The following is a 57,560-nucleotide window of genomic DNA, read 5'->3' as shown; positions in this document are numbered from 1 at the left end:
GACAAAAAGGAAAATGACAACAATTTTAGGTTTGCTTTGGTGAACATTGGGATCGGTCGTGAGCGAACCCTGCTGAGGAACGCAAAAGAACGGGGGTTGGAAAATCTATAGTGGTTGGGCTACAAGGACTGCTGTATTGCTGTGAAAACAAATAATCACATCACGGCGCCAAGTGGCCGGTGTCATAAAATTATATGCACGGTTATAACGATCAAAGTAATGGTGTCAAACGACCATGTCCAACATTGAACAACTACAAACTAACCAACAATTCTGGTTTGGTTCAACATTTTTTAAGCACTGAAAATGGAAGTGTACGCCGGTATCAAATAACCCAGTCAAATTTGATCTATAAGCACTTTTGGCAGTAGCCAAGGTCAGAGCAACAAAAATTCTTGTTGTCCTTTCTGCCAGGGACCGTATGGTCAATTCTCAAGGCCAGTGACAAAAAATTGGGCGTTTTATTGAAAACTGAGTTGCGATCGAGCAACGGTGGAGAGAAAGAAATGTTTAAGAGCCGCCAGTTGTGAACGAAACTGTTTAAATGGACGCCATCATTACACAAGGAAGGCCAGAAATATGCCGAGGTCCATTTTGGGACGATAAGGGTGCCGTAAGCTCTACATTTTGCAAGATGCCTTAAAACGGCTACTATGAGGGAAACTGGTGGGCAAATGTAATTATTTTGATTGCACCAATTGTGACAGAAAGCGTCTACGCCAGAGGTCCCCTTGCACCAGAATCTAGAATTAAACTTCTGGACCTTAGAATTACAAGGGGAGGCAAATCGGTCAATTGAATGGGGGCCCCATAACTCGTCGACAAGCGTGAAAGTTGTCTGGTCAATGGACCAATCGTCGTAATCGGTAACCCTACTGATGCTGTCTGCGATAGTATTGATATTTCGAGGAACCCACTCCGCAATTATGACAACATTGTGTTTCAAACACAGGTTGAATATGGATATGGCTAATGATTGCAGGTCGGACTTTGTGCTTCCGTGTGCTATGATCCGGGGAACGTTGGTGTTGTCCGTGAACCACCTGATTTTTTCGTGTGCGCAATGCTCACTCGACTCGGACAGTATTCTGAAGACGGCTGCTAACTCTCGCCATGTTGAACTGCGTATTTTCTCAGACTCCGACCAGGTTCCGTTAAAAATCATTTGGGGAGCGTCTTGCACGTATCCACCCCAGCCAGTATCGCTTGCGTCCGAATAAACTACGCGAGACGGCGTGTGCTGGTGCTTTATAGAAAAAACCGTTGTACGCATCTAGGTTTGATTGCCAGAAATTCAACTCCGTGACTGTGCGATCCGATAAGAGCATGCAGTCAGACCATGAGGACCTGGATTCGGTAGTTTGATATGTGGCGCGTGTCTAGCCCCATAAATGTGGCCTATTTACTGGACTGCCTCCGTAAACATAGGCCACACATCCACATGTACAAAAATCGTGTTGACGGAGCCAAATTTTGATTTTCACATTTAGGCTTAGTTTGTAGGTTTTTTTTGCTTTAGAAGCATACTCACCCTCTTTACAGGCTAATCAGAAAGTGCTGCCTTTTTCAGATGTCTAATTTTTGTGAAATTTCATGTTGAAATTTTGATACGCAAACGTGTAAAAATGAATCTTGAAATTTCACGAAAAATATACATCTGAAAAAGGCAGCACTTTCTGATTAGCCTGTAAAGAGGGTGAGTATGCTTCTAAAGCAAAAAAAACCTACAAACTAAGCCTAAATGTGAAAATCAAAATTTGGCTCCGTCGACACGATTTTTGTACATGTGGATGTGTGGCCTATGTTTACGGAGGCAGTCCAGTAAATAGGCCACATTTATGGGGCTAGCGCGTGTCATGAGGCGCGTTACTGGTCCTAGCGCTACTGACATGGATATTATTTGACCGGTGATGCTAGCGAGAGATTTTGCATGGGTTGGGATGGAGAGGGCGTGATCTGACAGGACTTTGTCGATTGATACTTTAAGTTTCGTAATTTTAGTGGGGGGCACGGTAAATGTCAAAGTGCGCGAATCTATGATCATGCCGAGGAACTTGATGCTAGTCTGAGGATGCCACATGCACTTCGTTTTACTTGGGACGAATCCGCTCTTGACTAGAGTTTGTTTAACGGTGAGAGAGTTGTGCAGTGCGGTATGAAAATCTGGGGATACTATGATGCCGTCATCGATGTAGGCAAACGAAGTGATTCCTTGTGCGCGCCAATGATAGATGAGCGGCCTGGTGATCTTAGTAAATATGTAACACGCACTAGAGAGACCGAATGGTAAGACGCGAAACACGTAGAATTTAGTGGTGGAGTTCTTAGATCTCCAAGAAAAACCGAGGTATTTCTGTTGGGGACCGAAAACGTCAACATGATGGTAGCCGGACTCGAGATCGAAACTGAAATAGTACTGGTTGTGATCTAGAATTTGAGATATGTGGGATAGATCTTCGTATTTGAACTTGGTCTTGTAAACAAATTGATTGGGATGTCGAAGATCTAGAACTAATCTTAGCTTCTTCCCTACGGCAACTGTGAGAGGGTTACAGCAGTAAGGCGGACTATCGACCTCGTATATGCACCGTTTTCTCAACAGCTCAGAAATGGCTTGTTGTACAAACTCGGGGTGGTCTAGGCTAGATGCATTGTTTTTTGCTATGAATTGAGGCGGAGTGGTTAGGAACGGGATTTTATAACCTGAATCCAAAACATCTATCACAAAATTACTGGCCTTCAAAACACTTCTCCAAAAGGAAATGCATTGTTTTAATCTACCTTGAACTCCTTCTGGTGTTTTGCCATCGAGTTGATGTTCCCAGACTCTACTGCTTGTCGGATGTTCTGGATCCTTGCAGTCTTGGTTGATGGAGTGCTCGAAGGGATGGACATGTTGTGCGCACATGTCCTTGGATACCGCATTGGAAGCAGATACGGTTGTCGTGATAGGCTCCCTGGTAGGGACGAAAATACTGCTGACGAAAAGGAGTAGCAGTACGCATATTGGCCGCCATCGTCTTGGTTTGGTATGGTCTGCTGCTACTGCTGGCTCGCTTCTTGGGGGCCGGTTTCTTAGCAGCGGCTGCCTTCTCGGCTTTTTTGATTCTCTTTTCATCGCTGGAGTCCTCGGCGAGGGTATCCGCCACGTACTCCTTGACAACGCCCCAGCCGAGCTCCGATCTGTCGGCGAGTCGAATTAGTTTCTGACGCTCTTTGGTGGCTTTGATTGCTTCTTTCAGATTGCTTTTTGCTTCGTCTAGGTCAAGCGTTTCGATGTTCTGTAGCGAGGTTTCGATTAAGGTCAGCACTTTCTCGCAATGAGAAAATTGCTGCTGATTACCGTCCCTCTTGAAGGTAGGTGTGTCGGTGAGTTTCTGCTTCTTGCAAGCAGATTGGACTTTTGAGTCTATAGAGTTTGTCAGAGCTTGGATGGCTTGCAAGATTTCTTGATTGCCGCCAACGGGCTGAGGCTGTATATCGCTCTGTGACATGACGCATAAGCAGAAGCTGTATTGGCAGTCACTAAGTCTGGTGTAGCAGGGTGTGTCGCTTGACCGAGAATGAATGCTTAGAAGTAAAGCAGCTCTATATAAAGGAGATTAGGTGAACATTCTTGATTGCATAACCTGACGTAAGCGCTGCAACGAGCCAATTAGCATATCGTACAAAAAACGAAAAGAAATTCCACATTTCGTGACTAAGTTATGCCCTGTTTTTTTATATACTTGAAGTCAACATAACTGCAAGACATCAGAACAACTATCAAAGAAACTTGGCAGAATTTAACAAATGCCTTGCGACGATAGGAGCCAAAATGTACATGGTGGGGGATTGATGCCCCGCCCCCTCTGCGCTTTTCCCGCCGCTCTTAAGGCAAATAGTCTGACCTAAAACCACTCTTAATTTATATTTGTATATTCCATGAGTGCCAGGGGCGGCGGAACCGGGGGGGGGGGGGGGGGGGGGGGGCTGGGGGGCATTTGCCCCCCCGATTTTCCCAAGTGCCCCTTTTGCGGCCATAAATGTGCCCCCTCGAACAGCTAAGTGCCCCCTCAAGATACAACCAAAATGCCCTTAAAGTATCTTACTATTTCTTAGAAGTAACCATATCCCAAAAATGGTGTAGATTTTTTGATATAAACGAGGAATATGAAAACCAAGTCCCAAAACCCATACAATACGGCCTGAAAATGGGCACATAATGCATATTTAGCATACAATCATTGGTTTTGAAGAGCGCCCCCTATGTTAAAAGGTGGTACCCCCCCCCCCCCCCCCCCCCATTTGATTTTACGGAGGCCAAGTGTCCGGAGAAAGAAACGTGTCGATATTTCAGCACGGGTTTACAAGTGCCCCTTTTTGGTGATGCCCCCCCCCCCCCCAGTTTCAACCCCGTTCCGCGGCGCCGCTGATGAGTACTAAGGCATCAATACAAACTGGTTTCACTTTCTCCTCTACCGTTGCGTTGCAACGGTATCAGCGAAAAGGAAAAGGAGGGGTGAACGCCACGCCCACCCTCCGCGCTTTTCGGGCCGTTCTTAAGTTAATTAGTCTGATCTAAAATCATTCTTAAGTTATATTTCCATATTCTACAAGTTCCAAGCTATCACATGATACTGGTTTCGTTTTTGTTCTCAAAATTTTGATTAAATGTAAAATTGGCCCCATGGCGCCAATGGGCCTTAGTCTGATCTAGCGAAACTTAAGAATGGCCATTCTGTGATCAGGGTCGATAATACTATGCTTTAAGACAATCAGGGGATTTGTTCCCGAAATTTTGATTAAACACTATCCAGCTCTCCGTTTATATCCCTTTGGGGCGGGAGGAAGGCCCGCGGCCCCCGCAACCGTTCCTATAGGGCCGATTGAAATTTAATGCTTTCCCCATGCTTTTCCGATCCTTGACCATGGGGTCAAAATGATGCCACAACCAACTCTCTGGCGTGTCCATGGTTGTCATGGTGATATGAGCTGAAATCTCACACAAACTTCTACCCCATTATTTGTTATAGCGCCCTCTTCGTGTTGAAGGTGTAAAATGACTCAGTAGTCAGGTGGTTTGGATCCAATTTTTGACATGATCGTGACCGACTACTCCAAAGCACCTAACTTGGCAGATAGACTCTTATAGCCATAGAGAAGATATTTAGAAGGGGTGACACCTGAAATTCGTTTGCGAAGGGTGCCTAATTCTCATAAATCGTAAATACCTGCTGTGTAATATGATTATTTGTTCCCATATTTGGGTATATTTTTTTTTATATTTTGAAAAGTATATTTTGGTGAATTCTACTTTACACCTCCTTACTTCAATAACATTTTCTAAAGCATATACGTGACTGGATAATTATGAGGCAATAGTAACGACCCAAAATTGCCACTATTACACCCAAGCTAAAGTTGAGCGCATTTACTTTGTCTCCACATATCATAAACTTGCCGAAGCTCAGTATTGATGAGCTTCAAATTCACCAAGTTGCTTATGGGCACAGTTACCCTTTTAAAATTGTATGGAAAGCACTGTGAACAATGATAACATTTTGATATTTATCTAAGAAAAAAACTGTGGGAGACTTAAAAAGTTCGAGGAAATTTCCAAAATTATTGGTAAGAAAACGTTTTTACTTAGACATAATTATTGTAAACAACAAAAATATCTTACTTTGGGGGATTTCCATGAACTTGTTCAAGTCCCCCACATTAGGCAACCCTTCACCTAATTTTTAGCCCAATTACAGACACCTCATTGTCCCCCTTTTTGGGCTAAATATCAAGATGCTATCATTTTTCACTTGATTTCCCATTTATTTTGGTTGGGGCAACTGTGTCAGAAAGTAGCTTGTGAATTTGAAGCTCATCAATACTGAGGTTTGGCGAGCTTGATGATATCTGAGGAAAAGGTGAATGCGTGCAACTTAAGGGTATAATCGTGGCCATTTTTATTTATCTATATGTCCTCATAATCATCCAGTCTCTGATATGCTTTAGAAAAATGTTATTTTTAAGTAAGGATATCACCAAAATATACTTTAAATAATATTTTTTTTAAAATGTGAAACACACTCAAATATGGGAACAAATATATTACACAGCAGGTATTACTGCGATGCAAATTAGGCACCCTTCCCACATTTTTTTTCAGGTGTCACCCCTTCTAAATATCTTCTCTAGGGCTATAAGAATCTATCTGCCACGTCTGGTGCTTTGGACCAGTCGGTCACGGACCATATGCCACGTGACAAGTAATATGTCAAATTTGAAAGCATTTGAATGGAATTTGAAGAAATTGTGTCAAAGTACTGTTGACCAATTATTTTAAAAAAAAACATGGTGTAGCGTTCTCTTGTGCTGACCGCAGCGCAACCAGCCCTCCCCTCATTCAAAATGACAATTAGTCACCTGAAAGGTGCCATAATTCTCACAAATTTGCGTATCCCCCAAACGCCTTGCCGAAAATAGGCTACAAGTTGACGGTAAAACGGTCACGTTTTACCAAAGGTTTCCCCATGTCAGGGGCGTATCCAGCCTGGTTCAAGGTGTGAGTGTGTGTGTGTGTGTTTGGGGGGGGGGGTAGTAGGCACGTGCTACTTGTTCATGTTTTTCCTATTTTGGCTCGGGGTGGGGAGGGGGGTGGGTGTAAGACCCCCCAAACACCCCCCCCCCCCCCCCCAACAAAACAGCCACGTACTGCACGTTCGTGCACGATTAGTTCAAACTATGGAATTACTCCCTCATTTGTTTGTTCTTAATTTCCAAATTCTCAAAATCAACTTAGATTACGCAGCCTGTGGTAACGAGGTTATTCCATTATTCGATTACTCTTTCCCTCCCAATTTTCAAGGCAACAATGAAGCCATGTCACAATGGCAACTATTAGTAGCGCCCTCTTTGGACTTGAATGAGAATGTTGCAGGCAAAATTAATGAAGACACTCACCAAAAGAAATTTGAATAAACACAAAGGCTTTAATACACGAACGCACTTCCATTAAGTAGAAAAATATAGGTGGAAAGTAAAACTAAACAAAGTATAAATCAATTTCCAAATAAAACCTCCTCATTACAAGAAAGCCTCTAACATGGAATGTTTGCAGGAACGTCAACGTTTAAGTACTTACACACTCAATAGGAATAAACAATAAAGACTCTAAAAATGTAACACCGTTTCAAAAGTGACAATCGATAAAAACATGCCAATTACTCACAGAAATTGTGAAAAATTTCAGCCATGAGGTGTGGCCTTTAACTTGAATAGGTTGTACATGTACACACTTCAAAATTGTGATCTAAACATCTGACCATCACCGAAAATCAAACAATTTAATACATGTTTATATAACTATTATTGCAAGCATTCAAACAATCACTTTCTATTTACATTTCTTTTTTTAAATTTAGCCAAGGCCTGTATATGCGTATGTGTGCTCCCTCCCTTCCCAGCCCGACAGTGTTTACAGATTTACAATGATCCGAAGGTCTTTCTTCAAAGACTAAGGCGATTAACTTCGTAGGAACCAGGCTTTACAATATCAAAATTTCGGAAAAAAGTCAAAACATCAAATATTTCAAGGTGTTTTCTGCAGGCAAAGTTCATGAAAAACTATGTAAGACAAAAAGTCATGGTATAATTCAAGACAAGACATTTTGCTTAAAAGTTCTTGTAAATGAGCAAACAAAAGTTTCAATATGAGCCTCTTACCAAATTTTGCATCTGCATCAGTGGACGACAAAATATATACTCTTTAGACTGACTGAGCCCCAGGAAAAACTATATAGCCGACTATTAAAAAAATTTTAAAATAGTTTTGCAGCCTATAAATTTACTTGATATGAAGAAAGTAAAAGTTTACACTTCTGAGTACACGCAATACTATGCAAAACAGGCCAATATATACACACATTAATCTTATACAAATATCTGAACTTCAGAACATTTTTAAAGGTGTTCAGTTTATATACACTGTTAACATATACCCAAAAATAATACACTTTCTTTTAAAAAGCATGTAAGAATACTTTTCTTGTTTCAGGAAAAAAAATCTTGTGCAACTCTCTAGAATACAATCCTAGGCAAAAGGTGGCAAGAAATAATTTCTTGAAATAAGAAACCTTTTTCTGGTGTAAAGAAAAATCATAGTTGGTTGTGTATAATGGGTATACGAATCGTATTCAAAGGTGCAAGGCAAAACACAAAATTTCAATCTGTGAAAACATCCAAAAAATTACGAAAAGCTGTCAACCACTCTGAAGTTTTTATACATATTTATAACAATTCCCCTTTTAATTCTTCACCCTGTTTTGCTATTAAAGACCTTCAAAGAAGGGTTACCAAATATATTGCAAAACATAGTATCTGTCTTGATACATGTTCATGGAGTTAAGTACTAGTCACACCAAGTTGTGACAAATCTGGTGATCTGAAACTCAGAAAATGGCAAATTTTGGCAGTAAGAATTGCAGTGCTATAAAGTGACCTAAAAATACAACCTATCTCTCTCTGGCATGTTAGTTTCCACCTAAACCCCATCTACACTGAGGTAGAGTTTCATAGGGAATGGGGCCAATATATGCCCACTAGTGCCCTCACTGCTAGTCAACATTTAAAAGCCTAGCTTTCTCCAAACTGCAATCTGCATTTTGAAGAAATGTTTTACCTGTTGGTTAAATGTCAGGCTCTTAGATAAAATAAAGCAAGTACTTTTACCCCCATAAAAAATACAAATATTTATGTAAAAGACAAAAGCAAACAGTTAAAAGCCTCTTAAAACTAAATTCTACCAAAAAAAACTCTGTTTGGCGATGTATAAAACTCTGCACTCTTGTTGTGAAAATGATAAATTCCTACAAAACATATATATACAATTTCAAGTTCAATAAGGGACAATGTTTCACCCTTACAAGTGGGATAAAGAAAAAACTTTTCAAAATTATGGAGAATCTGGACAAAAACTGATTAAAAAAAAACTAACTTAGTATGTATGACTTTCTCTTCAACTACTACATGTAGTGGAATAATATATTCTTCAAGTTTTAGGACAAGTATTTAGTTATGAAAATTTTCGGAATCAGTTCGGAATTTTATATCATTCATGGATGCAAACTATTAAAGCCAAAATAACAACAAAAGGGTGATGCCTCTTGATCTGTTAAAATATTCAGTGCGTGTAGTATCTGTTTGGGTTGTATCTTCCTGCAGTTAAGTTTCCTCTTCAAACTGCCTTCAAAAGTGTAAACAAAGAGCGGATTTAAAGAAACTTTGTAGGAAAAATATATGCATCATTGTGTTTCTGATATAACTTTGCACATTTCATCATAATAAGGTGGCCTGATTTTGTTTAATAAATCAAAAGCTCATTTTCTAAATTCTGAATGGGGAGGGGGCACGAGGTGGGGGCATGGGTCCAAAACTAATATTTCAGGAAAAAAAGAGTTGACTTGTACCTCACATTCAAAGCTCAAAATCTGACAGTAAAAACAAATGTTTCAGTCTTGACTCAAATGATTAAAATCTCTTTTGTATATGAATGCCTGTGTGTACTTGGTAATTCTCACTCAGCTCAAGAGATTCCAATGGCATTACATGGACAGCTATAGAAACTGGTTCTTTTAGTAAACATGCATAACTTCTGATAGCACAGATCAATTTCAGTAATTTTTTTTTCAGATGAGTGAAAGAGCATGCTCTTTAAGACATACTTTTTTGGTGTATCAAATTTGATTGTTTTTTTAAGAAAAAAAAAATCATTAATCAAGGTTACATTCCTTTTGACCCAGCCTGTACAACAAATTCTATCAAATTCTAACCTTTTGGTGACAGTCTTTGCATCTTTACGCGTAACTCGGGGCCACTTTGTTGCTGAAACAAAAACAGTTTAATAAACGTTACTTTTAACATTCATACATACAAAATTAACAAAATAAGTCACATTCACATGTGAAGTTCTTTACATAAATATATCCGTTTTTTTCCCCCTTCTTAATCTGTTAATAGGTGATGTAAACGGAACTTAATAGCTTTGGGTCACCTTGGGTGGTAAGCTTTTTCAATACCAGGTTAAACCACTACATGCTTCTTGTCTTTGTTATGCATACATTTTATTTGTTATCATTGTTTTTAAAAATAATTTGGGGGGCTAATCATCGTTTCTCTCAGTGACAATCTGAATTGCGATGGATGCATCTACAAGGTGGTCGAGCCTCAGGTATGTAAAGGCACCTTAGGCAGCTGCCATACGACACATGTCTGACAACGGAGCACAGCCAGAGATCGAAAAATGAAATTTTTGCAGAGGGAGGAAAACCGGAGAGCCCGGAGAAAAAAACCATGAGGCACAGGAGAGAATCAACTCACAATGCTTGTCACATATGGTCCGAGCAGGGAATGGAACCCAGGCTACAGTGGTGAGAGGCAAGCACTTTACGCACTAGCCACCCAGGCCACCCATTATGGTGAATGTTAGCCACTGCCTGCTTGTCATGGTTACTTACCTTGAAAAGTGATTGCTTCCATGTCCATCCCTATTATGCAAGCAAAATGGAAACAAAATTAATTTTACAAAATCTTACTCCAGTTGGATTTGTTTTTGTTTTATTGATATATAGACAGTCTCTCTGGCTGTCACTTTTGACTTAGATTTGCCAAAGTCTCATTTTGGCCAAAAAGTAATACCAATGAATGGGCTAAGCCCGGCCCATTGTGTAGGCTACATGCATGAGAAGACTTCCAGTGAATAACCATTCTGATACGACTAGATAGAATGTTGTGCACTCTGGGACCAGCCTTACTAGGCTTGCCGCGTTTTGTTTTAAGAGTAGAGTGGTTTGGATTCTTTGCTGTACGTTACAGTGCACTTTTTGAGGCCAGTCAGCAAGATATGGCAATACGCGCATGGAGGACATGGGAGGGTGCTCATTGTGTTATCAAGCACAGTCAAATAACACAGAATGTTCGGTTGGGCATGTCAATGCATTTCACATTCAGATGTTGAACGTCACTCTTTTTGTCTGTTCTCCTTTCTTTCACATCTTTAACAGACAGATTTAATGTTTTTTAATCACAAGTATGACAATCTAATATTCTTGTTGTGGACAAATAAATGAAATAAATAACTTACTGGACTATCATTTCCATGTCTCCATCACTATTTCAGAAAGAAAAAAGAAAGAAAAAAAGTAGTGTTAAAAAACACAAATGCCCTGCAACTGTGATTGTTCCCATGATATGACACCACCCTTTTAACATCAACTTACTTGGGTCGCATGGAACGTTCATTTACATCATCATTGTTTTCTTTAGGTTATACTGTACTGATGCCTACAACCTCAAAATATTTTTTTTGTGATTTAAAAGGGTGAGTGAACGTGAATAGATCCTGTACAAGAAATATTGGTATGAGTAAAAAGAGACAAGACCAGTGGGTGCACACAGTGCAAAGTGTTTGTAGGCAAAATGTGAGGTACGTGTACAGTCGACTCTTAGTACAAACACTGTTAATAAAAATCTGGTTACGGCAAACACAAAGCCTTGGTCCCGACTGTACATTTATGTGCACAATGAACGGGACTGATGTTCTTCTTAATACAAAATTCTGATATAACAAACAATTTGGCTAGGTCGGAACGAGTTTGAATTAACAAGAGTCAACTGTAAACTAAAATAATCACACACACGCACATGCACTCGTGAATTTCTATACTATTCCTTTGTCCCTGTAATACAACACTCTCCCATAGACTAAGCACATAACCGTACGATCGAGGATCGTTTTCAACAAAAGACCCAACGATCGAGGACTGAAAGGATCTTTTGTTCTCCCTTTGTGTGTCTATCCTCGATCGTAAAGCCATACAAGAGCACACACACATGTTCCGTAGTTGTGGGGACTACACACGAGTTGTCCATTGGTACTATGGGGACAGAAGACACTGTGGGGACAGCAGAAAGTCCCCGTAAACTCGGTCCTAATTTGCCTAACAATAAAAAACTTCCCCATAATGCAGTGACACACACAGATATGTTTATGGTGTAAATCGAGGATTTTCTATTGTTCCTCATTATCGATCTTTGTTTGTTCTCCAACTTCTTTGCAACAGCTCTCATTGGTTATGTACACGTTTTCTAGTCGAGGTCTTCCTCGATTTGACTCTTGTCCTCAATTATTCGATGATGCTTCACATGTGGGTCTTCGATGTACTTCAAAAACACGCACACCCACACAGTCTTACCTTCCATACCTAGTGTGGGCATTCCTTTGTATTCGTGAAGTTAAAAAAAACGGAGAGAAAACTCATTTTACTCACACTGTGAACACTCTTTCAACCCAATTCTTTTGTCATGATTTCCTTGAGTGTTCCCCTTCATTTTGCGAAAGATAAACCCCAAAATGCCTCCTGTTTTCCAGAGAGGGGGAAACCTAGTGTGGACGTGTGCAAGTCCACAAAACGTTCACGCTTCCTGCATCTTGTGGACCTCTTTTGTTCACAGGTCCACAAAGAGTATGTAAGGTTAGAGCACACACACGCACACACTAAATTCCATGACTTTTCCATGACTTTCACAGACCAAATTTGTGCTTTCCGTGACGAATTCCTATTTTAGGAGCCTAGTTAACAATATACCAGCCAGTCATCACATGGAAAATAAAGGTCTATGCAGTGTGTATCACCATCATCAAGATGGCCTCCACTTCCCGATACAAGCACCAAATCTTTTCATCTTAAACTTTAATACTTTTGGACTTGACATTTAAAAATTCCACACACTCTGACATATTGACTCTCACAGAACAAACCTAGTCATTCTTCTTCTGCAAGAAAATTGTAACATTTTTATTGCATGAGTCCATATACTTTTACTCCAGCTTTTCCCAGGGCTAAAGAGCCCACTGCACACTGTGCAATCATAGCTACTACTCACCCACTGGAATCATCACGGTCCATACGCCGATAGTGCTTGGCCAGCTTGACTCCAAAGATGGTTGCTGGCAGTAGGAAGAAGATGCACCAGCCCATGATCAGCCACAAAGCATTCTACAAACACCAAACAAACACACACACAAAAGCTTAGATATGCTTACATATTTAAACACTGCCTGATATACCGTACCTATGACCACATATATATACGGGACACACACATGCCTGGCAGCCAAACACCAAACGTGATAAAAAGTATGAAATCTATCTGTAAGCAAACTTGAAACTTCGATCCTGATTGGTTGATCCATGGCAACAACAGTGTGATATTATACCTAATACCACGGTCCATATCACACTCTGTGTTATTCTAAGATGTGCGGGCTATTCCTACTGCGCGCTTGTGTAATAGGATAACTGTTGAAAAGTTTGTGTACAGCGTGCTCCTTCCATCTTTACTGTGCGTCAAGTTTGCTTGAAGATAAATTTGTTATCCCACGAATGCGAGTGGAACATGGAATATAGTGCGTCTGTGTCCCATAGGCCACTGGGCCTTCAGCCTCCTGGCAAATGGGACACAGACGCACTGCATTACTCCCTTGTTCTACTCGCACTCTTGGGATAACTATTACAATATAGCTGACACAATGAATAGTTGCCGATCACTGAAAATCCATTCACAAAACTTCCTTGGGTATAATGGAGTGCTGACATGCCTCAAAAGCTTTGCAACAAACTTCACAGACTTTGTCGATCTTTGTAACTTACATGTAGCACTAGTGAACTGATTTGGGTTCCGTTTAACCATTAGGAACAATCAAACTGATTTTGATTTTAAACACCATCTCCATACCACCAGATCCAATTTCAGTACACTTGTCAGACTCGGAAAAGAACAACCCTCATGGTAAGTTATGCCAAAACTGACATTGTTACCAATGCTGCACCTAGTTTGGAGTTTGGAGAGCAGACATTTATATTCAACACTGTAAACAGAAATCTTGTTGCTGACAGCTAGGAATAATTAGTTGGGCACATGCAACTAAAATAAAAACAAGAAAAGATCTCATCTCACCACAGACTCCAGGATTCCTCTACAGAAGCTGTTGATGAGTGAGGTCCAGAGATTGTACACTGGGCGGCATTTCCCAATCTCATTCTCAAGCTGCAATACACAAATTGATTCATATCAGTACAAGAGATAATCAAATCAAAAGAATTTATTCTTGAAGATCTTATGCATTTCCTTGAATGTTTTTTTTTTCTGAGTTTTCTTTTATTTCTAATGGTTAATTTCTACAGCTGTTAGAATTAAACCATTTGAAAAAAAAACCCAGGAAAAACATTTAAGGAAATGCTTATTTTGGGTCTTTGTTTAATTAAAACAAGATTGATATGTCCACATAATATTGCATAGTTTTTTTTAATAACCTTTAGAATAAAAACAAATAAACTGAAACAAAACAAGAATAAAGTACCTGGTTGAAGGCATAGGTGACAAACTGGTCAGGGTAGCCCAAGATCCGATTTTCATAGTCTCCGACTTCCTGCAAATGAAAATCAAATACAAAGTTCCAAACAGATGTGTTATCCAAAACTCTAGATTTCTCTTCAACCAGGACTGCATTTCGCTTTTATCTTCTTAGAAATCAGACAATTGCAGGCAGACTTACATCCCAAATTGAAGAAAAGGGACATTTATCAAAGCTACAGACTCCATGCAATGAGAGTAGATGATGCCTCTTCACCACTCATGAGAGTTCCAGTGAGGGAGGCACACCGCAAGTGCACACTGGTTCAAATGCGCATTGCACAAACTATGCATTATTAATTATATTCTGAGTGTGCCGAAACCCAAAGTGTCTTTGAGTGATAAGCACTGGCACAATGCGTTCATGTTTCACTTTTTTCCATGTGAAATCTCATAGACTTCAATGGAGTCGGAGGAATTGGTTTCTTATTGCCATAGGAAAGGCATGAGTAACCCTTTCGTGCATTACAAACAATAGCCTCCGAGACACCTGCAATGCATAAGGTCCATTGTAAATGTATGTTATCACTTATAGCAGTATGGCATGCACACGTGCTGTAGGAATGACAGGTAAGACTGCAAGCTTTGTATTGTGCAGAGCTAAGCATGGTAATGGTGAGCATCAGGGCCTAAATTCATGCCGTTGCTTAACAGTTAGCAGAAAAGTTGTGCTTACTGTAGCAGAAAATTGTGCTAACCTTAAGCACTATTTCATGGTGTGGATGTGCTAACGGTTGCACGTGCACATAGGGATTTCTATTGTTAAGTCATTGATTTAAACCACTTTTTCCTCTGGGTTTAACATGTTTTTGCCGTGTTTACTGCTTACATTCTCCATGGAAAAGGCTCTGTTAGCAGAAAATTGTGTTCTTAGCAGCGCCGTGATATTTGGCTCAGGTAAGGCTGAACGTGCCCAAACCAAGCAAATACCACATATTATAGATGGACATTGAATTCAAAACCAATTCAGATTTATAACATAAATCAAAACTAACTCAACTCAATAAATTCATGTTTGCATTTGAGCAAATATGGTAAAATGATTGGTGAATGTCAACGTCCACCCGTAATTCACCCTATGTGATGTATTGTTATTTTTAGTGATAATTTTGTCATCAAGAGGTATGACACTGCTTGAAGACGCTCCATATTTTCCATCCAATCGTTAGTTGCTACCAGCATTTCCACCCAACAGCTCTAGGCATTTCAGTCTTCTTACCTGTGCTATGAGGGTTGGACCGCTAGAGTCCAGATGAGCCTGCGCTGAATCAGCAGCAGCAATGGTTGCATTCACAAGACTCTACGGAACAAAATACAGAGAGAGAAAGTGTAGGCACCACAAAACACAGGGATGTATAGCACATTGAGAGCTCTTACAGTCCTGAAATGCGCTATGGAAGAATCTGTTGTTATATGTAAAAAGACTGTGACATTTTCGTAGAAAATTTGACAATTACCAAACTATATATTTCCAGAAATATTATCCGCAATGTAAAAGAAACCAAAGCAGGATTAATATCTTTATTTTCTGGACAATATGTGATTTTCTGAGTTCCAGATGAGAGACTTTCCATGTATAATATGTGACCCTCCAGCACAAAACCAGTCGGCAGTTGCACGGTCGTAATTTGAGAAACAGCCTATAGAGTACCGAAGAGTGACGTCATTTTGAACCGGGAAGTGTAGTGCAAACGAATGGAGTACGCGCGGCTCAATTACGCACTAATGTCTTTTACACACATACTTGTGCGTGTGATGTATTCACTTCGGTTCTCTATCATAAATTGTACAGGCAAAATTAATAAAATTCAGATGTAGGTGTTTGAAGCTACAATATGAATATATTTCCTAAGGAGTCCATTTGGGAAATGTTAATGACAACTTTCTCAAGTTTTAAAAACTTTCCGAGGCCCAGAAACTGGGAACTGAAATAGCTATACCTCAGTCAGAGTCTACTCCCATACTCGACACGTCATTGGAAAGCTTATTCAATATCCTTTCCAAGGATATTGGCTTTACAAACATTGGTCCAAGCGACTGTTTTTGTGGTGGAGGGTCACATACATGTATGTTCAAAATTGTTGAGAATTATTTTATTAGAACTATGACGGAAATATACAACATACTTAATTAATTTAAGAATTCAAGAAATTCCAGGGCACAATCACAAATTCCAGAATTTTCAAAGGTATGTCAGAAAATTCCGGAATTTTCCAGGATATGTCTAAAATCTTCCTGAACTTCCAGGATGAGTATAAACATCCCCGGACTTTCCTGGATTCAATGCCCAAATTCCGGGCTTTCCCTGGACAACTGCAAACATTTTAAAGCTTTCATTTTTAAATGCAAGTCAAATTTTTTTCCAGACTTTCCAAGAACTCAAGACATGCCAGTATGTGCAAAAAAACCCAAACAAGTATTCTTGGCTCTGCACATACATGTAGTTCATAATAATGGGACTGAAACCCAAAGATCTACTCACATCTATGGTACTTGTCACACTCTCTAGATCTGTGATGTGTGTTGAAAGAGTGTCCTAGAAGACAATAAATCATCAATAATCAATTAACAAATCTCCACGATCCTGTTTGCCAAAACAGCAGAGATAAAAACATTCTCCGACAAATTTGGCAGGACATATTGCAGGGGCACACCTTAACAAATAAATGGCCTTAGAAATGTAGTGTGTAATTTGAAAAAGAAAGAAAGAAAGACGATGATTGTGCAAAGAAAAAAAATGGATAAATAGTCTCTTCGAAAGCAATATATGAAAGGGCTTCATAGAATGGACGTCTGATACAAGTCACAATTAAATATGGACTTTTATTCTTAGCGAAAGGTTTCATTGCTTGTGCTGGCTAAATTTGCGATGCCAGAAAAACTCTGTATAATGGCTACTGGATTACGAATAATACGTGCAAAGGTACCATTAAGGAGACACGTTATCGTAATTTCTCCGCACGATGGGAGACATCCGTCATTAGGGAGACATTTTCATGTCTCCCTAATGTCACAGCCCTCCTTTAGAGGCAAAATTTTGCCGTCATAATTGGATTATATTTGTTGCTCGGGGTCTAATTAGTAAACAGACCGAAATTTGTGGAAAAGGGACAAGGAAATATTGGGTTAGGGCACATTGAAATTTGAAAAATTTTGTGCACAAATCTATGGGAATGTCTCCCAAATGACCCATTTTCCGTAATAATAACAATAACAATAATAATTCTTCTGAATACTAATAAAGGGTGACACTTCCATAGACTTGTGCATAAATTTCAATGATCCCTAACCCCAATTTTATCTTATCCTGCCTCAATGAAACTCCATATTTGAGGGTTTCTCTTCTCAACTAAGCTGTTTAAGCTATTTGCGACAGTAAAATTCCTTCTCCAAATGGTAGTTAAAATAATAGGGCGACACCAAATTCTCACCCTAATGGTTTGCGCTGACCTCGCATAGAAAAGGTTAGCACAAAGTGTCGCCTTAACATAGAATGGAGGAGAATAATTATACAAACTTATGAAGCCTTGTGTCTAGAAAACCTACATGTATTCACTGCGCTGGGGTCTTAAGTATCTACTGACAAGATCAACCCCAACTCCCTAGGCCTTTTTGCTGGGATGTAGCCTCAATCCTGCAAAATCCTCCGTTAATTCTCGAATATGGTCCATGGAGGGATGACCACTGCCTGAATCCTGCAAAATCCTGCGGCAGTGATTGTCAATATGTTGAGGCTTGGCCAGTGACATCCTGGAGCAGTACGGAGGATTCAAGCATAATTGAGGCCTATATTTATGCATGGCTGAGCAAAAACAACACAAGGTCAGGCCTAAGACCTTGACAAAGTGCATCCTACAAAATCAGTAACGCACTTTTGCCATGTAACCTCAATCCTCAAAATTCCTCCACTTTGGTAAAGAGGATTTTGAAGGATTTGGGGCGGTTAGGGTTAAGGTTTGTTTTGAGACATGCCGTTGACAGAATCAACATCAGGTTGTGATCTGAGTGTTATTGGCAGACTGTTCCATAGGCAAGGGGCTGCAGCAGAAAAAACTCTGCCTTGCAGATGGAGCCACAAGCAAGTGGTGCTCAGGCTTGTATGGTGATGTGAGTTGCTGCACGTGTACGAGTAATGGGGTGATGTAATGCAGATAGACTGACAGTACTTGTTAACAGTTTAGAAAGGTTCGAAGAAACATTTTCAACAAGCGTTACCCTTTCGGTCAGGAGAGGTGCGATGTAGTTGGTTTGTATGTCACTCAGAGTGGTTGCTAAATTTTGAAAGGTAGTAACGTCACCCTGTAGGGAATAAAACACACGGATTAGCTTCTGACTTCCTAATAAAACACACAAACTGTCATACCAGAAAAAGGAGTTTTTTGTAACCATAAATGTTTTTTCTTGCCATGAAGCCCATCGATGTATGGTGTGGCAAGAGGATTGATTCGGATTCCATCCAGAAGTTACAATTCCATTCAGAATGTGAAAGCCTTCGGATATCACAAATAAACTGCAGTAGTGAATCACGAATGATGAATAATATAGAGGTAAAATCCCTCTGTATAATGTGATCACTTGCCAAAATTTATTTTACATTTAAGGGTCAGTAATCAAATTTCAGGGAACTGGAATCAGCTACTAAAAGGAGTCATACCCTAAAATAATATTGAGTCACTAATCTGATTCCGAGTTCCACATTGATATCATTCAAATCAAACATTGAGTCAGCTTAGCCTTTGAGCATATAGTTACATATAGACTGATCAAATAAGGCTTGGAAATATTCCTTTGAAAAAGTGTTAGCTATTTGATTGAAAAAATGCCAACTTACACCTGACAGCGTTGAAGCAAATGTATTGAGCAGGCCAGCAAGGACAGAGAGGTCATCGGCACTGTTGACATCGTTGGTCAGATCTTTAGCAAGCTGTTGGCCAACAGAAACAATCCACAGGCATTAATGACACATAAGTGAAAGTACTATAGGTCTCGTTCAAATAACGTCATTTCCTACAGACCATCCACTTGCATCAGCATTTTGAGCGTCAACTTGCATTACGCGCATCAGTTGCATTGTATTTCAAACACATTTTGAGCAACAATCGCGCGTGTTTGGAACATTTTCAACCCTACACAATGCATGCTAAATTGCGTAAAATACACAGTTGCACTTCTCCTACAGAAATGGCCGTGATTGAACGAGCCCTATTGTGGTAAAGAATCCTACTCAAGGACACAAGAATCAACATTTCATTGTGAAACTTACATGCTAAACCCACATTCTGAAAACTCTGCTGCAGAGATAATTACTCAAGCAGTATAACTAATTGGTTCACACTCTCATAAAAGCATGAGTATTGGTCAGTGGTTACCTCCTCTTTGAAGAGCGTCCAGTTGATGTTATCTGCCGGCGAATCACGGAAGTCGATCAAGATCTGCCTTGTGGAAGGAGTGAGAATGTCCACGTCAGTCAGATCACCGGTCACGTTGGTAAACTGGCTACCAATGTCGGGAATAAACTGTCACGATACACAAAAACATACATATAATTGTATGATACCCTAATTTAAGCACAAAAAAAATGACAAACTTAGGATATACATGTAGAAAGGATAGAACGGCCCTGATAAAGCATTTATAGAACATTCATACCTTCGTTTGCAACTGCAGTGCATCATTGCATAGGAGGCACTATCTGGAGCGTAAGTCGGCTATTACAATTTTTTCATGAATCTGAATTTTTTCATAAAACCTAGAAAACTTTACGGCGCTGGAAATGTTATCTGCAATTTAATAAAGCAACACATAGCAAGTAATGTACATGTAGTTGCAGGACTTTAAAGGTAGAGTGCATCATTTGCAGCTATCCAAAAAGTAACATGAAATTATTGTTGACAAGCATAGGCCTACTTGGCTTAAAGATAGTAATGGCAAAAACCTTCCTCTGAAATTATTCTTTTTGGCAAGCTCTCATTTTGAAGGAAACAATAAAAGAAGGCCATTTCCAAAGATGGGATGAGTGACGCATTTTTGTAAATTTCCATTTGTAGTTAATTTGTAATCCGTGAATGGATGCGTGCAAGCGTTAACACGACGCGCACGTGGTTGCTATTATTTATAGGTTCAGTGTGTGACATCGAATAGCTGCAATCGGCTGAATGAGAACGTGTCCCGGATGCTGATTTCGGCCGCAATTCAAAACATGACTCGGCAACTTTTGAATTGAAATCAAGATCCTAGAATATTGTTTTCTCCGAAAATACAGCATTCACTGAGCTAAATCTTCATCAGGTTAGTCAGCATCCGTCTTTAGATTTTTGCACCTTATTGCTTCAAATGAAAAAAAAAGGGATAAATGACAAATGATCTACCTTACCCTTAGTCAAGACAATGGTCAATGTTTCCACTACTTTTTTTGCGAGATAAAAATCTATCAGGAATTTCAGATGATAGAACTGCTTCAATGAGAAAAAAAAAATCACCAGTGAAACTGTTGCTAAAAATTATCCAAAACTGACTCGGCTCACTTTTTTTCAAAAAATGTATTGCTAGTGCATTTGAAAAAATCAAGTGATTTTACACTTTGATCATGTGATAGTACAATATGATCATATGACTGTCACTGTGATCATGTGACTGGCTGCACATTTTAATACAAAATTCACATGATGCCCACCTGTTGGAAGTCCAGTAGTGCAGAGATGTTCAAGTAGCTATCCAACTGAAAGGCTTCATACACAGCCTTGTTAGCTTCACAGTCACTAAAAGCAATGAAAACAAAATACAGAAATAAAATAATTTTGTTAAGCTTGCGCTTTCAGAATTCGTTTCCGCAATGAATGATAACAGGAAGATCATTTACTACATAAGCTACAGATCCATGACAATAAAAGGGTTCCAATATGTGCATTTTGAGTAACCTTGGAATTCCCATTACCAACTGAGTAAACCCCCCCCCCCACTCCCCCCACACTTCCCACCTCCCATTTATTACTTTTCCACTCTGGTAATAATTACTTCATCTCTAAGCTAAGGATGTGACATGTACACGTTTAAACGTTTAAACAAACAAAAAATCTTAATCCATTTACACATTTCCCAAAATGATTAAACGAAACCCGGATTATAACAAAGGGACCTACGTCCATGTGATCCTCCTTTGAGTTAAACATACATGTATGTAGCATAAATTATTACAATGTTTTAAACCTCTTTAATAAAAATTATTAATATTAATTATTATTATATTTGGGGTAAACATACTTAGGTTTTTATTTGTTTAATAACTGCCTGCTATTGATTATGTTAATCATTGTTGATTTATCTCGTCAACCATACCGGTCTGACGACATAATGGGCAGACATCAGCCTTTGTTAAACGGTTGAACTTTTAAACGTTATTTACAATATTTGCTAAACGTTTACAAAATTAAACGCAAAGTCACATCCTTACTCTAAGCATGCCAGACTTACTCAAGAATGCCAGTGAGGGTGAGTGATATGTTGCCGTTTTGAAAGAGAGTCTGTCCCAGGAAGTATCCAGGGCCAAGGGCATCCTTCTTGTCGATGGTCTGAAAGAAGACAAAAATGATGACATTAAAATTGAAAGGACACTCTCATTCTTCTGAAAACGATATCATAAAGTGGCTGATAAATCATTTTCCCTGTTCTACTTTTCACACAAATCTAAGCCAAGTGTCACATGCCAGTATATTTATAGTACATGGATGTCAGTCTTTGCATCGATTCAATTTTCTTTTAAAAGTGTCATGTGTGGAAGTTCAGAGATTTTGGGGCTTGGGATTTTTGAGTGGGTTGGTGTTCTTGTGCTTTCTGTCAGGAACAGTGATATTGACCGATCAAGGATCAACCCAAAACGTAAAATTGAAAATGGAACAAAACAATCCATTAATGAAATGTTAAACTGAATAATCTTCACTTACCCAACTTAAAACGTCATGACTTTGTCCATTCAGATTTTTCAAATTTTACAGGGCACATTTATCAAACTTGTTGAACTGGTTAAAAGGTTCAGTGCTCTCAAATCATAAACTCTCTACTTTCCATTTGGAACGCTCTGATTGGGAACATAATTTTCTAGTAAAGCAAAGATCATTTTGGGATTGTGCCAACCACCTTATCCAAGGGTAATTTGTTTTTTTAAGGGAAAGGTAGATGCTAAAAAGAATTGTGGGTATCTTACTGCAGTGATCAATGCACATACAAGCTGTACGCACATTGAACTTGCATGTGGTAGTGTAGACTCTACAAAATCTACATCAGCTCAATGTCTGAGCAGTGAGATTTAAAACTTCAATCTTATTACAGCAATTAGTTATGTAGTCAAATATTCAAGTACATTTCCACAAATAGTTTGTATCAAAAAAAGATTTTCATCTGTGAATATTGCCTGCCAATTTTCTTTTACCTCTGCAAACAGCTCCCCAGATACCAATGGATCACAGACGAGACGATCAACAGGTCCTCCAACAATGAACAGCAGCATGGTGAACAGCATGAAGAAAGTCAGGAAGATAAACGCAATGCCAACGGCTCTGCAAGGGAATGTTAAAGTGCAAGTACCATATCAGCCCAAACTCTCGTTGTATTTTTCTTGAGGCACCATGCACTAGCGTGAAGTCTGAATCCAACAGGATCTAACAAGGTGAAAAGCCTGTTGAATCCAACATATTCCATCAACAGCAACATTTGATGCCTACTGACTTCAATAGCTTCCAACATAAAAAGACAAAATCGGTAATTTTCTTGTGTTATTAAAACGGGATGCCTCAGTGGCAGATTACTTGTGACAATATCCCCTCCCCCTTCCCCCCCCCCCAAAAGATGGAAATACATGTATATCAGGTAACATCATTACAATGCCATGCCAAAAGAACAAGAAAAAAAACAGTATATGTTTGGCAAAAAAGTAACGCTACCGCAAGTTTTCGCTCTTCAAATCTGCAACATTCTAACACAGCCCATTTCACACAGTCTGGTTTTACTATTATTATCAGGACCCTTATTGCTCCCTTCATTTGTTCCGATTGTGTGGATATTTTTCAACATGTCCCACAAGGTTTTGCATGAAAACCTTCCGAGGACTTGGCTTTAGTCCTCAGGGCTACTGTTATCGCAAGTTACCCATTGTTCCAAGTCCTCAGGGGTAAAGGATAACCAGGTGCAGTGCACATGTATGTTCCTGTGAGTATGGACCACCTGAATCCCAACAATCTTAAACCCGCGCCTCACTAAAAAACAAACAAAAATAAATAAATAATTTAAAAGTCGCACTCCAAGTTCACTTAATTGTACGCACGCCATCATGAAGACGCCACCACAATGGGAGCAGTTCCCTCGATGGGCTGGAGAAACATCACTGTTGTATCCAGCAACTCCCAGAATGAGACCAAAGAGGAACAAGACTGCAATGACTAGCAGGACACTGTAGAATCCAATCAAGGCATAACTCCTGAAACAAACATACAAAAACCCACAATGACCATGCATTTTTATCAGACTAGTTCTGTGCATATTCTCATTGTTAAAGACCAAGACAAAACGACGAATGGAAACTGATATGTATTCTGCATTTCATTTTTTGGACCAATATGAATCATTCATTAATGGAAACACACAAACAATTCAATTTTATACATACGGCATGTACGGTGGAATTTGCGTCCGGGTGATGAAAGTTCAATATTGGGTTTTGCCCTTCACTGACGTATTTTTATAACCACTGTATACTCAGTGTTGTCCTGAGTGACTGTGAGAAAATAAATACTTAGGTGAGACTCAAACCCACGAACTCCTGCTTACAAGAGTGATTTTTTTTCTCACAATAGTTGTACACTGAGTATTCAGTGGTTATAAAAACAGGCTGGTGAAGGCAAAGCCCAATATTGAATTAATTTTATAAACTGGTAATATCAGAAATGAATCTGTGATATTTTGCTTTGACTTTTCCAATACTTTGCACAATTTGCTGCTGCTGTCTCTTTACAAATTTTGGTTTCAATGACCCAAGAAACACTGTACTCCTCCAAGAAATGGTCAGAAATGTGTCAAAGGAATAATACTCTTACTTCCAGGAAAATGTACACAATGAATATTCATTTTATGATGATGATATGGAAGATTTCAGAGAATGACTGGGTAAAACATTCCCTATTTCTAAAAACTAAAATCATTGACGCAAAAGACTTTAAGGTATACTTTTTAATTTTACAGCATATGCTGCACAGCAATGTAGCAAAGTTTTATGCTCTGCAGATCCCAATTTGTAGCACGAAATGTCCCACAATTAATACAAAACCTTCACTGCACACTTCCGATCTGTCTGTAAAACTGCTTACGCTGGAATTTGACAACAAATACTGATGAGGATTGATTCTAAGGGGTTCTGACCACTGTCACATGACAGTGCACCTGACTTACCTGTACGGATCGTAATCCTGGATGAATGGTGTGAAGCTGTTGATTGTATCCCTATACCCATCAACCTGACCGACAATCTAACAATAATAATAATAATAATGTGTATTTATAAAGTGCCCATATCCACCAGTGTTGGTGTTTAAGGTGCTACATCATTATTACCCTGCTCATTGGGCCAAAGAAACATTCCAAATACCATCTCAGCTCCCTGGGGAGTATAAAGCTCAATGCTGCCATTTTGCCGCAAAGCAGCTAGAAAACGGAGTCAGCAGGATACTCCATGAATAACACATTTTTTAAATTCCTACTTTTTCCTGCTTTTATTCCTTTTCAATAGCTTTTCAAATAATACAGAATACGATTGCCTGAATTTTTATTCATATTTTTTTTCATTTCTTAATTTTTGTTGTTGAGAGAGTTCCAGACAAGGTCAGTGGTAATAAAACAGTTTTTTGGGGAGGGGGTCGAGAGCCCACAATAGGGTCTGTTGGAAATGAGAACCAAAGAAATAAAACAGGATGCCCTGAGGAATAAGTGGGGAAAAAAACAGTGGCTTATACATACCCCTGCCAGTTGACTGGTGGCTGCTGAAAGAAGATCAAAGATGCTCCCACTCAAACCATTGATGGTGCTCACGATAGCTGAAAATCAAAATATAAACCATACATTGTATATGCATTGTAGCATTCATTACCAAACAGAGTCTAATTCAATCTTAGGGTGCCCTGTTATGAAAAGTAAAGGACCATCATTAAATTTTGCTGTGAATTCTAATTCCAAGTCCTATTTAACACTTTACCACTGTAAATTGAAACAAAGTTTCTTTACGATCTCAGTGAAAAGGACGGTGGACCAGGCTATAAGGTGTCAAGATTATACTTTTTTGGGGTGAAAACTAGGCCCTCTTGGTCGAATGTAATAATAATGAGCACAGTATTTCTAAGTTATCGTGTTGACAAGAGTTAACCTAACCAAAACATAACAGACAGACACAGAGAAGGAATACGCTATCGCAATATATCCCCCTCTGGCTTATAGCCAGGGGGATAACAATACGGCAAGTTAAGCTTACACGATCCCCCTGGTATGGTGGCAGTATATATACAGCAAGTTAGTAAGCACTCTTTCCAGTGTACCTAACCAAAATAAACAATGACCTCATTTGACCCCTAGATGACCTTTGACCTCATGTCTCAAGTCTTCTAAAGTCCCCCTAACCAAAGATTATTGTGAGTAAGTTTGGTTAAGAGTGATCCCCTGGTATGGTGGCAGTATATATACATTAAGTTAGTAAGCACTCTTTCCAGTGTACCTAACCAAAATAAACAATGACCTCATTTGACTCCTAGATGACCTTTGACCTCATGTCTCAAGTCATCTGAAGTCCCCCTAACCAAAGATTATTGTGACTAAGTTTGGTTAAGAGTGAAGTCCGACTTTACATATGACAACACATTTTACTTTACCTAACCAAAATCAACAATGACCCCATTTGACCCCAAGATGGCCTTTGACCTTAAAGGACTCAAAATCATCTTAAGACCCCCTACCCAAAGATTATTGTCACCATGTTTGGTTGAGATTAGAAATCTGACTATTCATATGTCTGCACTACAGTTTATATGTAACCTAACCAGAGCGTAACACACATGGACAGACACACCCTGTACTGTGACACACGGACGGACATACAGGCACACAGAAGGAATACACCATGGCAATATCCCCCTTTCTGGCTTGAAAGCCAGGGGGATAAAAAGACACTGAAATACACTGGAAGGTACTATAATGCAGGGCTAGATAGCCCCATTGATAGACCAATGTTGCAGCATTCCACAAGTTCTTTAATCAATCTTTTGTGTCACCTAACTAGGACTAAAAACTGGAATTTACCATCAATTTGAGATTGAGTAGTGTTCTTCAGTGTCTCTGGCAGATTATTGAAGTTGGATGCACCCTAACAGAAAAAGAAAAATCAGATGATAAAGAAAAGGAAAAAATCAGACATGTCAGAGTTTCAATCAAATCATGTATAACATATTCCTGGGTGCATGCTAATTGTCCAGACTTGCATTTAGATCTCTTACAAACATGTATACACTACCCAAACAAGATGCCTAAAAATGTCAAACAAAGGGCGGATTGGCCCGAAAACCCTCAGTACTGAAACCGCTGTTTCCTTTTTTTTTCCTGAACAAAAACACTGACATTAGAAAACCACAAGGCTGGATAGCTCAGTGGGGAGCGCACCAGTACATTGTACCACAGGTAACGGGTTCAATCCTCCCTCTAGTCAATTTCTTTCTATTGATTACTCCATGGAATTAGAACTTCTAAGGACCATCTTTCATTTGGGCGAGAATTACCTCATCTGCAGCTGAGGATAGATCAGCGTTGTTGACATCAGCCATAGAAACAATTGCGCTGTCCACTACAGTTTGGGGAAATGAACCATGGCCCTGTAAACAAACAAACAAACAAGTGTTGGGGTGTGTATACAATTTTGAGCTAAACACAATATCACAGAAAACAGTATTGAGGTTTCTGATACCCAAGGTACAGTGTCCTTGTTAATTTTACACCTTTTAATGTTCTGAAATAAAAAAAACAGTTGAATATGTTGACTTGGAAGGGCTCAAATGTTAGCTTTAAGACTGACAGGATTCTAACAAGCCATATGTAAGCACTCCTCGACGGTGACTGGCAAAATTGAGGATGCCCAAAAGGATGAAAAAATTGTGAACTACTATGGAAAACTATGTTTGACATGGAGATTAATAATCATTTAAATTCTCCTACCATTACCGAAAAGTTTTGCTAAACTTAAATTTGTCTAAAGCCACCATTTTTGGTTCCTCCAACAATCAATCAATCAATCAATCAATCCATTTTGCATGCTCGAGAAGAGCGTAGCGTCTTGACAGCCCAGTTTCCAGTCCAGCCGGTTCTGGGCAAGTCTCCAACCGGCTGACAGATTCAGCCTCAGCTAGTGCCCTGAAGTCTTATAGTTGTCCGTCCAACGCAAACGCGGGCGACCCTTTGGACGGGGCCAGTTGGGAGCAGGCTCCTTCAGCAGAAGAGCAGGCTCCATCGGTGGGTCATTTGTGAGATGTAAGACGGCTTCCTCCAACACTGAATGGAAATTCTGGTGATTCTGCTTTCGGAGAATTCCCAATTTTCCCAGTCTGCATGGTGGAAGCTAGTGACTACATTAAAATGTTTGGTGAGACATCTAGTATTTGTTTCCCGGGAACTTACCATGCCCAAGTTGATATCCCGCCAATCCGCGTTCATGTTCAGTCCAGTGAAATCAGGAGCTGATGGTGCTGAGCAGCAACTACCGGTACAGCTTGCACAAGCACTGGTAAGGTCAGTGAAGGCCTGATCTACGCGAGTCTTGACTTCCAACCACATGTCCTCCACGCTTGCCTGTGTAGTGTTGATGTTGACTAGGCCATTGTAGGTACTGCTGATGGCTGTTACAAGGCAGGAACAAGGCAAAAACTTTAAACAATTGGTCATGCATGGTGTTGTACTTCAAGAGTGTTTTAAATTAACTTTGTTGTAGACATAATATGTATACACAGTGGACCTGTGAAATGGGACCAATGTCATGGCTTTCTCCCAACATTGGAATTCTGCTGTTACAGAGTTAGGGCAGAAATTGTGTGCTAACCAGGTAGGCACACTACCCTTAGTTATGTGATGCGTGAATGCGCACAAGCGATAACTCCATTATTATAACCTACACTGTATGAGATACATGTATTAGACTATCGGGCATGGAATTGAATTCCATAGAAGACCCGCATATCGGATTCATCAATGGTAAAGCAATTGAAGAATTCCTCACATATGAAAGAAGTCTTCGCTTGGTATTAAAAGAAGTGGCATGAAATGGGTCCTGATGCTACTGAAAACTGACTCCACTAAAAACCAAGGCTGAAGTCAACGTGTTAGCTTTGAAGTAGAGCTATAAATTAGCACTGATAGACCAATTTGTTAATTTGTTGGATTAAATGTCCAATTTGCCCATGTACGCATACCATTAGAGCAAGATTTTTTTTCCACAAACTGTTATCTATGTACATGTACATGTATATTAAAACTACAAGTACAATGTAGAAATTACAATTGTTGATAGATTGTAAGCCAAGATTGTATGTATCCATCGGTGCTTATAAGGCCAAATAAAAAAAAAAGGACATGTTTAGCGTCCCCGCCCAATTCCTTTTTGGAGGCCGCCTCCTTTTTTTTTCTTTGTCTGTTGCATCTAGCCCATATAAAGCTGGTATGCCATTTCTGAGTCCAAGTGGCGGCCATCTTGAAAAATAGCCCGGTCGGGCGGCCATTTTGGAAGGAAAAAAAAAGAAGAAAAAAAAGGCCGCCTCCTTCCTTTTTTCCCCCCAAAAGCAGGACACTAAACATGTTTATTTTTACTTGGCCTAAGTCCATCACAAATAAAATGTTAATTACTTGTAATATCAACATCTGTCCAGGCGTACCCACAACCAAATGTTGCCTATTTCTGAATAAAATGCGATGGCCATAAAGCATCACCCTTCAGGCAAAAGTGCATTGTATGTGGTCATGTCAGCACATAATGCTAATAAGAGAGCTCTGAGAGTAGAACTATTCATAGCACACAATGCAACTCTCCAATACGCGTATGTGGAAATTGAATTTGCTCAGTGCCAGGCATACATGGATGTGTGAGCACTCTGCATATCAATCCAATGAAGAAAGACCTAAAGCTATGCTAGCTGCTGACAGAAAGACTCAGAAAAACAGCACTCTTGTAATTTCATACAGCTCTAAAGGGAATGTAAAAAAATAAAAAATGCAATCCAACATTGACTGAGGCGGTTCTTTTCTTGCTTCTAATCTGAAGGCCCAATTCATGCTCGGCAGGAAAGTCAATGTGAATACCAACTTGGAACATCATGGGAAGCACTCAATATGTTTGTGTGCTTTACCATGTTTACATATGAACATATTTTAACTACTGCAAAAATATGCGGCTGTGAATGTTTCATGACATTGAATTCCTTTTGCATTCAAATTCCCGTGAATACACGAACTTGCATAATTATCCACAGCTACCAGTAAATTGCCAAACAAGTGAGGTGTTCTGGCAAAAAGAGATGGTATTGGGCACAGGCCGCAGTGGAGAAGAATGCAAAAAAACGAATGAATGTTATTTTTTTTTATTTTGTCGTATTTGTTATCTTTGATTCGTTTACCACACAAATGTTAAAAATCTAGTATTAAAAGGTGTAGAATAAAATTGTTTTTAAGTTGTTTTTAAAAACAATTGCGATCTTTTATTTTCAATACAAAACTCGAAACTTTGGCTGTTTCTCAGTATTATACTTTTTTGACATGTTGATGTTGACAAATAAAAACTTGTTTTAACAGCCATAACTTGTCAACAGACTTTTCTATCAAAGTCATTGCAATTTGCAAACAGTATTGTAAGAATATTATTCTCATTTCGACCTCTGCCCACTTCTGTCTCATTTTGCCAGAATTCTTCATATTTCTCCTTCTTGATCTATTACATTCGAGCAGATTCGCTGATCAATTATGCAAGACAACAGCATCTTGACCTCTAGATTTTGACCAATCAGCGGGCGCTTTCTGTATCGGGTCTTCGGTCTTTCACCCGTTGCGCGTCATAGACATGGATAACTAAAAAAACCTGTGTCCGCGCTCTGTATCATATTACGCAATATGCACCCAGCTGATGTAATACAAAACACTGCATTCGAATTGACCAATCAAACCATTAGTCCTGATTTGGGAATGAAAGATGTCACGATTTAGTAAAGTCGACCTCGATTGGCTGGCGTGCGGCTTGCATGTATCTGCATGTTTAAACATATCAGATGTTACAGAACACTTGGCTCCGTGCATAACGGGTGATACTCAGACTACTTCCTCCCAAGGAGGAAAACATTTTAAAAAGGCATCTTTCTTCAATATTCAACTCTTGCAAAAGACCATATTTTTGATAGAACTGAACAAGTGAAAGTTAACTCACAGTTATCAAGTGGATAGATTGCATCGATGGCTGGCTGTACGATGCTTGATAACTCCTGCTTGACTGGCACTCCAACAAGCTGATCAATAGCTAGACAAGGAAACAAGTATAGAATCATTACAAAACTAAAATAAAAACTGATACAGGGCTTCACAAACATTGGAATTGCAGATCACTACTTTGACAAAATCACCAAAAAAAAAAAAAAAAAACAGTTCCAGATAATATTGACACTTTACATGTATCATACAATGGGTAACATTGGAGGGAGATAAAAAACAACAACATGAATAGCAAATTTACATGTACGTAATGGCAAAAGCAGATTCAAGCGCATGTAGAAAATTGTGTTAACTTTTAACTTTTCTGTGCGTAGCTACTTTCATGAGCTCAGCAGATCTGACAGTTCAGCACTAAATACTACAAGGTTTTATAGGACAATCATGAAACTCCCTGTTTTTCATGAAAATTGAAATGAAAATTAAAAAGTTTGAATAACCAGGGCTTCATGTGAAAAACACTACAAAAATATCACATGACCCGCAGTAGCGGGCGCAATCTAATTTACTATTGAAAATATTCAACACAAGATCCAGAAACATTCCAATGGTTGCGTAATCAAATGAGAGCAAAAAAATCTTATCAGTGGTGATTACAAACCCAAAGACTGAGTTTTTAGATTTGATGATGTGACTATGTAAAAGAGTGAGGCCTATGATTAGGGTTGGTTACAAATGTACTCTTGATCAGAGAATCAGGTGTTCAATCCAGATGCTTTCCATGTATTGTGTCCTTGGGCAAGCCACCTCACACCCACTGGCCTCTCTCTACCCATGAATATAAAAGTGTTCCAGTATTAATAGCTGGGGACCACCTGACCATGGACAGCCATGCCATCCAGGGGGATAGAAACATTCTCAGTCACTCAGTGCCAAGAGAATCCAGAAATACACGTAACCACCTGGCTAATTAAGACAGACTCGGGTAAGTCTGACAAAATCGTTTTGCAAATTGATTGACTTAATTCAACAATTGCAATACCCCTACATTCAACAATTACAATATCTAAAAGGTCAATATTGGTACAGAACAGATGCAACATAATAGAGGTAATAATGACTAGACAGCACATTATTGATTGAATCATCACTTTAATAACGACAGGTGTTTCCAATATGTACACTAGTCAGCAAGGCTGTGGTGTAGCCATATGTTTCTCTGACGTAGGGACAACACCTCTACGTACCAGTCAGGTCCTGCGTCACTTGAGTCAGGGTGTAGTTCAGCTGGTCCACAACTGTGAAGTTAATCTCCTGTCGGGTCAAAACAAAACATAAACACAAATATAATGTTAAGTGGGAAGATTTTAATTGAGCTGAGGTAGTAATATAATGGAAAGACAACGCCTTTCCGGGAAGTATTGATACACTGTGTATTTATTTATAAAACTCATAAACAGTTCCGAGCATACAAATTGCTCACAATAGACTTTGTTTGGGTTAGGTTGGTTTGTTTGTTTACGTCTCTGGTACTGATGGCACTAGTATTTTTGTTGGTTAGTAAACAGTTCAAATACCAAGTGCTGGTAAAGATTGCCCCACCAAAGTCTTGATTGTGTAGATCACGGATCCTCTACACAAGGATAAACGACTCGTCTGAGCTTGTGTACAAAATGCGGTCGTGCGCCATGTCTCGCGCACACACGACGCGCAAGTGCCTAACACACCTCTAACCAGAAATTTGGGGAAGTCGTTTATCCTTGTGTAGAGGATCAATGAGTACATTTGTAGATCCACTCAGATTTTGGATGACCTGTTCCCTGCTACGGTACCCTGCATAACAACTTTCTTCTGGCCAAGTGACCAAAGTAGGAGAGTCTGAGAGTTTATTAGCCCAAGCCAACTTTTCTTGGCCCTAATTTTTCCACAGCCAAATCTTTTCATATCCCAGCCTCTCATGTAACCCATAAAATTTGGGGGTGAAAACAAATTGATTGATGAACAAGATGAAGAGCTATCATAAATGTGTGCCGCATGCAATGACATCACTAATAGTCATCACTTTATACTTCGCTGAAATTTGAATCTATAGCAAGTGGAATCTGTCAGTTTGCACCAAGAACCAACCTAACTCACTTTGCTATTAGATCTGGCTGGCTGACCCAACTGAGCTCAGTTGTCTGCACTACTTCATAGGAGATTGTGGGTTCCAGTCTCACCCAAGCAAGCTGGTTATTTTTTTTTCATGCAAGCTGTCAATCAGCACTGATTTAACAGTGCTTATAATAACTACATGTACATTGTACACTGGTGAAGGGATATACTGGTACCTCGTATGAACAATGTTTCCCGTAGCCCATTTCTTTTGTTCTACATGTATATAAATATTTATAGGTAGAAACACCTTTTTGGTGAAAACTCCGGAATTCCACATTTCAAAAGGGATTCCTTATAAATCCTAATATTGGGGAAAAATCCTGACCAAAAAATATCCTGGTATCGGAAAAAATCCTAACAAATCTTTACATGTATATGCTCAGCAGAGCAGCTCACACTGCTAACCTTTTTTTGCTTATTAAATAAAATATTTGCTTGATTTTTTCCCCTGCTCAGCAGCTCCGCAAAAGTGGGCCTGGGTCTACTCACCTGTAAGGTGTAAGTGACAAAGGACACCATATCATCGATGTTATCGACCACATCCTGGGGAAGAGATTCAACCTTCTGGCTGGTGAAAGTGTTGACGCAGAATGCAGTAGCCACTCCTCCTCTGAATCAATCACATTGAAAAAAGCATTGACTACTCGGCTTGTGTTTAATTAATGCTCGGCGTCTGATTATGAGAAGCACATTTTTTTGCCAGTCAATACTGTGAAATTAAATTACAGTGTTGTAGTCATGGTAGTTGAGTCCTAATACTGAGCCTGATACGTATGTTGAAATACAGGTAAAATGTGGAAATAACATGAAACCGGTAGATTGTGTAGTGTCTGTATATACCTGGGTATACTTTTTTGGGCCCCTTTTTTCCCTCCTTCTTTGGAACTTCGTTTTCAAGTTAAATTAAGACGTAAAATTATGTTAGACTATTGATTTTTGGAGTTTATTTTTTAATTTCACATCTTTCTCTTATTTCCCTTCCTCCATTCCAGATCTATCTTTCCCTGCCAACTGTTTTTTCCTTCTTCTTGCTTTTTTTCCTACCCTTATTTCCATTCCACTTCTGATTCCCAAAAACTTTGACTTCTTGATTCTTGTTTCCATTTGCATTGTCTTGTTCTTTTTTAATTTTCAAGTAATAATGATAATGCTACTGCTTTTTTGAAATTTCATGTATGTATTGGCTTTGGATTAATTTCTTTGTTTCTACTTTGTAAATTTGCATGGTTCAGCCATTTGGCTGCTCTGAATTCAAAAGAAATAAACCAAAATAACAATAAAAAGTATCCTGTAAATGTACAAGTATTTGCACAAGGACATTTATTTTACATGTGTGTCAGCTGTGCATTCAACCAGTTAAATCCTACCGTTACTTAAAAGTACTCAGTCCGCAAAAGTCTTCATTTTTTCAACCGGCAATTTGGACCAAAAATATAAAAGTGTCCTGCACGTGTTTCACATGAAAATGAAGCGCATACTATCATCTATCTACTGAACCTTGCCATTTCTTTGGCCTTTTTTAAGAATCAAATGTACACCTAAAACTATACGCCTTTGCTTTTGGTACTATACAAATTATTTTGTTTGACACGCCGTAACAACACTTTATTGTTGTCTAAAGCAGCTATGTTTGGTATCAAAATAAAGCACAGAAATTCAACTTTTCCCTTACCTAGCCATCTTGGCCAAACAGTGCATGTATCTAGGTACTTTTCGTGTTTTTCTGTAGTTTCTAATACAGTCTCGTAAAATCTCGCGTAGGTTTTGGGCCATGCGTGCGTGACCTCGGGACAAAAAACTGAGGTCAAACAGGGCTCTGTGCGTGACACGTCCACTGACTGGGATGCTGAGGCTTGATTCGCACTTTATCACCCACCGGTATGTACATTCCAGTATCAGGAACTCTGACACGACCCAACTATAACACTTAAAATAATACAGACACTCGGAATCGGTAGCTTATGGCAGAAAACTTACTAAAGAGGAAACCCACAATTTCCATGGAATTGAACCCCCATGACTTACACAATGAAGCCCATGCACAGTGCCAGTAAGAAGCCAAAGACAACTCGCTTGATCCGGTCGTAGTTGCCTTCCTTCTGGTACATCTTGCCTCCGCAGTTGCCACAGCAACGGCAGCAGCAGAAACACAGGGCAACGATGGGGAAAATGACCACAAACAGTGCACCGATGATGAAGCAAATCGCAAAGCCCATTAGGTTGCCAGTCAACTGTAAGTAACGAAAGGTACATGTTATAATTGCCACTTCTGTTTCGTGATTATAATCTTCCTGATGCAAAATTTCATCATATAAATAATACAAGTGAACTTGTGATATTCTCAGCAGTAGATTTTTAGCAAACATTGATACAGTTAAACCTCTAGTGTGATATTCTCAGCAGTAGATTTTTAGCAAACATTGATACAGTTGAACCTCTAGTGAACCTCCCCCCCCCCCTCCAGCAACCAACATTTTCAATCTTAATTGTAAGTTTTCCTCAAAGGGGTAAGGGGGCATTTTAAATGTTTTTAAGCAATCTCAGAAAACAATGAATTTTTAGCTTTATTTCTCGATGTGATTAGATTGATGTATGTTCATAATAGAGGATCAAACTTTAGGTACCGGTAGTTCAAAAGAGAACCCTGCCATTGCAGCCATGTTTGTCATGTTTGTTGTTCCCAAGGGAAAATATTATTTTTTAGATACCGGTATTGTCCAAAAATGCACATAAATTTAAAATGTCTACTTTGTAAACCCTGACACTTTCAAAAATGATCTGTGATAGACAATAATGACTGAGGAATAGCCATATGGTTCACTGTCATGTGTGACTACATACATGTAGATACAGATGTATACATTTGTGTATACATTCATGTATGTATACATGTACATGTGGCTTCTGGTTATTTTTGTTCATTAAAATTGCAATGACCGCACAGCTGTAATTCTGTGTGTCAGAACTGATGTGGATTTCCTATACTTTTATTCTTATTTCTTATGTTTAGCGAATAGAACTTCTCCGTACTGTGTTAAATGTTTCCTAAGCGAGACTGGCGAAGTCTATTTTGTTTGTAAATAAAGATTTATCAATGTAAACACCTGTATACATATGTTGTATTTGTTCTTCTTCCTAATGTTGATTTAGCCATGGTATGATCCAGTGTGTCAGTGCGAGTGCAGAAAGTGAAAGCGAGTGATTCTTATGCAAATAGCGCTTTTCACCCGCTGGCTTTGGAATGCTGCAGATATTGCGCGAATGCCAGAGGACTTTGCGATTGCAATATAGCCAGTCACGGTCACTCCAAAATCATTGAGTTTGGATCCAGAAATTTCCACTTTTGAGGTGGCAGATCTGCTCGATCTACCGTGAGTAGTTTTATTGGTTAACATAGATACCAGATTCTTGATTTTAGCTAATTTTGTTCATATTTTGTTGAGAAAATTGACGTTTGATTTATGATCTAATGAGACATAGTTTCAGTTAGCACTGATGTGTGTACATGTAGTTATTTTTATGACGTTGTATGACTTTCTAAGTTTTCATTAGAATTTTGGATCACTTATTGGTCGATTTAATTATAGATTATGTCATTGGATCATGGTTTGAGAATCGATAACCTTATTTGAAGTTTAACTGGAATTTTGAGAAAGATGACTTCTTAGATTATGTCTGCGCAGATGACGGGTATTTTTATGATTTGGTGGCCAAATATGGAATATGCTGTTTAGTTGAAGTGACTATTATTGCAGAATATAGACGTTTTAGGTTTTGAAATTATAAATTTCAGATGGCTCAGGGTCAGTGCGCCAGAGCAAGGCGTTATCTGGCATAGCCTGATGGGCCCGTATTGAAGCTCCCGATCAAGAAGAACCCTACCCCGGCCAAGCAACACGGCGAGCCGAAGCACAGACGGCGCCTGCTTGAAGCAACTGAGACAGAAAGCTGCCCAGTCTCTGGAGGGTTCAAGGCCTTCAAGTCCAAGGGACAACCGGGAACCGACCGGAGGAGCCGACAACGCGTGATTCGCGAATATATTGGTGGCCCACCATACTTTGTTAAGTATTGATTGAAGATTTGATTTGAAGTATTATTTGGAGATTTGATTTGGAAAGTTGATTTGAAGATTGGATTTGAGGAATTAGGCCTAAGTTGAAGAGTTGAAGACAGGTGAATTGTAACATAATTTGTTTGATATTTCTTGGTGTTTTGTTTTGGATTTAATTTTGTTCCTTGTTATTCCGTTTACTTGATTAATACCCAGTTAAGCGTTTATTTGTTTACTTTTCATTTAACATTTTGATTGATTTAATTCCTTGTTTATTTGGTTTAATTGTTTAATTTGATTAAATTCTTTTCGAATTCTATTACTAAGTTTTACAGAGTTTTCTTCATAGTATTTTTGCTTGTTAGGGTGACAAACGGCCTGAAAATTTAAGTTTCGCCGCAACCTTTATTTGCGCGCGTTACACTGTGCATGTACCAGTTCATCATGTACATGTACATTGTACACGTGTACATGTGCTTTGTAAATGAGGAAATGTCCTTATAAATAGAAAATAAATATAAGCAGTGGCTTCCTGTCTCTTACAACATGTAAACAAACTGTACACTTGTATACAATTTAATCTACATTTTTATCAATACAAAATAGTACACTGGACAAAATAACATGTGGGTCAATCCATGAGGGAGAAAATAAATCAAAAATCACTTTGTTTAAAGTTCCTCTACCAGTGCTATTCAACATATTCAATATTTTCACTCAAAGGAGTTTGAATTTGTATGTTTTGCTTTTAGTTTTACAAAAAAATATGGGACGTTTTCAACCTCTGAAAATATGGTTTCGCTTTTTTTGGAGCTACTTTTACGCCAATAATTGGCTACTAAAAAATAAATAACTTTTTTATTGCCAGAAAAAGACCATTTAAAAAAATCTACTTTTGAGTCCAACTAAAAAATAACACGGGGAGCAGGACAACTCTATCCTGATCTGCAAATCTATAGTGTCTCATAACCTATATGTTGGCAGGCTCTCAAACATGCAAGGGAACACATTCATGTAGCTACATGTACATGTACTGGTACATGTTTTCATATGTTGTAGATCTTTGTTAGAGAACTTAACTTGTATTAAACTTGTACTGCATGGGCCTGCATGATGTTGCCTGATCCCTACTCATTCTGTATCTCTCAATAGACCTTTGAAATTATTCATTTCCATGAAGACTAGAAATTTATGGGATTAACTGCTGCACTATCCAAGGCCAAAGAAAATCTGAGAACCAAGACTTCCACCTAGACAATTCCATGACTCAAATTTGGCTCATATGTTACCAGACTGTCTAGTGGACGATTTAAGCTCCCCCATGGCTTAATCTGATTGAAATACCCAGAGAAAATATTCTGTCTTCATTCTAAATGCTTTAAATGTACACGTATGTACATTCCCAGCAGAAATTTAATGCCTTGGGAGGGCAAGTGACAAACAAGCCCATGAAATTAAGTGTGTGGATTCCCCCAAGATAGGATTTTTAATTCAATGAAGACATCCGCCCTGACTTGCCTGACCGAGAACAAATTATTGGTTTGGATGGAAGGGGTCTCTGACTCCAATCCTTGAGCCAGTGAGACAAAATACATTTAAACCAGTTGAGGATGATGAAAGATGTGATAATTTAATATGAAGCAGCAGTATTCAGGTTATCACAGCATAAGGTTTTCTTTTTTTAGACGCCTTCCCCGTAGCGATTTTCAGTTGCTATGTTCAGCAGGTATTCTAACATGTCTAAACATGTTCACTGAATTGAGACATATTAGACAATGATCCATTATACTCTTTGAGTTCTGAATTAATTAAATGTGAAATAAAAACAATGCAGTTTAAGCCAATATATTGGCTTGCCATTTCAAGTGGGTGCCATTTTGAACAGACCAAACCCAGTGAGGTAGGCTAATTAATGTTCAGTTACTTATGTAAGTTAGGAGGCAGTTAAAAATATTACAAAAATTATATTTGTTTATATTGTGTATTATTTGGGGGTGCAATAAATATCAGGGGAAACTGAAAAAAAATGGAAGCTTTAATTTATTTGCCCATATTTAGGCCTATAGATACATTTGATGTGAAGAAAGTGACATACCGTACATTGTACATGTAGGCCCAACCTTTTGATAAAATGAACAAAGAACCTGCAGCACCAAAATCAATACCTCTGTCACATCTTGCCTGCTTTAGTGCAATGATGCTCTTCCTGATTAACTTCTTTCTATATTTACCAAGACCAATGTACATGTACATACATGTACATCCATGGCAGATCTGTATGGGCACATAATGTACTGTACACATGTACACATGTAATTGAAAAATTAACTTGCTGTGGTAACTGTTAACAAACGATAAACACATCAAACAAAACCACACCAAATGTCTTGTCATCAATTCCATTATCTGTCATTCCAGCACTGAGATAATGACTACTGAGATAATGACTACATGTGTAAATGAAAAGGGCAATTAATAATCTGGACAGAACAACTGTAATTAATTTGTTTTGATAAATGTCATGTATATTGGCATCATTCACAGGCATGGTCACAATTTTCGAGGGGCACTGTGAAAACGTTTATTATTTCTTCGGGGGGGGGGGGGCTGATGGAGCCAATTTGCAAATTACAACTTGTGTACATGACAATAACTGTTATGAGATGTTTTCATTCTCACAGAAAATTGATTAGTGTAGTCTTTAAAAATGTTCATGGCCTCAGCAAATTTGAAAACAGGCTGCTGGGGTGGGCCAACTGTTTCATTTGACAAAAACTGTATGTACACTGTACCTGTGAACATGGTAAATGTATACATGTACATTGCATGGCAGGACCTGGCACGTTTTGTGTTAAAAAGGATTTCAGTGAGGACCTCTGGGGCTCTACAATTCTTAGAAGATTGCTTGTTCTAAGTCGGCTACGCCCTGTAGTTCATATGATTCTCGTGACAGAGCCCTACAATTTAAAAGCCAATTTCCACAAAATTAGGATAAACATGACCATGATGTTTTGTTTCCAAAATTGTCTCTATTATCGTGGCTAAAAGGTCTTTTGGATTGCAAGAGTCCAAAGGATACTGCAAGAAGTTAAAGACTGAACAACCGAAAGATTTCTTTACTCCTATATTCAAATTTTCGCAACTTTACAACAATGGTGGTACAGGACAGGCCATGCATTTATTCAAACTTACTGAGGAGATGCTGCCGGTTAACAGTGACACGCTGAACGCAGTTTGTCCACTGATTACGCCAGTGATAAGTTCTGGGGGAAGAAAAAAAAACAGAACAAAATATTGAAAACGAATCAATAAAATATCATCCTTTCTCTACTTCACCCTTCAAAGAGTAAAATATTCACATTAATTTAAGTTGCTCTTTAACAGTTAAATTTTTTTTTTTTCCAAACAAGTTTTAAATTTGTAAATATATTTTGTTTTTAGAGGAAAAGCAATATATTCCCCCACCTATACTTGATGTGTCAACACTTTCATTTGGGGTTGTTTTTATGTCTTTAAATATACAGAAAAGTACGACTGAACTATTGTTACCGGTAGGATGCACAAACTAAATGAAAATTGAATATTTTGTAACATTTAATTTACAAATTTCATTAACTTTTTAAAATTAAACTAACTATGCGTGGGCAGACTATTGTTTTCATGTCTCATTCGAAAGTGAATAACTTCTACATTGCTGGAAAAAAAAAACAATTGAAAAACAAAATAAATACTCATTTGGGCAATTCCACAGTAACTTTCGTTACATTTTTAGGCACGTTGATATCCATAAAAGTCTTACAACTTAGCACATTGTTTCAACAGTCAGACTTTTTTTTCTATTTGAACACTGTAACATAGTCTGTTTGAACATATTAATGTAAACTGGAATCCTTTTTTTTGGGGGGGGGGTGGCAACGGTTTAAACTTTGATTACTTTCCTTACATGAAAAAGACATGAACAATTGTTTGGAGGTCTTGATTTAAAAGTCTCCTCTTACTGGACATGCATTGATAAAAGCAATGTACCATTTATTTGCTGGTACCGGTAACTGATCTCTATTTATTAGTAGGGTAATAAATCAATTTCTGATTTTGTCCACATACCCTACAATGGTGGTAATTTTTGTAACGGTAAAATACCGGTTCATTACAGTTTTGGAGACAAGATAAAACATTTACATCATGTAAAAAAACTGATAATCAATCCAAAAAAAAACCCAAATATTTTAGAATAGAATATGAACCTTTCCCCCCCCCTTTTTTTTAACAGCATTTTGCATGAAAAACAAGGTGCCAAAGTGAATACCACTCTGCTCCATTTGATACGTGACTACCATAACAAAAGCTTTTGTTAGTGTTTTGCATAGTGTAATTGGGTAAAAATTTACAGAAATTAAAAAAAAAAGGTACAAATATAATATTAGGGTGTAACATTGACACGGTGTTGACACAGTGTCAATGTTACGTCTGAATGACATTTTTGCTCAAAATTTTTGGCAAAATATGTATTGAAAAGAATTGAAAGTTCCTGCACTGGTGTTAAACACCAAACAACAAATATTTTGTACATGCAGAGCAACTGCTAACAAGGCATTCATACTTTTCATAATATGGAAATACCCCGGGTAGTGTAACACATTGTGTCCCAATCCGCGGTGGAATGACCAACTGAGAGATTAACTTAAAAATCAAAGTAAACAAATTTCAGGCCCATCCTCCAATAAATTGCCACACTAGGAAACCCCATGTACATGTATACAACTTCAGGACTCATGTTATCCTCATGAATGGTTGAAAGTTGATAACTAAAGGTCTATGTCTGTTTGAAAACAGAACATAGGGCTTTTCCGCTTATTTTTTTTGTATGACTTTATGCGTTTTTGCCAATGTACAGTCATGTTAATAATTTTTTTTTTGTTCAAAGTTCACAAAAAGTTATATTGAGCTAGTATAGCCAACAGATATAAAATGTATAGAAATTAGTTGATGGTGTCATATTGACGTCACTTCGGATTTGGCATTTGAAGACGTCACATGCCCTACGATGACATCATCTTGATTACACTTGTCAATGCACATTTTTGCATTGTGGTCTTGGTTTGTACTAAGGTTGAAGTCAACCCAATAAAAGGAAGTGTTAAATTTTGGAAGCGGGATGAAATTGTAAATATGAAAAAAATCATAAAAAATCAACCGATGACGTCATGGTTACGTCTTTTCGGAATTTGCATACTATTACCATTATCTAGCTATCCACCAAGTTTCATGACGATCAGACTTTCTCTTACATGTGTTTGAAAAAGTCGCATTTTTGATGACGTCATGATGACGTCACACATTTTTCAAAATTGTGTACATGTATATATACCTATTACCTAACAAACATAATACAAAAAGAATTTTGAATTTAGCATGTTGGGTTCGAGAGATATAGTGCTAATCTTCAAAACTTTAAACATCTATATAAAATCCCACGAAGACGTCATGATGACGTCATCTCAATTTTTACATATAACACATCTTGGCCTACCTACATACCGAGTTTCAACCCAATGGGACTTGCAGTTTTGAAGATATAGGACTTTAAAATATGCACATTTGTGATGACGTCACGTGACCCATGGTGACATCATGATGACGTCACTTTTCGGGATACAACTTTGCTATAGGGACTATGCCTGTGGTAACTTTCAATGATGTATGACAAAGATTAATGCCAAAAGTGGCATTGAGAAAAAACGTGTACAAAGTCTATGAGATTTAGGCGACAAAAAGAAGAAGAAGAAAAAGAAGAACAAAGAAAAAAAATGAGAACAAAAAAAAAGGCTTTTCCACAACTATGCGGAAAAGCCAAAAACAAAAAAATCATTCGATGCACTTTATTTTCTCTGTTTGATTTTGCACATTAGTTTTAAACAACCCCAAACCCAGCCCTAAAGCTTTAAGTTTACGAACATGAAAATAAAAAAAATTATTGGTACCTGTTCATGTTTGATGGGTAATGTTGGTTTCTTAGCTTTGTTATTTGGTTGATCCTTGGATACAAAATTCGTACTCTGATGAAAACTATAGTTGCATTTGAAATGTGTTAGTGCGTACATGTTGTAAATATCATACATTGTAAACGGGGGAATTAGGCAAACGCTCTGTTGATTACAGCATATGCTGCATACGTGACCAATTTGAGTTTAAAGCCAGTTTTTCTTGTCAGTGTTCTTTTTAGATGAGCGAAAAGAGCCAGGAAAGCCTTATCCTAACAATGATTGTTGTCACTTCCTCCATAGCAACCACACCCGTTGGTCCTATATTTGTGTATACGTACATGTATCTCCAGCTATTGGATCCATTGCAACAGCTTTGGTGCATGGTAACAATATAACAAATCAATAAGCCACCACAACTGATCAATAGTCCGCTTGTAAAGACAGACCAATTGAAACCAACAGCTTGCTTTTCCTGGCATTTGTACAGGTGTCATATGCATGCTCATCATGCAGCTACATGTTGGTAGTGCTTGAATTCAAGGTTTCAGGTTGTGACCGCATTGGCAATCACACAGGAAATGAGTGACAAAGCATTTCAATTGACACCAATTTTTTTTTTATGGAATCAATTTCAGGGTTATAGTAAAAAGCTGAATAACATCGCGGAATATTAAAAAAACATACCGGAATCTTGACTTTTCATTGGGGAAAAAATAGGAAAAAATAGAGTGTATATCAAGGATGTGACTTTGTGTTTAATTTTGTAAACCTTTAGCAAATATTTTAAGAACTGTTTAAACATTTGCCATTCACAAAGGCTGACGCCTACATGTACCTATCTGCAGACCTGCTTGATTGCTTCTAAGCTTTTGTACATTAAATATGTTTAAAAACATTGTTAATTAGGCCTATTTGCGCAATGTAGGTTTATCTGAAAGGAAGATCCCGTGACAATTTGGGTTTTTGTTTGAAACATTTTTGAAAATTTGTTAACGCATAGGTCCTATTAAAAAATTTTTTTTTTTTATTAACCCTAACTCCATAGGCCTTTTTGCTAGGATGTACATGTATGTAGCCTCAATCATGCAAAATCCTCCAATTGGCCTCATGGAAAAATAGCATATATAGCCTCAATTCTGCAAATTCCTCCATTATTTCTTGAATATGGTCCATGGAGGGGTGACCACTGCCTCCGGCTATGACTGTCAATAGGCTGAGGCAGAGGCAGTGACATCCTGGAGCAGTGCGGAGGATGTCAAGTATAATCAAGGACGAAACTTATGCACGGCTGAGCATAAACAACACAAGGTCCGGCCCAAGACCTTGACAAAGTGCATACTCCGAAATCAGCAACGCACTTTTGCCATGTAACCTCAATCCTGCAAATTCCTCCAATTTGCAAAAAGGATTTTGGAGGATTCAGGGCGGTTAGGGTTAAAGTTTAAATTCAGAGGTTTAATCTATGCAACCATAGGCCAATATTCCTACAGGTTGCAGGGGGAACAATATGGGGGGGGGGGGGGATCGGGAAAATGAAATTATGATACCAGCTAAAATATATTGATTGCTATTGATTGGTTCTCCACTAGTTTTTACTCTGCTTAAATGCGCTGTGAAATATTTTCTGCCTCATATCGGTAGTTCCATAAAATACACATACCGGTATACACAAATTAACAAAATTAAATTTTAAGTTTGGCTGCATTTTTATATTCACTGGTTGCATTTATGCCACTTACATTTAGTGCGTTTTCAATATTATACACTGTACGTCAACTTCAGTCATCTAACTACAAGCTACATAGACAATAACGTTGTACAAATTGAAATGGATTCATCACAATGAAATCGCCAGTCTGTCAGGGTTGTAAACAAAACAGATCACAAGAGCCACAAGTATCATGTACAATCAAACTTTCCATGTGTAAAATTAAAAGGCTAGTTTGGGGTATTCCCTAAGTACGAGTACCGGTACATTGTAAAAACCCATCCTCAGTTCAGCTTGAGTCTTGTAACTCTATCACTTCAGTACAGTAAACAAATCACTAATATTTCAAGACTTTCAACTAGTCTTTTAGAAAAATTAGGAGAACCAACTACCGGTACATGTACAAATGTAGGTGTAAAACAAAATCTCAAGGGAGAAACGGCTTTTAATTCCAACAAAGTTTTTCCTGCAATGTCACAAGCAGTGGTTTTGCCCACAGTGACACACAAAAATGCTTTCCTATGTGGTTTTTGCCAATGGCCGCAGCCTCAATTCTATGAAAGCAAACAAAAGAAGTGAAGTCTGGCCTACATGTACGTCAGTGTACGTGCTACTACACACGTCACTGACCATGCAGGCCAATCACTGTGGGTTTTTTTTCTTTTTATTCCAGTTGAATAGAGAACAGAAGGAAAGTAATGGTATGGTCGGCGATACTACATGTACATGTACATGTAAGATTGAATATGGGACATTTTCCAAATTGTTTGTGACATATGTCATAACAAAAACCAATAGATATGTTACGTGAAATTTTGTTACGTGAAATTTTGTTCCGCAAGCATCATTGAAGTTACTGACAAAATTTAACACACTCTAAAAATAAGGGGTGAAGTCAGACACAACAAATTGCTAAATAAAATTAAGTAAACATACATACATGTACATATGTACTTCATTTTATTTAGCAATTTGTTGTGTCTATACTTCACCCCTTACTGTATGGTGTTATTTATTGCCTTTATACCACCCTTCTACCGATAAAACCAGCAAAACAATCTATCCACTTCCTCTCCCATACTTTTTGTACAGGTTGGACACCAACTACCGGTACCACAGTTAAAACCTGTCACCTTGATAAATTTTGACATGAAAGGTACCGTAACTCTCTCTAGAGTGTCACTGAGAGAGGGAGGGTATGTGTACTGAAACATGTAATGAAATATGTACACGTGGGCCTACTTCATGTAAAGTCCTCAGACATGAACAGACACTCTACATCCATGGTAAACAAAAGTCAATTGATAGGCCTACTTCCTTGAGCAAAATTATGATACTCTATGTCAAGCTGGGCGTTGGTCCGTATCCTACATGTATTTGTTTTACATGCCATACACATGTTGATCAACTTGACAGTGGTCTGTGGGGCTTTACTCCAGTGTTGGAGGTCTCGAGGCCGGCCTCGGCCTCGAGGCCGATTTTCATGGCCTCGGCCTCGGCCTTGGCCTCGGAGGTGCAAGGCCTCGGCCTTGGCCTCGGCCTCGGAGCCTTCCGGCCTCGGCGAATCGGTCGAGGCCGGCTCGAGGCCGCCCATTTTGATGTGTTTTCTATTCTAATTAATTTTAATTTTTTACCGTATCAAACCCTCGAGATTCTGCCGCAGTGGGTTCCGTGAAACGAACGCATATACAATGTACGCACGAATGAACTGGAAATGGTTGCATTGAACGTACCCACGTACGTAGCATCTTCGCCTAGCCTGCGCTTCAGCTTTCCACGTGCGTGCAAGCGTTATAACTGTTACCGCGTGCCAGACTACATAAGTCTGGCACCAATCCCATTTGCGTACAATAACATTTGGTAGTAGACTAGTCTGGTTGCAGTGTTGTACAAAATTTTCTCGTTTCGCCTCTGTACCCCGACCTTTAAAAATGAATTGCGGCAAGGTGCGGCAAGCTTGATCATTTCTTTTTATAGGCCACTGTTTCAGTAAAAGTCTTAACTTTCTGGGTACGATCGAGTGTACTAGTCCGTACCATTTGTTTTCATAAAGATATGATAAAAACAATTACGATTTATCAAGTGGATTTTATTTTTACACGGTGATTTAAATGAAAGTTCCGGCTCACACGGTAATGTTTGGAGCAAATGGTCGATATGGAAAGCGCGATTTCAGAATTCGTTTTTCCATCCAAATGAATGCAAAGTTCTGCATGAATGTTTTAATAATACGAGTCAGTATTCCTCGTGGTACCAGGATACTTTTTGTATTTTAGAGCCATGTTGATACTTATTACATGTATAAGCACGGTTTGATATTGACTAATTTTGCGTGGTTACAGATATACGGCCAAAACCTGTGGACTCCCTACCTCTTGCCATGATCTTAACATTCTTCAAAGCCATTGGATTCAAATCGGATGATCCGAGAATTCATGGTCATTTTGATGAACTGAGTGATATCATGCACGCATGTTCCGTGTTGCCGTGTTGTTTGGAGCGGGATTGGCCATTGCCAGACCAAGTTGTCTGGTACCGCGGTATTAACAGTGATAATGCGTGGACACTTATCCCGTTGTGTGGAGCGGGATTGGAACTATGCTTTGCCCGTGCGTAACGGCGGGCCGTCTGGCATTGTCTGGTCGCATCGCGGTACGTGTTTGCTCGGCGCGCGCCAGGACAGTGCGAAGGTCGGGGGTCGTGGTCGTAACTTTTTGGTTATGAGTGGTAAAAACCTGATTCAAAAATCAAGTTGTTGTTTATTTAATGGGGATTCCTATGATATTAAGCATTTTGATAGGTTTTGAAAATAAGATTTATAAAACATGCTAAAAGTAAATGATGTAAATCTTACAGAATAGAAACTCAAAATTTGGCCATTTGAATTGTTGTATCTCCAAAGGGCAAACACCTATGAGCCTGATTCAAACGCCATTGATTTTGTTGTGTAATTTGCTTTCAGTGATACAAAACTTGAGATTTCTTTCTTTAAAAAATAAAATTCGCCGGACTGTCTACAAGAGGAAACCCATTGCAAACTGTAAATTTGTAAGCCAGGCACTCCAAAACTCAGTGAATTCAACTAAAAAGATGTTAAAACTCCAACATAATCTCAGCCTTGTTTTAGTGATTTATATTTTATTACGTGTTTTGAAAGCTGGCCTCGGCCTCGGCCTTGGCCTCGGAGGTGGTGGCCTCGGCCTTGGCCTTGGCCTCGCGGTTGTGGCCTCGGCCTCGGCCTTGGCCTCGGAGGTTGTGGCCTCGGCCTCGGCCTCGGAGGTTGTGGCCTCGACTACAACACTGCTTTACTCGGTACTCAAACATGCATCTAGGCAGGTGTGTCAATTTTTCTTCACAATGGCAAATCCGGTTGTATAAAGAAATATTGCAGGTGGTTATTAGCAATCCTGAAACATCTCAGTAAACCTCTGGCCTTTGGAATGAAGCCCTTCTTACAAAGACATAAAGAAATCGGATTTTGCATTTAATTTACTCTACATGTACCGGGACATCTCTCAAGTTCCATATACCCCTCCTTCAGGTGTGTAAACATTTTATTTCTCCTTTTTTTTCTATTTTTCTTTTATGGAGATCCAGATTTAGGTAGCTATATAGTCGTGTTCCCTTAAACGTGGCGCACTTCGAAGCCGACCCGACTTTCCTTGTGTAGTGTTGCCAAACCTCACTGTTGACAAACCTCAAATTCAAGCAGAAAAATACTATAGTACTTTTACCTTTATTAATGCTTGCTATTTAACCTCTGTGAACAATTTCGGTTTCATAAAATTTAATCCGAAATTAAAAAACGGTGGCGTCCGGAAATTGGGCACAAATTGGCAGAGTGTTCCCTAACGTGGCGCACTTGAATAAAATCTCGGAAAATTCCAAATTAACATTTAAGAATTTCTGTGAACTTGACAAATTCTGATAAATAATTATTGTACATACCCAGCCAGATGTTTGTCAGAAAATTATTTTCTTATTTTTTGGGGCATTTTCAAAGGGTTCACTTTGCACTTGAAAATAAAATCGGAAAGTCATGCCAGAAATTTTTTCTTTTAACTTTGTTACGGGTAAATAAACTCACAATTTATAAACAGGAGAGTTTAGAACTTGATGAAATTTCACTTTCTGTGAAATTTCAGTTAAAACTTTTGCTCTAGGTGCTAGGTAGGCGCTACAGGCGAAGAATCAAAGTGCACCACAATGGGGGCCGCGCCACGTTAGGGTACATCAACAATAGAATATGTACAAGCTGTAGGCTATACATTTACACATCCTTTTAAGAATAGGACCACATACATTTATTAATATTTTGTGATGGTTAACCGTCACAGCATTCACAAAAATAATGTAAGAACTGCATTTTACAATATACAGATAACTGCAACATACATGTACTTTTCTTTTTTAAATACTCGCAGTCTCTTCTCTTGAGATTTTGGGTATTTTAAAGGTTAAATGCTTGCTTAATTCAGTTCAAATATTTGTGCTGCTGCCTACATGTATATCAGTGTCAAGTACATCAGCTGTAAAGCTGATAACGATAAGTGCTTTGTAAACATTGGTTGATAGGGGGGGGGGGGGGGTATGTGCAAACCTGTCATAAAAAGAAGCTTTCAATGGCATGCTAAAAACAGTGATCCTACTGAAAAAAACTACTAGTTCACCCCCTCACGCCTGTACAGCATATTTACAATGTATGTACCATCTATATTTCTCTCTAACTCAAACATTCCCCCTTCCCGGCTTAAAAATTTAAATGACATTGCCACTTTATACGTACATGTACGGTACATGTACAGTATGCCTGTAGCTGTGCCGAGATTCAGAAACTTGAAGCCATCAGTGAATGATATTTAGTTCAAAATGTGCTGATCTATTGAGTTATACATGTACATGGTTGCCATGGTATTTATTTGGAGCCGGATCGGACATTTCTCCATGTTTTTGTGGGATTTTCGCCCACCCGTGATCAATAATTCATGCTTAATAGTTTATGCATGTTTACATGTATTCTTTAATATTTCTGCTCAAAGTACAATGTACATACGTACTTGTCAGTTTGTAAATATTAAAATTTGTTGTATGTTTCACCAATGTACTTTTCAATGAGTTTAACTTTACTTAACATTACTTTTGATAATCTGTAATGTACAATGTATGCAGGGCCCCAATGGAAACCAGTTTTTAACTGTTTGGGCATACATACTGATGTACGTAATGGCACTCTGGGTAAAGAAATAACAGATAAACAAATAAAAATAAAGCGCTGCAGAACTTTGATTTTAACCACATTTATAATTAAGCCGCATGGAACTTAAAAGTAATAGCCCAATAAACTGCATGACAACAAGTGCCTTCTGCTGCAATTACTCAAACAGGCTTACGGCCCTGGTTACCATGGAGACACCACAACAGCATCAATGCCTGGCCAGGCTGTTGTCTGTAATGTTTTTTTTAATCTATGGAGCATGTTTGCATGACCAATTTATAGACATTGCAAAAAATTCATGAGTATCTTTTGGTCATGTACAACATGTAGCACTACATGTACATTGTGTTTTGTTAATTATGATGTGTGCACTGACCGTTTAATTTGAAACCTTGTGTGGTAAATGGATCATGCTACCGGTAGAGCAAGGATTTTCCACATCCTACATTGTACATACAATGCACCGGTACATGTATCAAATACTCTCCTCCATATGATTCTGAACAATAGCTCCATGTTCTCATAAAATCAGTGAGAACAGGTACAATTACATTCCTGACATTACAGATTGCATTTTGTCCTCCCTCATGAACTTCGTATATGTACTGACAAAATATGTTAAACACCTTCATTTGAATCCTTTTAAATACCAATAACATACCGGTTGGGATCAACGTACAATATAAATGCACTTTAAATTGCTTCAGATTTTTATTGGACCAATGAACAGTATAATTTGAAACACAATATAATTGGGATGTTGGAGGAGCCACACTGATATTCAAAATACGTCCATCACATGCATGTAAAATGTATACATATCAGTTCAAAACTTTTTGTGTATGATGCAATCATATGTGCATGTTTATGGTATGAATTGAGGACACACACGTGCCACACCATCGATAAATTGAGGACAGAAACCGAATCGAGGACTCCTCGGTTGGAAAACGTATACAAACCCATGAGAGCTGTTGCAAAAACGTTAGTGTACAAACAAAGGAAAAGGGAGGAAGAAATCCTCGATTTACACCATAAATGTACATGTCTCGGGCTAGTATTAAAAGTAGCCTCTAGTACAATTGCACATGTACGGAACTTTCTACTGTTTTACTCAATAATCAATTTTTCGATGAGGCACAATGTACTTTGTAACAAGCAATCACCACTTTAAAAATAACAGCGTTGCTGTTGAAACCCCTCAGCCAGAGTAAAGTTATCATTAATCCGGAAACCATTAACCTTTAACTCAACATGGTGACCTTGACCTTTGACCCCAGAACCAGTTCTTGAAAACATGCCTGTACCGATGGAAAACCCCCTACCGAATTAGACACCAAAATTTCATTTCTAGCTCAAGTTATCATTCAGAACCATTTACATTGAACTCACCACGGTGACCTTGACCTTTGACCTTTTGACCCCAAAACCAATCCCAGCTTGCCTGTACCCAAGGGCAACCCCCTACCTAAGTTAGCCATCAAAATCTCATTTCTAACTCAAGTTATCATCCGGAAACCATTTACATTTAACTCACCAAGGTGACCTTGACCTTTGACCTTTTGACCCCCAAACCAATCCCAACTTGCCTACTCCCAAGGGCAACCCACTACCAAAGTTAGACACCAAAATCTCATTTCTAACTCAAGTTATCATCCGGAAACCATTTACATTTAACTCACCACGGTGACCTTGACCTTTGACCTTTTGACCCCAAAACCAATCCCAACTTGCCTACTCCCAAGGGCAACCCCCTACCAAAGTTAGACATCAAAATCTCATTTCTAACTCAAGTTATCATCCGGAAACCATTTACATTTAACTCACCACGGTGACCTTGACCTTTGACCTTTTGACCCCAAAACCAATCCCAACTTGCCTACTCCCAAGGGCAACCCCCTACCAAAGTTAGACATCAAAATCTCATTTCTAACTCAAGTTATCATCCGGAAACCATTTACCTTTAACTCACCACGGTGACCTTGACCTTTGACCTTTTGACCTCAAAACCAATCCCAACTTGCCTACTCCCAAGGGCAACCCCCTACCGAAGTTACAACCCCAAACAACATTTCTATCTCAAGTTATCATCCGGAAACCAAGCTACCCGGACGGACGGACGGACGGACATTCTAGCCAGAATGTCTCCCAATTTCCAAGAAATAGCATTGTGTTCCCATTATCCCTTTTTCTAAAGATTCCCTTCTGGGGTGATGTTTTTCTATTGTGAAAAAAGTGGGGTGATGTGTCCTGAAAGGAACATCACCCCACAAGGGTGGTATGGTCAGAACGGGCGTACATACGGACGGACGCCCTAGGCGATGACAATACCCCTCGAGCCTCTCGGCTGAGGGGTAAAAATAATTGTTGTGGTCCGTTGCCCACTCGTACTTTCCAAGGATAAAACCATTTGACTAAATAAACTGAGCTTAATTTAATGACATTTAATTACAAAAATAACTTTTAAAGAAACTACTCAGATCCACAGAAAACACCTGTGCACTTTGATGCTGTACTGGTACCTGTACAAAAATGTGGCTACCAACTTTAGAATTTAGGAACTATTGTGTAGGATGTAAATATACAGAAAAATATTGTACGAATGTTTAGTTATATTTTTGTACTTTGTTTGACTGGATGACTCAAATGTAAAAAAAAAAAAAGGGTACCGGTACATAGTCTTAAATGGAATTGAACCGGTTAAACTATGAAAATCACCCTGGTAACATTTACCGTATGACTCACTCTCTGGAAATTTTCTTTAAAAGACAATGTAGCGTGCTTCTGAATGAATTTGAGTTCCAAAATTCCAAGTGGGTATGGACTTTTTCAATGTTGCAAACTGCAAAGTCAGCCCCATTATTTAGTTCTTTCAGCTACCGTACAATGGCAAAATAATAAACTTGAAATGGAATCAGTGGTGGGACTCTGTTTTCAGGTCACAGAAAAAATACCGCATGTGTATGTTCAACATGAATATCAACCTTAGACTTCACCTTTTGATTTGTTTTGAATGGTAATATGTTATTTTCCATTCATGTACCGGTATGCTTTAAAGTTTACTTCTAGTTCTGGGGTACGGTAACATTCACTGAAAAACACCAATGAAACTAAGAACAATGGTTGAGAACACAAAATAAGAGCCATTTAAAAATTGAGGAGTTTCAGGTTGAAAATGTTGTACATGTAAGGTCCTTCTATAAAAAAAAAAATTTCTTACAGGATTTCAGTACAATTAGCTTTTAGAAAGAAAAAAACCCCACATTCACAGTGCCAAATCAGTGAGTATTGAGCCAACTTCATGGAGAGACCAACACGTACATGTATACAGAACATAATTACTAATTTAGATAAATTTGATGTGGTTGGTACGGTGTAGTTGCAAATCAAACTGATCCTCAGTCAAATTGAAATGGGCAGCATGTCAAATGAAAAAGGATTTTGATACATGATATTTATTCAGCCTTAAACCGTGTCATACAATACTTGGGGGGCATACGATCAATTGTTGAGGCATGTGCCATTAAAGTTGGGCTCCAAAACATGTTGATCTTGTAAATTAACCTTACAGTCAAGGTCATTCAAGCGTGGAACATTCACTTGAAGTTCAGTCATTGCTGAAGGGTACACCGAAACCAGTCTGTATACAATTTACGTGTCCAAATAACTCTAACAATGGGCATCAATTAAAGTGACAGATTTTGCAAATGGAGTGAGTCAAGCAACACAAAAGCAAGACCCTTTGTATTTTGCACCATGACAGTGGGCAAGTATTATGTTACACCATGTTTATAGCTCCATGGTTACACTTTGATGCTGTCATCGTAAATGAATTTGAATAACAAAACCTGCCCACTGACATAACGCACTGTGTAAAGTGTCCATTTCTCAAGCTATTATTTATTCTACCAGTAATGATGAATGAAAATCGGACACTTTCTCATAAAAATAAAATCTCCATGTGGAAAGTTCGGCAACTTTTTTCCAGGAATAAATGAACTGGGTCAATTTTTTGTTATTCCATGGCAGCAGTAAGCCCGCTATATAAGATGAACCCTCCTCCTGCAAAGCGGAAGCCGCCTTGTGTTACATAAAGAAAGACCACACAAACATAATAGATGAATTGGGGTATAACTCGATCCAGTCCAGTATTTTTTATATTTTCTTTGTTATGACTCATCAATAGAATTGGGAGGCTGAAAATGTACCTCACCCAATTGCTGACCCCAATTGTCCATTACACAATTCTAGGAAGAGCTGACAGAAATTAATTTACAGAATGGAATTTTTATCTAGTTTTGCAGAGGGAGAATTAGACACAAAAAGCACTCATGTTTCAGCTGCCACTTACAAAAACAGTGAATTGGTTTTTGTTTTTCAATTTCAGCCTCTGTAGTAATGAAGTGGCCAGTCTACAAATTTTATAACAAGCACGTTGAACAAAGAAAATGCAAGTGAAATAAAATTCAAGTCATTAAAAAGTATACAAATTAATATTATAATCAAGTTTTGATAATTTTTATTTTAATTTTGTTTTATTAACCAAAGGAGACATGAACATACTTGCCGGGAGTCGGGTTGGGTTGGATAAGTTGGTCAGTCAGATAAGTACAAAGCGTGCAGTAGGCTGATTCTCTGGGAACTGAAAAAATAGCATTCCCTTTTCGCTTGTACCCTCGCCCCGCAAACAGGACGCTGGGAACGGCTGATATTTTTGAGCTCTGATTAGATAGATTTTGCAAGACCTGTGATGTAGAATACAGCACACAAACTTACTACAGCTGTTTATCATATAGTGCGCGCTAGCTGCATGCGATGCATGCAAAGGTCATGGTAAATTACCCAGAATGCCATCCGTACTTCCTTCACAAGATTCTGTGAAGCTCGAGTATCATCAGCCCTTCCCAGCACCCTGTTTGCAGGGCCAGCGGGGGGTAAGAGCAAATATTCCCTGTTGAAACAGTTAGATTTCAAGTAAAAAAAAAACTTACCATAAGGTGGAGAAGCAGGTGATATTGTGTTCAAGAAACTGTCAATCAGTCCCCAAGTTGTAGGCAAAGGAAAACCCCCTTCATCGTATTCACCGCTCGACTGGTAGACGTGATCACTGGGTACATTGTCTAGTGTCAGGTTCCCATTGTTGTTGGAGTTGGCACATTGTCCGACCGAAATTGAAACGATAAGGACAAGAGCAATGGCTGGTAGCCACTTAACTAAAGTTGTGGGTGCCATCTTCATCAGAAGATGTTGTCACAGATGAGAATTATTCTGTGTCGGTTTTGTTGTCCTCAGGTGTCTTTTATCTCAGCATCTGCAGATCTGGAGAGAGAAAAAAAAGAAGAGAGCTTGTTTTGGGGGTGGTTTGTTTTCAAGGATTTGTTTACAATGTATCTCATGCTATTATGAACACATTAATGCAACCTTCAACATTCTAGGTTGTACACTCTCACTCTTTTCCTGAAGGTATACATGTTGCACTGCAAGTGGGACAGATTATGCCGCCTAAAATCTCCATTCATCACACAACTGTCCGAGGTCCATGCATATGACATCATCAGAGGCAAAAGAGTCTTAGAGAGATGCACAAATTGACCTCACTGAGGTCAAATCTCCATATATATAAAGTTTACTGTGGGAAAACAGCTGTGCATACATTCTATACAGAGTTTTTGGTTCAAAGAATACAATTTTTCATTCACAGATTTCTTAGAAATTGGGAGACATGTTAAAATTGTGATATTCCTAAACTACAGCATCTTCATGGTGAAAAGGCGCTGAAAATAAAGCCTTTAGAAATTAAGAAATGGCGATGGTTTAAAGAAAGATGGTCAAAAACCAGTTTGTCCACATGTCAACACAGCATGCGTGTACAAAGATGCAATAATGTCTACATGACTGCCATAGACAAACTAGTTTTTACCATTCTGTAATTGGCCACTATTTCTTAACTTGAGCTTTGTACCACCATGGAGGTAGAATAAGACAAGTCTTAGATCCTGTTGTTTAGGATTCGGAATTTATCTTAAAACAATTTCAATATGTCTCCCCAATTTTGAGAAATCTCCCTCTGAAACAAACATTTTGGGACTGGTCTATAATGGTCCTGGTTTTACGCTATAGATAAAAGTACTGAAAAAAACGACACAAACTTGAAAAGTGTACAAAGTTTATGGAGAGTCAAGAATTTAAAAAAAAAAAATTTCTAATCTAACAAAATTGGAAATGTTTCTCAGTCCCAAGTCTTATCATCATATGCAAATGACTTCCTTCATTGAGATGATGAAAAAAGTGGTGTCAGGTTGCAACATTCTTTCCGAACAGTTCCGTGTTTTTGATTTCCTGACCTTATCCTTATCATTTCCCACACGCAGCTACATGATGTTTGTTGATGGCATAATGTGGCACGGCCCCAACATGACGCACTTTGATTTTTCACCTCTAGTTGTAGTGCCTTGTTACTGTTAGTGTTAGGCAAAATTGTGACCTAAAATTTCACAGTAAGTGACATTTCAATTTTTCATCAATCTCTAAAACATTCCCGTTCATAAATCTTGAGTTTTTAGTACCCGCTACAAACATGACAAAGTTCCAGGGAAATTATATTTTGGCATGATTTTCCCATTTTTTTTTTTAAGTGCACAATGAACCTTTAAAATTTGCTCAAAAATAAGAAAATGATTTGCTGACAAATTGCGTACATGCCTAGCCTATAAATATTATAATGATTTGAAATATCAGAATTTTTTTTCATATGATATATCATCTCAATGAAGGTTATTCATTGCAAAAATGATGATAAAAACATGAATCTGGGAGTGGGACTGAGAAACATTTCCAATTTTGTTAGGAAATACTTAACTTAAATCTTGTTCTTGACTCTCCATAGACAAATTGTACACAACCGCTGAAGTAGCGTCAGGTTGCAACATTCTTTCCCATTTATTTTCGTATGAAGTCCAGTATTTGAGCCACATTTTCATTTTATGGGGATGAAAATAGAAATAGATAACTTAGGATTAAAAAAGATTACGTACAGTGGAATCTCGCTTACCTTCCCAATCTTCTTAGCTTCGTCTAGTTGGTTAAACAACGCAACACTTCCTAACTTACATGTAGTTTGATTCCTCTCTGTGTAATGGTCCGTGGTTTGATACTTCGACGTTCGTGCACGTTCTACATACTGTGAATTATTAATTGTAGGCACTGAAATTAAGCGCACAACAGTACCATCGCATTTTTGCGTGATGCATGATCTCACCAGGGTGACCGTAAGATTGTGGCCAAGTTCTGCCAAATGCATTTCAAAAATCTGCCAGATTTATCAAAAATTTGCCAAATTCCCCAGAATTACTCGAAATACACTATAAACACTTCAAATTACATTCAGATTTGTAGTATTGCCTTAACTAAGGTTCAAATTACATTACAAACTATCTATAGTCACATAAAGATGTTATAAAATTATTGTGTAAAGTTCAGGAAAAACGGGGATGCGTCCCGACAAAGTCCTAGACCAGC

At 38.6% G+C, this 57,560-nt stretch overlaps 2 protein-coding genes across 9 annotated transcripts; both read right to left on the bottom strand.

Moving 5' to 3' along the window:
- Positions 1-1,855: 1,855 nt before the first annotated feature.
- Positions 1,856-3,494, bottom strand: LOC119740116. The gene has a single exon (XM_038215317.1). The coding sequence runs from the start codon at positions 3,492-3,494 to the stop codon at positions 2,829-2,831; it is 666 nt and encodes a 221-aa protein (XP_038071245.1). The 3' UTR covers positions 1,856-2,828.
- A 3,454-nt stretch (positions 3,495-6,948) lies between these two features.
- On the bottom strand, positions 6,949-57,221 carry LOC119739632 (prominin-1-A-like). 8 transcript variants are annotated; one of them, XM_038214628.1, is made up of 29 exons: positions 57,094-57,221; positions 55,034-55,361; positions 40,328-40,398; positions 35,110-35,315; positions 33,574-33,694; positions 32,175-32,241; positions 30,929-31,018; positions 28,144-28,361; positions 27,252-27,344; positions 26,779-26,842; positions 25,450-25,526; positions 24,886-24,962; positions 23,765-23,917; positions 22,874-23,000; positions 21,919-22,016; positions 21,122-21,206; positions 19,818-19,964; positions 19,280-19,372; positions 18,664-18,747; positions 16,931-16,984; positions 15,668-15,748; positions 14,396-14,464; positions 13,993-14,082; positions 12,919-13,031; positions 12,228-12,251; positions 11,117-11,143; positions 10,491-10,520; positions 9,807-9,858; positions 6,949-9,216 (listed from the first exon to the last, which is right to left on the bottom strand). In XM_038214628.1, the coding sequence occupies exons 2-28, from the start codon at positions 55,278-55,280 to the stop codon at positions 9,831-9,833; spliced, it is 2,634 nt and encodes an 877-aa protein (XP_038070556.1). In that variant the 5' UTR covers positions 55,281-55,361; positions 57,094-57,221; the 3' UTR covers positions 6,949-9,216; positions 9,807-9,830. The 8 variants fall into 8 exon arrangements, with proteins under 8 accessions (XP_038070556.1, XP_038070555.1, XP_038070554.1 ...); XM_038214627.1 differs by having other exon boundaries at positions 6,949-9,223; positions 9,809-9,858; XM_038214626.1 differs by having other exon boundaries at positions 6,949-9,220; positions 57,077-57,220.
- Between the last annotated feature and the right edge of the window lie 339 nt (positions 57,222-57,560).

The sequence above is a fragment of the Patiria miniata genome, unplaced genomic scaffold (genome assembly GCF_015706575.1).
Source record: "Patiria miniata isolate m_02_andy unplaced genomic scaffold, ASM1570657v1 HiC_scaffold_4, whole genome shotgun sequence".
Lineage (NCBI taxonomy): Eukaryota > Metazoa > Echinodermata > Asteroidea > Valvatida > Asterinidae > Patiria > Patiria miniata.
The sequence above is the reverse complement of the archived record's forward strand: the minus strand, read 5'-3'. Positions and strand labels throughout refer to the sequence as shown.

What these genes read in the sequence shown, in the direction of transcription:
- LOC119739632 (XM_038214628.1), bottom strand. Translation starts at nt 55,280, where the DNA reads ATGAAGATGGCACCCACAACTTTAGTTAAGTGGCTACCAGCCATTGCT. An exon ending in GAGGAATCCTGGAGTCTGTG is followed by an intron (nt 13,032 to 13,992) that starts GTGAGATGAGAT and finishes TGGTGTTTGTAG; the next exon opens with AATGCTTTGTGGCTGATCAT. An exon ending in GACATGGAAATGATAGTCCA is followed by an intron (nt 10,521 to 11,116) that starts GTAAGTTATTTA and finishes CTTGCATAATAG; the next exon opens with GGATGGACATGGAAGCAATC.
- LOC119740116 (XM_038215317.1), bottom strand. Translation starts at nt 3,494, where the DNA reads ATGTCACAGAGCGATATACAGCCTCAGCCCGTTGGCGGCAATCAAGAA.